The sequence below is a fragment of the Oxyura jamaicensis genome, chromosome 10 (genome assembly GCF_011077185.1).
Source record: "Oxyura jamaicensis isolate SHBP4307 breed ruddy duck chromosome 10, BPBGC_Ojam_1.0, whole genome shotgun sequence".
In the NCBI taxonomy this organism is placed as follows: domain Eukaryota; kingdom Metazoa; phylum Chordata; class Aves; order Anseriformes; family Anatidae; genus Oxyura; species Oxyura jamaicensis.
This window is the reverse complement of record NC_048902.1, coordinates 9,049,660-9,114,338: the sequence shown is the minus strand read 5'-3', so window position 1 is coordinate 9,114,338 and position 64,679 is coordinate 9,049,660. Positions and strand designations below refer to the sequence as shown.

General features: G+C 57.0%; 7 protein-coding genes across 12 annotated transcripts in view; 5 read left to right on the top strand and 2 right to left on the bottom strand.

The window, feature by feature from the left end:
• LOC118172368 (protein PML-like) overlaps positions 1-4,512 on the top strand; it is an 8,013-nt gene extending 3,501 nt beyond the window's left edge. Inside the window, exons 4-8 of one of the 2 annotated variants that reach the window (XM_035336223.1) lie at positions 923-960; positions 1,895-2,119; positions 2,255-2,323; positions 2,762-2,900; positions 3,484-4,512. In XM_035336223.1, the coding sequence (XP_035192114.1) occupies positions 923-960; positions 1,895-2,119; positions 2,255-2,323; positions 2,762-2,900; positions 3,484-4,247 (1,235 nt within the window). In that variant the 3' untranslated portion in view covers positions 4,248-4,512. Of the gene's footprint in view, positions 1-922; positions 961-1,894; positions 2,127-2,254; positions 2,324-2,761; positions 2,901-3,483 lie in introns of both variants that reach the window. The other variant, XM_035336224.1, reaches the window with a different exon arrangement.
• A 1,040-nt stretch (positions 4,513-5,552) lies between these two features.
• LOC118172431 (zona pellucida sperm-binding protein 3-like) lies at positions 5,553-8,961 on the top strand. The gene is made up of 9 exons (XM_035336336.1): positions 5,553-5,975; positions 6,938-7,056; positions 7,132-7,235; positions 7,475-7,652; positions 7,741-7,861; positions 8,063-8,154; positions 8,251-8,393; positions 8,518-8,607; positions 8,691-8,961. Exons 1-9 carry the CDS (start codon positions 5,589-5,591, stop codon positions 8,807-8,809), a joined length of 1,353 nt encoding a protein of 450 aa, XP_035192227.1. The 5' UTR covers positions 5,553-5,588; the 3' UTR covers positions 8,810-8,961.
• Positions 8,962-11,743: 2,782 nt separating this feature from the next.
• Positions 11,744-14,379, top strand: LOC118172432 (zona pellucida sperm-binding protein 3). The gene is made up of 9 exons (XM_035336337.1): positions 11,744-12,262; positions 12,523-12,641; positions 12,719-12,822; positions 13,005-13,182; positions 13,256-13,376; positions 13,484-13,575; positions 13,847-13,983; positions 14,053-14,142; positions 14,217-14,379. The coding sequence occupies exons 1-9, from the start codon at positions 11,912-11,914 to the stop codon at positions 14,345-14,347; spliced, it is 1,323 nt and encodes a 440-aa protein (XP_035192228.1). The 5' UTR covers positions 11,744-11,911; the 3' UTR covers positions 14,348-14,379.
• Positions 14,380-18,495: 4,116 nt separating this feature from the next.
• Positions 18,496-20,325, top strand: COMMD4 (COMM domain containing 4). The gene is made up of 8 exons (XM_035335740.1): positions 18,496-18,630; positions 18,741-18,812; positions 18,911-18,976; positions 19,153-19,192; positions 19,314-19,433; positions 19,715-19,795; positions 19,978-20,151; positions 20,236-20,325. The coding sequence occupies exons 1-8, from the start codon at positions 18,628-18,630 to the stop codon at positions 20,274-20,276; spliced, it is 597 nt and encodes a 198-aa protein (XP_035191631.1). The 5' UTR covers positions 18,496-18,627; the 3' UTR covers positions 20,277-20,325.
• Positions 20,326-20,659: 334 nt separating this feature from the next.
• Positions 20,660-25,158, top strand: NEIL1 (nei like DNA glycosylase 1). Of its 2 annotated transcripts, XM_035335738.1 has the most exons (9): positions 20,662-21,157; positions 21,850-21,969; positions 22,119-22,197; positions 23,276-23,375; positions 23,512-23,636; positions 23,833-23,860; positions 24,195-24,256; positions 24,451-24,664; positions 24,805-25,158. In XM_035335738.1, exons 1-9 carry the CDS (start codon positions 20,739-20,741, stop codon positions 24,822-24,824), a joined length of 1,167 nt encoding a protein of 388 aa, XP_035191629.1. In that variant the 5' UTR covers positions 20,662-20,738; the 3' UTR covers positions 24,825-25,158. The 2 variants fall into 2 exon arrangements, with proteins under 2 accessions (XP_035191630.1, XP_035191629.1); XM_035335739.1 differs by lacking the exons at positions 23,833-23,860; positions 24,805-25,158 and having other exon boundaries at positions 20,660-21,157; positions 24,451-24,658.
• Positions 25,159-25,352: 194 nt separating this feature from the next.
• MAN2C1 (mannosidase alpha class 2C member 1) lies at positions 25,353-37,398 on the bottom strand. 4 transcript variants are annotated; one of them, XM_035335734.1, is made up of 27 exons: positions 37,259-37,398; positions 36,876-37,001; positions 36,101-36,224; positions 35,258-35,328; positions 34,876-35,053; positions 34,240-34,429; positions 33,787-33,893; positions 33,468-33,578; positions 32,860-33,051; positions 32,438-32,554; positions 31,862-31,957; positions 31,412-31,557; positions 30,843-30,966; positions 30,225-30,346; positions 29,647-29,732; positions 28,954-29,124; positions 28,782-28,864; positions 28,517-28,611; positions 28,298-28,402; positions 27,949-28,105; positions 27,466-27,609; positions 27,255-27,364; positions 26,553-26,632; positions 26,308-26,453; positions 25,993-26,096; positions 25,724-25,921; positions 25,353-25,684 (listed from the first exon to the last, which is right to left on the bottom strand). In XM_035335734.1, the coding sequence occupies exons 1-26, from the start codon at positions 37,384-37,386 to the stop codon at positions 25,804-25,806; spliced, it is 3,231 nt and encodes a 1,076-aa protein (XP_035191625.1). In that variant the 5' UTR covers positions 37,387-37,398; the 3' UTR covers positions 25,353-25,684; positions 25,724-25,803. The 4 variants fall into 4 exon arrangements, with proteins under 4 accessions (XP_035191625.1, XP_035191626.1, XP_035191627.1 ...); XM_035335735.1 differs by having other exon boundaries at positions 32,860-32,952; XM_035335736.1 differs by lacking the exon at positions 36,876-37,001.
• A 1,359-nt stretch (positions 37,399-38,757) lies between these two features.
• SIN3A (SIN3 transcription regulator family member A) lies at positions 38,758-63,022 on the bottom strand. The gene is made up of 21 exons (XM_035335733.1): positions 63,017-63,022; positions 62,333-62,553; positions 60,784-60,960; positions 59,521-59,627; positions 58,745-59,027; positions 56,614-56,865; positions 56,123-56,275; positions 55,638-55,796; positions 54,642-54,731; positions 53,195-53,313; positions 51,274-51,484; positions 49,414-49,530; positions 48,459-48,697; positions 47,249-47,432; positions 46,333-46,906; positions 45,742-45,911; positions 44,196-44,369; positions 43,163-43,255; positions 42,759-42,853; positions 42,024-42,231; positions 38,758-39,981 (listed from the first exon to the last, which is right to left on the bottom strand). The coding sequence occupies exons 2-21, from the start codon at positions 62,519-62,521 to the stop codon at positions 39,751-39,753; spliced, it is 3,825 nt and encodes a 1,274-aa protein (XP_035191624.1). The 5' UTR covers positions 62,522-62,553; positions 63,017-63,022; the 3' UTR covers positions 38,758-39,750.
• Positions 63,023-64,679: the final 1,657 nt, after the last annotated feature.

The window sequence follows — 64,679 nt, the reverse complement described above, 5'->3', positions numbered from 1 at the left end:
GCCGACGCTCCCCTCCGACCTGCTGGAGCTGTTCTCCTCCGGCGCCCTGCAGGGGCATGAGACTACCCCAGGTCCCGCAGCAGGTCCCGCAGCATCTCCCCCTGCCTCTGAGCCCGCCGCCAGCCCCCCGAGGTCTGCGTCCCCCAGGGAGCGCCCCCATAGGGGCAAGCGTGGCTGTAAGCCCACCAGCAGCCCCAGGAAGAGGAGGAAGAAGTGACCAGAAGTGACATCCCCGTTGTGCCGCCGCGATGATGCTCAGCACCGGCGCTCCGAGCAAGGAGGGCTGCAAGGAGCCTCGCTGGCAAGAGGGAGCTGCTCGGTTTGCAAATCACAGCGCCTGCACCGGACTGTGGCTGCTCGGATGCCCCACTGCATGTCCCCCCAGGGACCAAGCTCTCCTTCTCGCTTTGCCATGCCAATAAAGTCCTCCTGGGCTGAACTTTTGTCTCTTGCTGGTGTCGCAGCCTGGGGGGGCCCTCCTGAGCCCCGGGGCTTGGGGCTACCCAAACCGTGCCCCGCTTCTCCACCAGGGGGTTGAGCAGGACCACGGCAGCCTTCTGCCAAAGCCACAGGAGCCCTGGGGACACCGGGCTGGGGTTGGCAGGGTGGCAGCCCCCCAGCTGCCAAATCGTGTTAACTTCTCACTGCATGATGCTACTAACAGTCTTTTTCCCTTCCCAGCATGTGCGGGCACCTCCATGAGCTGCAAACCCAGAGGGGAAAGGGTTTAATGCCAGGGTGGGCAGCAGGGCGAGCAGGCAGTGCTCCAACCCAGCCTGCAGCCTCTCCGCTTGAAATGGCCTCTGTAGCATCTCCTGGTGGGGTTTGGGGTTACCCACAGCTCCAGCGTCCCCGTGGCACCTGTACCTTCTGCACCTCCAGCCCTGCTCGCTCTCAACCCGCTGTGTTTTTGTTCTTTCAGAAGCTGCCCCTGCTCCAGCCACAGAAAACTCCCACCAGGTGAGGCTTTCTGCTCATGTCGTGCTGGGATTTCATCCGGGGCTATCTTTGCTCGAGCATTTGGCTGCTGCTTTCCCACTGTCCCCACCCGTCTTGCTTTGAAAGGAGAGCTGGGCTGCAGAGCCACCCTGGTGTGAGCTCTCTGCTGGTTTCCAGTCCCACCCCCGGACTGGGACTGGTCTAGCATCACCACGCACAGCCCGGAGGGGTCCTGCCCTGGGGATTTGGGGTGGGACTTGCACAGGGGAGCTTGGTGTCAGTGACGGGGACGTGGTGCTGGGCACAGGGCAGCAGAACCTGTCTGGGCAAGACAAATGTTTGCTTTGGGCAGGGACACATGGGGATGGGAAACCAGCTGGAGGACGGCACCATCAGCCACAAATTGCCTCTGAGGCACCAATGGCCATAAATTACACTGCCAGAAAGAAGTTCCTGCCCTGTGCCATGCCAGCTCTCCAGCTCATGCCCGTTGCCACCACCGCATGCTCTCCAGCTCCCCAAAACAGCAATCCTCTGCTCTGCCTCATCTCCCCCCCTCCCCAGGCCCTTCCAAAGCCCAGGACCCCCCTCCCCATACGCACACATCTCCAAGCACCAATCTGCCACCCTCCCACCTCCTACTCATTGCTCCCACCTCTGTCCCTTGCCCCGTGTCCTCTTGTGGTCCCCACACGGAGCCATCGCAGTCCCAGGCTGGTATAACGGGCAGATGTTTGCTCACCCAAGCAAGGTGCGTGGTGGGACCTGCACTCAACGTCTCACCTGCCTTGGGGTCATTACCTTGGGATCCTTACCTTGGGTTCAAACGAGTGGCCAGAGGTGGCAAGGCTTGAGGATCCTCAGTCCTTCCCTCAGACCTCTGCGTTGGCCAAGGACCAAAACGTCCATCCTGAGCACGTCGGGATGCTCACTGGGCTCTGCTTTGCCCACGTAGGCCCCCTCTACCTCCACCCCTGCCAAGAGGAAGAAGGACAAGAACACCAACACGCTGCCGTCGCCAGTGAAGGTGATGAAGGTTGAAGAGGATGACGATGGATGGAACGTGCTGGTGGGGCTGCAGAGGCCGAGCTTCGAGGAGCAGCCTGGGACCAGCTTTTTGGCACCCGCCATGGACGACAGGCTGCTGGAAGGTGTTCTGGATAGCAACGGGGAGCTCTGCAACCAGGGTAAGCGGTGAGCCTGGGGCTCTTCGTGTCCTGAGCAATGAAGCCACGGGTGGAATTTTCCACCGTGGTGTATTTTTTATCTGTGGCTTGAGGGGGAATCTGTCCGAACTCATGGGCACGTCTTTCCTACCCCGGCAGATGTCAATAATCCCAGCTTGGAAAGTGCTGAAGAGGACAGCGTGGATGAGGAGTCGATGGTGAGTGCAGCTTTCCATGCTTGGCCGTGCGTTGCTCGCTGTCTAAGCCATGGAGGCTGCACCACTTGGTGCTTCCAGACCCCCAGGGCCGTCCCAACATCCCCTGGCAAGGAACTCTTCACTCCCAAGCACCAAAATACCTCTCTCAAAACCCTTCAGCTCTTTGGTAGCCCCAACTTTTCTGCCGCCTTTGAGCAGAAAGCCAGTTAGGAAGGGTCCAAGCGGGCCACCCCCCATGGACATGTCACGTTGGTCTGGGGTGCTGGAGGAGGCAAGTCTTCATGACCAGCTGGAGGGGCTTCTTACACCCCGAGGGCTCCAGCAGGCAGTTTGAATACATTTCTGGGCTTTGGCAACCTCCAGGACACATCAGCACCCAGAGCTGCAACCCCAGTTCTTCTTGAGACATTTGATAAGAGCTAATTTTTGCTCCTGCAGGACTCCAGCCTGCTGGATGGTCTCAGTAACATGCTCGATGACAACATCAGAGAAGAGTACCTGGGCTTCCCCATCCACCTCCAGAACACAATGGACACAAGACAAGGGTCCCTGGTCTTCTTTGACATTAAGATTTTGAGTAAGATCCTAACTGGGGACGTCTTCTGCAGCGAGTGTGCCATGTTGAAGCTGGTTTTGAGCCCCACTGCTGGCAGTATCTGTGTTTTTTTTGGGGGGTGGGGGGAAGTTCAGGCATTTCCACCGTAGCTTTGGCTACGTAGGAGAGAGGACAATCTCTCAAGCCCCTAAGAGGCCTTGCTGTTGTGTTTTGAGACAGTGGGAAGGCTGGGAGAAGCATGAAGCCCACAGGGCCATGGGGAGATTCCTCTGAGATGGCTAAGCCCTGTGCCGTTGCATCTTCCACGTGAAAACGTGGGTCCCTCGCTTCTTCCCATGGGCCAGTCTCTTTTGGGCAAGGTGGATTTTACTGCCCAAGCCCCTCTCCTTAGTCCACCCTCTAAGAGCTGTAGGAGCCCCCACGGTTGTGGTGCGGGGCTGATCCAGAAGCTGAGGGTGGAGGTGGACAAAAGGATGGATCACTCATCCCCCCGCTGCTGTCGAGGCTGTTAGAGCAACTCAATCTGTTTCATTTCCCTACCGAGTAAGACTAATTCTGCTTTTCCTTCATTTCTCCTCACTCTCTTCCCTTGGGTCTTCTCCAGAAAACGAGATCATCCAGATGGCAGTGGTCGACAGGGAGCAGATACTGCCAGTCCTCATCCAGCCGGTGAAATGTTTGCCCAGCCTGATGGCCAAAAAGAGCGTCTGCGAGGTCGGCCTGAGGAATCTGCTTGGCCACCTCCATGCCATGCACAGGCCCATCCTGGGTGGGTTCGGACTCTGCTCGCTGCCCCTTCCCACCCTCCTGGAGGCTCTGACGGTCCTGGGCAAGAGCGAGGAGTTCAGCTCCACTGTGTACGGCTTCCTGGACGTCCTGCCCCTGATAAAGGAGGAGGTCCCCAAGAGGGACAACTACAGGCTGAAGAACTTGGCCAGCAGTTACCTGTGGCGGGACCTCAGTGACCTCAGTGCCATGGAGAACGCCAGGGCCGTGAAGGACCTGTGCGAGGTGCTGGACATCGACCTGGTGAAGAAACCCAGGCTGGTCCTCAGCCACGCCAGCCTGGGGTGCTTGGCCTCCCTCCAGCCCCTGCTGGAGGAGAAGCTCCTCACCAAGGCATCAGCCCAAAGGTTGGCCATGTGCAACGTCGGCCTCTCCGAGCTGTGGTCCTGCCACCGGCGCGACCCCGAGAAGGGTCTCCAGAAGCTGTGTGTGTTGGTCAACACTCACCGGCACGGCTCTGAAAAGAAAGTCCACAACCTGAGCAAGGTCAAGGTCTACTTCCAGCGCCAGCAGGATGAAAGCTGCAAGACCCCAGCGGGCAGCAATGTGCCGAAAGATGTAAAAAACAAGGAAAACTACTGAAAGTTGGCGGTGCCCCACGGCCTGACATCCCAGCACATCCGCAGCGAGCCTTGCAGGCTCACGTCTCCGATTTTACCTCCGATGTTGCCTTGTCTGGTGGCTCTGGTCCTGGCCCCACTCCTGCCACCTTGCCATGCCTTCGTGTCCCCTCTGGGTTCGCCAGACTGTCGGGGGAGCTTTCCAAACGCTTTCTTGGGGATGGGTGCTGCTGCCCAGAGCATCTGGGTGCAGATGAAATAAATCATTTCTCTATTTTGGTGTGTGTCACAAATACTTTGTGTCTGCTCCCCGATCCCTCAACGCCCCCCGGCGAGCACCGAGGGTCTCAGAGGACGGCCACCCCCTGCCCTCGTGTCCCCTGGGGCCAGGAGCAAAGCCCCGGGCTGCCCCCAGCGCCCTGCTGCGCGGAGCCACCCTTGTCCTCCTCCTCGATTTATGGCCTCCAGCAGGAGGACCTGGCCTCCTCCCCCTCGGGGACGCCTCGCTTCTCATAAAAGCGTTATTATTCCTAACAATGATTCTTCTACTCCGTGTTTTGGTACCGCTCATCCCAGCACCGGCCCTGGCCGGGAAGTGGGATGGGTCTGTTCGGGGAGGGGTTAAACAAGCGTTTTCCTCCCTTTTGCTAAAATCCCGCAGGGAATGCGGCTTGGAGGGAGGATGCCACCGTGTGGAGGCTCGTCCTGCAGCAGCAGACGCGGTTTGGGCTGGGAGGAGGGCTCTGGTCTTCACCGTCCCCCCGGATCCTGGAGGCTGCCCACTGCCCCAGGACTCCCAGATTTCTTTGGGACATGTCCCTCCCCAAGAAATGCAGGATTTATTTTTTTTTCCCTTTTATTATTCCACCTGATTCGAGATAAAATGTCCTCTCCTTCCTGCCCCCCAAATCACCTTTTCTTGTGTAAAGAGCCGGCCTTGAATCCCTCGTGCCCTGGAGACCCCCAGTTGCCCTTGACACGAGCAGCTCCACAAGGATCATTGCAGGGCTGAAGGAGTTGGGACAGGAACAAGTCTGGGGACCTGAAGAGAAGGAAGATGCCACCTCCTTCCCACCCCAGAGCCCCCCAGAGCACAAGGACCCCATTCTCTGGAGGTGGGACTCATCTCTTGGTAGGGCTGGTTATTACCAGACAAGGCATAAAAACCTCCAGCTGGCTAAAATCCAACACCTCTTCTTTGGCAAGGGACCCAGCAGCTCGTTAGCTAATTAGCACCCACCAGGATGGGCTCCCCGGGGATCCAGCTGCTCTCACCTGCTGCCAATTGCCCTTGACAGGAGGTGAGGGCTACAAAAGCCCCTGTGGCAGGGGAGGCTCCTTGTGCTGGGCTCTGGTGGGCAGGATGAGGCCTGGGAGCAGCCTGGGGTTTGTTCTTTTCTGCTGGCTCCTGGGGGAGGCAGCTGCTGCTTACAACCCCTGGGGCTTCCTGAGAGGGGAGGCAGAGCTATGGGGGGCTCCTGCCGTGGGGCAGCCCCCTAACTTCTCCCCGTGGCCATGGGTGGATGTCTCCCAGCTCCAGGCTGCTGCCCCCCTGCACCCCGTGGCCGTGCAGTGCCAGGAGGCGCAGGTGGTGCTCACGGTGCACCGGGACCTCTTTGGCACCGGGCGCCTGGTCCGGGCTGGGGACCTGACCCTGGGCACAGCTGGCTGCCCGCCCACAGCCCAAAATGCTGCTGAGAACGTGGTGACCTTCGTGGCCGGGCTGCATGAGTGTGGCAGCACCCTCAGGGTAAGCACGGGGGCTGGATCTTCTATGGGGGTGCTGTGCGCAGGGAAGGGATGCTGAGCGTTTGGGCATCCCCCTAGGGGCTTCAGGCTGGCTTTTCTCCTCCATCTCACAGCGTTGAAGCCAGCCCTAGAAAGGCAGCAGCTGCTGGCCCTGTAAATGCCTGCTGGTAAAACCTGGTGGTTTTGTTAGCTGAGGGCAGGCTCCCTGCTGCTGCGATGCTCTGCTGCTCGCTGATGGGCTGGAGCTGATGTAATGCTTGGTGGAGCGTGTCTCGCTTTGGCAGAGCGGTGTGGTTGGGCTTTAAAAGCTTAAAAGCCTTTCCCAGGAGTTGGAAATCTCATTCTGGTTTTAGAGGTGGTAGAAGTGGTGCTGTCTGGGCTGATCCCAGCCCTGGTGGTACATCAGCAGGGAAGGGCACGGACCAGGCAGAGGTTGGGTTTCTCCTGACAGATCTCCAAATCCTCCTGTGCGTGCTGTGGTCAGCTCCTCCAGGGTAATGCAGCCCAGGAGTCCCGGGAGCCCCAGCAGCTGGTGCTGAGCTTAGGAGACCTCTGGGTGCTGCCGACTGTTGCTAGAGCATGGCACCACGCTGCTCTGAAGGAAACTACCTTTGGTCTCTCTCCTCTGGAGAGGCTTGGGGCCACCGGGGTGAGAAGCCAGCAGATACCTTCCACTAAATCCCCCCTGAGCAAAGCCCCCTGGGGGACAGACCCTCCTTCCCGGGACATGGAAATGAGAAGAAAAAAAAATACCTTAAGCACCTCTACATCCAGCTGTGCTGCTGGCCAGATGGTGCTGGGACAGGCAGGAGCATCCCTGCGGCAGGATGGGTGCTGCACAGCTGCTGGTGGCTGGAGGAAACCTCTCAGTACTGAGGAGCCAGGCTTCAATGTGCTGCTCCACTCAAGTAGCTGAAGGAAAAGGGCTCTTAATGGTGGGTAATGCATCTCGTGTCTCCCCAGGTGACCCCTGGTGCTCTGATCTACAGCACAACGTTAAACTACAGCCCGGTCCACGCAGGCAACCCCGTCATCGTCCGCACCAGCCCTGCCGTGGTTCCCATCGAGTGCCACTACCCCAGGTGAGGTGATGTGGATGAATGCCTCCCAAACCCTGCTGCCACGGAGCCTTCTAACCGGGGCCTCCCTCTCTGCAGGAGGAGCAACGTGAGCAGCAGTGCCATCAGGCCCACCTGGGCACCTTTCCGCTCCACCGTGGCCTCAGAGCAGAAGCTGCTCTTCTCCCTGCGCCTGATGAGTGGTGGGTTCGGGGCCGGGGTCTCCTCGGGCAGGGTCCTTTGGGGTGGCCGGGCTTCCACTAGGTGGCACAGCTGGTGCAGGCTTTGCCCCGGGGCGTGCTGGTGGGATGTGGATGCGGTGCTCCTGGGGCCGCCGGGCTTCGGTGCGATGTGGGCGGCCACCAGGGCTCCCTCGGGTGGGAGAGGAGAAGCACCAGGAGCCCCCCAGCTCCCTGTTCATGAGGGCCTGCTCTGCTTCCAGATGACTGGAGTGCCGAGAGAGCCTCGGCCGTGTTCCAGCTGGGAGAGGTCCTGCACTTCCAAGCCGGGGTCAATGCGGAGAACCACGCGCCCCTGCGGCTCTTCGTGGACAGCTGCGTGGCCGCCCCAGGCCCGGAGAGGGGCTCCTCTCCCCAGTACGCCTTCATCGACTCCAGCGGGTATGAGCTGGCTGTGCCTCGGGTAGGGACGCCTTTCCTCCTGGGTTTCTGGCAAGGGGAAACCCGCTGGCCTTGCCTTTTTGCCTAGGTGCCTGGTGGATGGGCAGCTGGATGATGCCACCTCGACTTTCGTATCTCCGAGGCCGCGGCCAGATGTGCTGCAGTTCACGGTGGAGGCGTTCAAGTTTGCAGCAGACTCCAGCAGCCTGGTAAATCCTCCCCAAAGGGAGCCCCCTCATCTGGGCACAGCTTGGCCTGAAACCACTTCCCTGAGGCAAATACCTCTCAGCGGGGTCACCCCCTGCTGTCACTTCTGTATCGTGGCCCAGGGCTCCCCTGGGGTGGTGGTGCTCCTTGTGGGGACCCCTCTAACAGCGCTGACCCCTTCTTCTGCTCTGCTTCCCCCCCAGATCTACATCACCTGCCACCTGAAGGCCTCCCTGGCCGACCGTGCTCCCGATGCTCTGAACAAGGCTTGTTCTTTCGACAAAGCCAGCAGCCTGTGAGTACCTGGGGGGCTCGGGGCCTCTCCTCCAGACCCTGAAGCATGTGAGGGGTCCCTGACGGAGGCCGGGCTGGTCACCAGGCTCTCTTGCAGCTGGACGCCTGTGGAAGGCCCCCGGGATGTGTGCTCCTGCTGCGAGGGTCGGCGCTGCCCCTCGGGGGGGCTCTCCAGGAGGCTCCAGGCTCCCCCCCGCTGGCAAGGAGGACGCTCCCGGAGGGACCTCTCCTCCCAGCCCGGTAGGTCTGTGGGGTTTTGCATCCCTCCTGGGCCCCGGCACTGCTGGGACAGCTCGCTCTGAGCTGGGTGGTGGGAGCTAAACATCCAGAGGAGCTTGTCAGAGCCCTGTGTCCCCCCTTCCAGATCCCGTGGTGGAAGAAGAGGACGTGGTGCTTGGCCCCCTGCTCATCCACAGCTGGCAACATCCCACCAGGGGCAGGATGCCCTCAGGAGGTAGGGTGAGGGCAGGGACGTAGGGCAGGCCCTGGCAGGACCCGGCTCTGCCCCTCTAAGACCTCTCTGCTTCTCCTCCCCAGCTGCAGGAGGTCACCTGGGGCTGGTCCTGGGGCTGGCTGCGGTTTTTGGCTTGGTCGTCCTGATCCTGGCTGCTCTGGGAGCTCTGACTGCCTGCCGCCGGCCCAGCAATCCTGTCTGAGATGTTGTCAGCTTTTATGGCCTGTCCAATAAAGAAGAGTAAACCTGAAAGGCTGGGGGACTTCCTGGGGTGGGGGTAGAGAAGAATGTTGGAACCGGAGCTAAGCAAACCCGTGTTCACCCGTAAAACCCCAGTTTTAACCCATTAGCTGGGCTGCTTCGCCTCTCTCAGCCCCTCTGGGTCCTTGTTTCCCTGCCCTCATCAGGGCTTTGTGGGGCCTTAGGGACCCTCTGGAGCATCCAGCAGGGAACCGATGCAAAAATTACCATGCACACTGCCATTCTTAAAACTCCCTGCTTCTAGCCTTAAAAATGCTCCATTGGTAATTCCTCACTGACAGTGAAATCAAGCTAAAGCTGGGCAGAGCTGAGGGCTCAGTAAAATCTGGAGTGTGTGTGGGAGGTGAGTTAAACTGGGGGGTTTCAGTGATTTTCCTCGTGTCCTGTGCTAAAGCAGCAGTGCTCTGCGTGCAGCCTGGCCTCCTGGAAAAAGCAGATCTGGGAAAGCAAACCCAGCAGGGAGGAGGTAACCAGCATGGGCCTGAGCCTGGGAAGCAGCCTGGGTTGTTCCAGCCCTGATCCTGCTGCAGGTGAGGAGAAAGGGCCCTGAGGATCCCTGAACTGGAGCCTCTTCTGGGGCAGGGAGCTGCAGCGGGGCCCAGGGCAGCTCCCCTCCTGCCTGGGGAGAGCTGGAGCCTTGCTGGGCAAGGAGGGGAGCCCACCGCCAGGGCGGGTGGGTCGGGCTCTTCCCGGGACAGGGGGAGGCAGGAATTCCAGTCCCTGCCCCAAGGACTGTTTGCACACATAAATATGTAACAAGCCTTGGGGGAAACATGTAAACAGTCCTTGGGGCAGGGATCGGAATTTCTGCCCCCGCTCCCCCCAGAAAGGGGCTTTGGGGCGGGCTGCAGCCAGGTTGGCTTGGAATGTGGTCCTCCCTCTGCTGCCCTGCATGGGCAGGGTGCTCCACAAGGGTGTTTTTTTTTTTTTTTTTTTTCCCCAAATGCCTTTTCAATAAGCTAGCTTGGTGGCACCAAGTCCCCTAGAGCTGTTCCCCACAGCAGAGCAGGGGGCACAGAGATGTGCCAGGAGCTGGGGGTTGCTCACAGCATGGGAGCTGAGGGGTCTGAAGGCTGGCAGCATCCTTCTGCTGCCAAGAAGGAAGAAAGGTTTTGGCCAAATCAGCTCTATAAAGAGATTTGGGATGGGGAAAAGCTCTCTGGCTTGCACCCATGAGCATTCGTTCCCCCTTAACAGCTCCTGTCCCCTCCTGAGCCCTGTCCGCAGCTGCCTTTTGACTTAAAGCTCCAAGCTCTAAGTAAAAATGAGATGTGCTTGCAGGTCTCCTCTGTACAATGGGGGAAAAACACTGCTGGGGGGTTGCCCTGGGCCTTTCTGCTCTGTGCCTCCCCCAGCTCTGTGCTCGCCCCCTTTCCTGCCCGTGCTGGTACGTGGCCAGCATCATCTTCCACTGGGAGCAGGCGTGAGAGAGGGGCATGGGGACAAGCGGCCAGGGCTCAGCTGGGAGCAGAAATTCCCTTTTGCAGAGCCAAACGCCTCCCAGCTCGGAGCCTCTTCACCCTGGATAGCCGCAGCCATGCAGGCAGGCGGTGCCCCCGCATGGGGGATGTTCCTGGGGAGGATCCAGCCCTGGGCTCAAGCCCTGGCACCCCCAGACCCCCGACCTCCCCAGCCAAGGACCCGGCCGTGCTGCTGCCCTCGTGCTGCGGCTCCCCCGGCGGGGCCGCCCGCTTATTTACTGATTCAGCATCGCCCGCTGCCCTTATCTTTCGTCAGCGTGAGCGCCTTTGCCAAATATTCTGCCAAAGACGGAGGCTCCCTGCTGGAATCCCTGGCATTTCTACGCAAGCAGCAGCCTCAAGGTATCTCAAACACAGAGGAGAAGCCCTGGCCGGCTCCCCAGGAAAGGAGCCAGCGGGAAAGGTGGAAGGGTTAGGACTTTGGCAGGATGATGTGGGCACATCACGCAGCTTTTGGGGAAGGAGCCAGGTACGAGCCATCCCCAGCTCCAAAACCAGTGGGGTTTCCGCTAGGAATGTGCTGGCTGACACCTGGCCCAAAACCTTGTTTCCATTTCCTTTAAATATCCCAGCAAATGGTCAAGCCGCTCCTGTTCAGACATCCACCTCGTCCTGCTGCCCCTTGCGTGAGGCCGGCTGGGGACATCCCAGGTGCAGAAGGGTTTGGGCTGTGGAACAGAGCACCCTGGGTCTGCTGCACCCTGGCAGGACTGGGGGAAAGGAGATAGGGACGCTCAAAGAAGGGGCTGAGGGTGTGTGGGGTTTAGTTTTAATCAGCTGTCCCTCTCCCTGAGGGCTGTCGATGGCCAGCCCCGGGTGTTTCCCCGCTCCAGAGCTGGGTGCTGGGAAGGGATGGAGGGGTGGAGCGCCTCGCCTTGCTCCTTGCATCCCCGTCCCGTGTTTTTGCTGGCAGCAAAACAAACACGGCCTGAGGAGGGGTGATAAGCGGGGCCACATCTCACAGCCCGGCCCTGCCCTCACCTCGTGGCCGGCAGCACCGAGGCCGAAAGGGGGATTAACGGGTGCTGGCTGAGCACTGCCACGCTCATGACAGCGGTGAGGGAGCTCCAGCAGCTGCTGCTCGAGCAGCCCGTGGGGGGGGTGCAAAAAGCCCCTGCGTGGGCTGGGGGCTCTGGGAGCAGCAGCGGCCGAGCGGGAAGAGCAGCGTCCCAGGGGGCTGGCGGTGCCGGGCAGGGCTGCTCCTCGAGGAGGGGGCGGCGAGAAGTGGCTGGGTCTGGGCCCCCCCCCCCGGCTCCCCCTGCTCCTGTCACCTCCCCGGGGGCCTTGAAAAGCCCCTTATCGCCCGGCGCGTAACCTAAACAAGCCACTTTGTACCCGTCTCCCCGTCTCCGGCTTCTGCTGAGTTTTCTAAACAATTCCCCCAAAGAGGCTGACGAGGATGTTTTCTCTCGCCTTGGGCAGCCCGGGACGGGGGGCCCGGCACCCCGGAAATGACTCTGCCGCCCCGTCCCCCCCGGGCGGACGGCTCCGGGGGCTCGGGGATATAAAGCATCGCGGCGCAGCCCTGGATCCCTGAGCTGGGCGTGCTGGAAGCAGGCAGGATGCGACGCGGCGGCAGCTTGGCGCTGGGGCTGCTCTGCTGGCTGGTGGCCGAGGTGGCCTCCTACACGCCCTGGGACTTCTCCTGGGGGGCGCGGGGAGACCCCTCCGCCTGGTCCTGGGGGGCCGAGTCCCACTCGCGGGCCGTGCCCGGCTCGCAGCCCGTGACGGTGCAGTGCCAGGAGGCGCAGCTGGTGGTGACGGTGCACAGGGACCTCTTCGGCACCGGGCGCCTCATCAACGTGGCCGACCTGACGCTGGGCCCGGCGGCATGCAAGCACTCCTCGCTCAACGCCGCCCACAACACCGTCACCTTTGCCGCCGGCCTCCACGAGTGCGGCAGCGTCGTGCAGGTGAGACCCGCTCCCACCCCCTGCCCTGGATGAGCGGCAGGGGCGAGGGGGTGTCGTGCCCATAAAGGAGATTTTTTTTTCCCCCAAAGCCGCTTTGTGCTTCTACCTGGACAACCCCCCATGGCACAAAGCCCCTAGCTCAGCATTTTACCCTTTTATTTGTGGTTTCTGGTGGGAATAGGATGGTTCTGGGCTGTGTGGGGGGTGGTGGGGAGGTCTTGGTGGTCTCGCTGCCAGCTTTGCAGCCTTTCCCTGCCCAGGTGACGCCGGACGCCCTCATCTACCGCACGCTCATCAACTACGACCCCAGCCCTGCCAGCAACCCCGTCATCATCCGCACCAACCCCGCCGTCATCCCCATCGAGTGCCACTACCCCAGGTAAGGGCTCCATGTCCTTGCCACCCCCCTTTAACCCCCTCGGTCTGCGGCTGCGTCCTGACACCGTCCCTTGCCAGGAGGGAGAACGTGAGCAGCAACGCCATCCGGCCCACCTGGGCTCCCTTCAGCTCCACCTTGTCGGCCGAGGAGAGGCTGGTGTTCTCCCTGCGCCTCATGAACGGTAGGTGGGATGTACCAGAGGGTATTCACCACCCAGTACAGCAAAGCCCTGGTCCCAGTTGCCCAACTGGGGCAGCCAACACACCCAAATCCAGCACGGGTGCTGCTCCCCGGGGCGTCACCTCTGCGGTTCCATCTCTTGTCCCTTGGGGACACCCCCATTGTCACTGCTCTGCCTTGCAGAGGACTGGAGCGCAGAGAGGCCCTTCACCGGCTTCCAGCTGGGCGACATCCTCAACATCCAGGCGGAGGTCAGCACCGAGAGCCACGTGCCCCTGCGGCTCTTCGTGGACAGCTGCGTGGCTGCCCTGAGCCCCGACGGCGACTCCTCGCCCCACTACGCCATCATCGACTTCAACGGGTGAGCCCCCGGTGAGCGCTGTGCTTCGGGGGGGGGGGCTTTGGGACGCTGACACCCCCCGTCCTGTGTCCAGGTGCCTGGTGGACGGGAGGCTGGATGACACCAGCTCTGCCTTCATAACCCCGCGGCCGCAGGAGGACATGCTGCGGTTCAGGATCGATGTGTTCAGGTTCGCGGGGGACACCAGGAACCTGGTAAGGCTGCGTGCGTGTCCCCAAAGCCCAGCCTGAGCCAGGCTGTGTCCTCGTGGGCACTGTGGCCCCAGAGAGAGGTGCCCAGCTCTTCCCCTGCCTCCCCCCAGATCTACATCACCTGCCACCTGAAGGTGACGCCAGCAGACCAAGCCCCAGACCCCCAGAACAAGGCTTGTTCCTTCAACAAAGCCAGAAACACGTGAGTAGCTGTGGCAAAGACCCCAGGGTGTTTTTATGGACCCAAACAGGGTCAGCAGCCAAGCCATCTGAGCACAGGACACCGATCCTCTCTGGGTTTGGGTGGGATGGACGAGGAGGCACCAGGTGCTGGGACATCCAACCCAAGCTCCACCCCTGTGGTGGCCCTGGGTTTGGCAATGCTCCGGGGGTTCCTCTGGGCACAAAACCTCCAGAGAGGGGTGGGTGCTGGGGGTCCCCACCCAGGTAACAGTGCTCCTGCCCTGCTCCAGCTGGGTGCCGGTGGAAGGCACCCGGGACATCTGCAGCTGCTGTGAGACAGGCAACTGTGAGCCCCCCGCGCTCTCCCGGAGGCTCAACCCCCTGGAGCGATGGCCCGGCCGCCGCTTCCGTCGGGATGCACCTGAGGGTAAGGTCCTGGGGCGGGTGGGGACGTGTGGGATGGGGTGAGCCCAGCTCATGGTTCTGTCCTGCCCAGGGAAAGAGATTGAAGCTGACGTGGTCATCGGCCCCGTGCTGCTCTCGGCGGACCCAGGAGCCATTGGAGAGCAGCAGGAGGGAGGGGATGGTAAGTGCCAAACAGCCAGGGCCCCGCAGTTCTGCCCCGGTGCCGTGCTCTAACGACTTGCTTGCATTTTGCAGGTGCAGCAGTGACGGTGCCCGGCGCGGGGACGGGGCTGGTGTGCGTGGCCGTGGCCGTGGCGTTGGCTGGGGTCGCCGTGGCCGTGGGCATCGCGCGGAGGGGCTGTGCCCGCGGATCTGCCGCTGTGTGAGCGCGGGGCGAGCCCTCAATAAAGCCTGCAAAGGACGAGCTGTGCCCGTGCTGCTCCCTGCGCCGCCGCGCCGGGGGGGGGGCTGCCGGAGCCCCAGCTGCGGGGCTGCCTCCATCCTCGGGGCTGGGGGCGGCACCAGGAGAGGACCCCCCCCTGCCGCCAGCAGTGGGGCCTCGGCCCGGGCTGCAGCCGCCGGGGCTCGGTGCCCGCTCTGGAGCTCCTGGGGGCGGCGCTGGGGCCGTGGCCGGGTGGTGCCGGGGTGGTCCCGGGTTGGCCCTGGCCGAATCCCGGCTCCTCGGGGGCGCCGCCGCCGCGCGGGGGGCGCCGGCCGGAGGGGGCGGGGCTGGAGCTTGGCCACGCCCATCTTCTCCCGCCCTCAGTCCCCACTCAGGTCCGACCCTCACTACTCTCCCCATAGTCTCGTGGGCGGGGCGGAACGGGGAGCGCTGCGCCGGGATTGGGCGCATCTCGAGAAGCCCAGGGTCGCGATTGGCTGCGGCGCGGAGCCGGGCGTGGCCAGGGGCTTAAGAGGGCGCGGGGGCGATGGCGTTACCCGGGCTCGGAGCCCAGCTCGGGTCTGTGCGTCGGGTGCGGAGCCCTTGGGGCCCTGGCGGCGGCCTCTTGGGGGCTGGGAAGGGGAGGCTGAGCGCGGCGGTCTCGGACGCTGAAAGCCGGTTGGGGGCTGCTGCATCTCCCAAAAACCCAAGTGCTGCTTTTGTCAGAGCTTGACAGCAGGGGCTGAGTCCCTTGATTCTGAGACCCCCAGAAAGGCTGAGTGCTGCTGCCTGGGGCTGGGAAACTGACTGAGGTGGCTAGGGGTGTGAGGAGCAGGGCCCATGAGCCCTCACCAGAGGCAGGGATCCAGTCGCATGTGTCCTGGAAGTGCAGGAGGACAGTGTGCACCAGGCTGAAGTTGATGTATGAGGTAGTGAAAGAAGAAAGCTGAACAGAAAAGGAAAAGCCCCGTTTTGCCCATAGACTCTTTACTCAATGCTGGTACACAGCCATGAGGCCACACCTCGAGTGGAATGTTCAGCTTTGGGCCCCTCACTACAAGAAGGACATTGAGGCCCTGGAGCGTGTCCAGAGAAGGGCTACAAACCTGGTGAAGAGCCTGGGACACAAGTCCTGAGGTTTAGTCTGCAGAAGAGGAGGCTCAGGGGAGGCCTCATTGCTCTCTGCAAGTGCCTGAAAGGAAGGTGTGGGGAGCTGGGGGTCGACCTCTTTCACAGGTAGCTAGTAATAGGGCCGGAGGGAATGCCTTCAAGTTGCACCAGGGGAGGTTTAGGTTGGAAATTAGGAGACATTTCTTCTCAGAAAGAGCAGTCAGGCATTGGGACAGGTTGCCCAGGGAGGTGGTGGAGTCACCGTTCCTGGGGGTGTTCAAGGAGAGGTTGGACGTGGTGCTTAGGGACATGGCTCAGTGGGTGATGGTGGTGGTAGGAGGATAGTTGGACCAGATGATCCTGGAGGTCTTTTCCAACCTTTAGTATTCTATTATTCTAATTAATTAATGAACCAGTCAATAACCACAGTGTACAGTATGACAGTTAATATCGATATTCAAGTTCTGACAGCGACTGATTTATGGCCTTGTCAAATCCAGCTGCCATCAGCCAGTGCTGAAAGGACAGCCCGGCAGCGTCCCGGGGGGTGCGGGGCAGGGGCCGAGGGAGGGCAGTCCGAGCTGCCCGGCCGTGCCCGACCTCCTGCTCTCAGTCCTCACTCATGTCTGCTCCCACGGGGCCCTGCCGCCGTGCTGGGGACACCCGGTCTTGGGGCCAGCTGGCCCCGAGCACAGCTGCTGCCGCTGCCGGTCCCTGTGGCTGCGTCGCAGTCCCCGGCTGCTGCCCCAGCCGTGCCCCTCGCCCCGGGGTGACAGCTTCAGCCCCGTCCCCGCGCCGCAGCTCTGCGCTGCAGGGGAGGGCTGCTCCAGATATTCCCAGCGCTGGCTGACAGCCGCGGTTTCATCCCCGAATCTACGTTTTCACCTCTTGCTGCGTGTTTCATCCCGGACCTACCTTTTCAGCTCATACACCGTGGTTCGTTTTCAGCTCTGTCTCAGCTCGGCACGCTCCATGCGCCTGATGCTCCTCCGGCTTCTCACAGCTCCGGCTCGTTACAGCTCGTGCCCTGCCCCCAGCCCTCCCGACCGCCTGCTGCGGGTCCCGCTTCCGCCCCCGCCCCCGCGGTGTCCCCGAGCCCCGCCCCGCCGCGGAGCCCCGGGGCTGGGGGCGCGCGAGAGGCTTTGGAGAGGCCCCGCCCGAGCAACGCGGCCCCGCCCCTCAATCGCCGCGTTCCCGCCGCGCCGGACCTCCCGCCCCCAGTCCCCACTCAGGTCCGACCCTCACTACTCCCCGGCAGCCCCGTGGGCGGGGCGGAACGGGGAGCGCTGAGCCAGGATTGGGCGCACCTCGAGAAGCCCAGGGTCGCTATTGGCTGCGGGGCCGCGCGGGGTGAGGCCAGGGCCTTAAGAGCGCGGGGAGGGGGTCGGTGCTGCCGGGGCTTGGAGCCCAGTGTAGGGCTGGGCGTTGGGGACGGAGCCCTTCGGGCCCGGGCGGCGGCCTCTCGGGGCTGGGAAGGGGAAGCTGAGCGCGGCGGCCTTGGGGGCTGAAAGCCGGCTGGGGGCTGCTGCATCTCAGGAAAAGTACCAAGCGCTGCTTTCGTCAGAGCTTGACAGCAGGGGCTGAGTCCCGCGTTTCTGAGAGCCGTAAAAGGGCTGAGTGTACAGTGCCGTTACATAGCTTGCAACAGTTGCCAATTAATTAACCAATCAATACTTGCACAGAGTACAACTATGACAGTTAATAGCAATACTCAAGTTATGACAGCGATTGATTTATGGCCTTGTCAAAACCATCCAGAGCTGACTGGAGCTGCCTGAAGGCTGAGCATCTCTGCTCCTGAGCGGCCAGCAGCTGGTGCTGAGATGGAGAGCTGGGACTGAAAAGAGATAGAGTGTCAATCAGCTGGAGCTGAAACACAGGACACAAGTTGAAAATAAATAAATAAAGATCCAGGGAGATGAAGAAACACAGGGCGCAGGGTTATATATTTATATAATGGCATGACCTGAAATCACAGATCACAAAATGAGAATAACAGCCCAAGGCACAAGCTAAGCAGAGGATGTGAACCAAAGACCACACACTGGTGGTGAAACCCAGTGCATGAGGGACAAAACCCTAATTAAACAAGTATCAGTCAATATTTATACAATGGTGTAATGAAAATACACGTCATGCACTGAGAACAGAGATCCAGGGGCGAAACACAGTGCTCAAGCTGAAATGGTCGTGTTGGCAGTGAAACCCAGTGCATGGGCAGGGGAACTATTAAAAAAAATCAATTCCTTTATAGAGTGGTATGACCCAGAAAAAAGGATACAAACTGAAAATAAGGATGTAGGGAGAAAAAACGTAGCACAATCCAAATGCCACGAGAAAAAAAAAAAAAAAAAAAAAAAAAATCATCCTCTGTTGTGAAGCTCTGACAACAGCAGCACTTTGGCTTTTTAGTAAACACTACAGCCCCTGCTCCTGCCCCCCCTCCGCCCAGCCGGCTTTCAGGCCCCGGGACCGCCGCTCTCAGCCTCCCTAACGCAAGCCCCAAGAGGGCGCCGCCCAACCACACAGCCCCCAGCTGAGCTCTGAGCCAACCCCCCCCGCTTCCCCCCGCGCGCACTTAAGCCCCTGGCCACGCCCGGCTCCGCGCCGCAGCCAATCGCGACCCTGGGCTTCTCGAGGTGCGCCCAATCCCGACGCAGCGCTTCCCATTCCGCCCCGCCCACGAGACTATGGGGGGGGGAGAGTAGTGAGGGTCGGACCTGAGTGGGGACTGAGGGCGGGAGGTCGGGAGCAGCGGGAACGCGGCGAAGGAAGGGCGGGAGCCGAGGGGGGCGGGGCCGGGAGCAGAGGGGCGGGGCCAATACCCAGCCCCGCCCCCGCCGGCCGGAGCCCCCCGCGCCCCGCGCGGCTGCGGCGCCCCCCCCGGGACCCGGCCGGGGCCACCCCGGGACCACCGCGGCACCACCCGGCCGCGGCCCCAGCGCCGCCCCCAGGAGCCCCAGAGCGGGCACCGAGCCCCGGCGGCTGCAGCCCGGGCCGGGGCCCCACTGCTGGTGGCGGGGGGGAGGGCTCCTCTCCCGGTGCCGCCCCCAGCTGCGAGGCTGGGACTCGCCGTCCCCTCCCTCCCGCTGCCCGGTTCCGCCGAGCGCAGCGCGGGGCCGGAGCGGTTCCGGGTCGCGGAGGCGGAGCCGGAGGGAGGCGCCCGGCGGCGACATGGTGGGGCCGGGGCCGGGCGGCGGGGAGCGGGGCGGGCGGGCCGGGAGCCGCGCTTTCCCCGTGAGGGCTCGGGGCCGCGGCGGGGCTCTCATAGCCGTTTTCCCCCGCAGCGGTTCCGGTTCTGCGGGGACCTGGACTGCCCCGACTGGGTGCTGGCCGAGATCAGCGTCCTGGCCAAAATCGTTAAGTGTCCGCGCCCCCCTTCTCCGCCCCCCCCGGCCCCGGAGCCGGGCTCGGCTGCCGTTTGGGGGGCGCTGACCCGTCCTTGTCCCCCCCCCAGTCCTCCGTGAAGCTGAAGCTGATCTGCGCCCAGGTGCTGCGGGAGCTACTGGGAGAGGCCATCGACGTGAGTGCCCAGCTGCCCCGGGGATGTGGCGATCCACTGCCACCCCACCGGGGACCACAGAATCTCTCCAAGCCTTTGCCTTAGTCATAATTTTACAGCACAGCGCAGAGTTATAGTGCTAACGGAATCAAAGCATCACTTTGTTTATAACTAGTGCGTGCTCTCATCTCCCACAGTATGAGAAGATCCTGAAGCTGACGTCAGATGCCAAGCTGGGTGAGCCCTGCTCCTCTGCTGCTGCCGAGGGCCCCGTGCTCCCCACCTGGAGTCCTGCAGGAGGTGGCACCTCCCAGAGGGGGTCTGGCCACCGTCGGGCTGAATCCTCTCCTCCCCGCAGAGTCCGGCGATGTGAAAGCCACGATCGCCGTCCTTGACTTTATCTTCTCCAGCGCAGCCAAGCACAACGTAGATGGCGAGTCCCTGTCCAGCGAGCTGCAGCAGCTGGGGCTGCCCAAAGGTGGGACACGGGGTGGGCATCAGGGGCGGCCCCGCAGCTGAGCTGGCAGCACCGGGCGCTGCCTCCGCTGTGCTGTCCTGCAGTGAGCAGCGCAGGATGGGGCTGTCCTCGCCCTCTTGTCCTTTCTGTGCCACATCCCCCTCACGCTGTCTGCCCCTGGGGTCTCTTCCAAGTGTTCAGGCCATGTCCTGTTGCCGCACGCCTGGGGTTTGGCTGCAGCAGGGCTGGAGCTGGCATCAGTGGGTGCTTTTTGTGTGTGTGTTGTTTGTTTTCTTGGGCAGAACACGCCACGGGGTTGTGCCGGTCCTACGAGGAGAAACAGAGCTCCCTGCAGGAGAGCCTGAGGGCCTGCAGCCTGCGATGTGAGTGCAGCTCTTGGTGCCCCCCGTACATCTGCCCCACGATTTTAGGGGCAGGGGAGAGGGACTGGTCAGGGTCTCTCCCTCTTGAGGATGCATCTGGGTTATTTTTTGGTGTTTGGGTTATTTGGGGGGTGACTGCAGGGTGCGGGGGGGGAGGCTCTGACCCTGCCCTCCCGCTGCAGTGAGCCAGCTGGACTCGGTCTCGTGGCGGGTGGACTACACGCTGAGCTCCAGCGAGCTGCGGGACGTGGGCGAGCCCCTGGTGCACCTGCTGCTCCGCACGCGGGACCGGGGTGGCAGCGTGGCGGCTGTCCCCATGGCTGTGTCCGCGGACAAGTTCCGGGTGCTGCTGTCAGGTAGGCCCGGGGGTGCAGGCGGGGTGCTGCGGGCAGAGCCCCTGCTTCACACCGCAGCCCCGCCGCCCCCTCCTTCTCCCGCAGAGCTGAAACAGGCCCAGGCGCTGATGAAGACCCTGCTGTGAGCCCGGGAGGATTCTGCCGCTGCCCTCACACCCACCAAGCCCCGGCCGCCCCCTGCGGGGCCGGGGACAGTCCCCAATAAAGGCGCCGGAGCCGAGCCCGAGCTGTGCCCGCCCCTTGAGCCCGGGGAGGCCGCGGGGCCTGCGGGACCTCCAGGCCTCGCAGCGCCGTCGCCATGGCAACGCGGGGGCAAAAGGACTACAACTCCCGGCGTGCCGCGGGGCACGCCGCAGCCAATGGGGAGCGAGCGGCACGCGTCGCTATGGCAACGGGGCGGGAGGGTGGGAAGTCCCGCTCTATGTGGCGTGTGGCCAATGGGGGGCGTGTCGCTAGGCAACGGGGAGGGGAGCCCCGCCCCGGGGGGGCGTGTCGCTAGGCAACGGGGAGGGGAGCCCCGCCCTGGGGGCGTGTCGCTAGGCAACGGGTCAGGAGAGGCCCGGTCGCGGCCCTGTCGCCGTGTCGCGATGCCCGAGGGCCCGGAGCTGGCCCTGGCCGGGCGCTACATCAACGCGGCGTGCGGCGGGCTGGTGTTCTGCGGCGGGGCCGAGCGCTCGGCCGTGGGCCGCGGCCCGGAGGTGCCGTTCCGCAGCGAGGCCTACCGCCTGGGCGCCTCCGCCCGCGGCAAGGAGCTGCGGCTGCTCCTGGAGCCGCTGGGCCCCGGCCTCCCGCAGGCCCTCGTCTTCCGCTTCGGCATGTCCGGGGGGTTCCGGCTGCGCCCCGCCGCCTCGCCGCCCCGCCACGCGCACCTGCGCTTCCTCACCCGCGAGAGCCCCCCGCGCGCCCTCTGCTTCGTCGATGCCCGCCGCTTCGGCTCGTGGCGGCTGGGCGACGCCTGGCAGCCCGGCCGCGGGCCCTGCGTGCTGTCCGAGTACCAGGCCTTCAGGTGGGGGCTCGGCACCGCGCGGAGGGCTGGGGGGGAGGGAGGCGAGGGAAGGGGTGCAGGGAGGGGATGGGGCGGTGTCCGTGCCCCTCACGGGCAGCGCCGTGGCACGTTGAGGTGCTGCTGTGGCTGTGCTGCGCTCGCCGCTTCCATACCTGACACGGCAGTGGCAGGGAGCCCTTCCCGCGGCTCCTCCCTGCGCCTTCTGGCAGCTCCCATGGCTCTGCTCGCTGCCTCGATCCCTGTCTCTGAAGCCCCAGGCTGGAGGAGCAGCAGCACGCAGGGTTGGGCTGAATCCACTGCCTGCCCCGGCACTCCCTTGTGTGGGGGGATACGGGGTGCCTGTGCTGGGGATCCTCTTCCCTGCGCTCACAAGAGTGGTCAGGCATTGGGACGGGCTGTCCAGGGAGGTGGTGGAGTCACCGTCCCTGGGGGTGTTCAAGGAAAGGTTGGACGGGGTGCTTGGGGACATGGGTTAGTGGGTGACATTGGTGGTAGGGGGGTGGTTGGACCAGGTGAGCTTGGAGGGCTTTTCCAACCTTAATGGTTCTCGGATTCTTCACCTTGCTGCTTTGCCCCTTACTTGAGCACAATTTTGGCTGCTTTGTGGAGGCTGTATGCAGGGCTCCTGCCCTTGGTGGCAGTAACACGGCTGTGTCCAAGTGCACCAGCCTGGTACTCATGCTCTGTCGCAGGGAGAATGTGCTGAAGAACTTGGACGACAAGGCTTTTGACAAGCCCATCTGTGAGGCCCTCTTGAACCAGAAGTACTTCAATGGGATCGGCAACTACCTCCGTGCTGAGATCCTGTACAGGTGAGGTGCATTTTGTAATGAGGCTTTTCACTGAGCTGAAACCACACCACGTCCAGCCTCTTCCAAGGCCCAACCTGAATGCCTTTGCCTATCGTGCTAAGCCATGTCAGAAACGGGAGGTCAGGCTTGTGACAGGTGGACTCTCTCAGGTTGAAGATCCCTCCCTTTGAAAAGGCTCGGACGGTGCTGGAAGCCCTGAAGCATCAGGAGCAGGCGAGGAGGAAAAAGGTGGGGAATAGATGGGAACACACGGTGCTTTCACAGCTCGGCATCACTCCACTCTGCCGGGCTCAGTCCTGGGAGCCTCTTGCCTTCCGTGCAGGGAGCTGGTCTGAGCTGAGAAACATCACTGAGTGGGGTTTGGGCTCAGCAGTGTGGCCAAAAAGGGGGCTCAGGTTCCTTCTAGACCCTGGCTCAGCTGGGTGTGAAACTCTGGTCCTGCTTTGTGCTCAGCTGGGCGCGCAAAGCTCTGCTTCAGCTCCGCTGTCGTGGCGCAGGGTTCAGGCCGGTTTCAGTTCACGTTTGGCTCCCCGCTCCGATGGGGCAGAACCCCCACCGCGTTCACACAGCCCACCTCTGCCCGCACCGCTGTCAGGAGGTGTTTGCTTTTTGGGGACAGCGTGGACAGGTTTGGGGGTGTAGTCGCTGTAGTCACTGAACCCTTTCTGCTGCCTGACAACCCCTGAGCCCTTTCCCATCCTGACAGCTGGCATTTTCCCTTCACAACTAGAATTCTTGCTGCCTGGGAGCTCTCCCAGCCAGCTTGTTGTCTCTTGCCACAAACCCCCGTCCGAGCACGCCTGCCCCTCCAGTGGAGCAGCAAATATGCGCAGCCGTTCCGTAACCTCACGTGGCCGTGCCACCGAGCTGTGGCAGCTCTCTGGCCACGTGCCTCCGTGCTGCACTCGAGCTCAGCTGCGCCCGTGCCTTCAGGGAGCCTCTTGTGTATTTGGTCAAGGGAGTAAAGAGGGTAAAGAGGAAGGGGCAAGGGAAACAAACACAAGCTTAAAACCTCGGGGGAAGGCTGCAGTGGAGCCCGTGCTGTGGGGCTACTCCAATCTCATGACTTTAGGGGAGAGGGGGGTGGCTGCTTTAAGCCTGAAACAAACAAACAAAACAAACAAAACATGACCTGAGGGTTGTTTTCACAAACTGCTGGTACTCCTGTGTGCTGCCCCAATTTCCTGTCCTGTGGGGGGAGTTTGGTAGCTCCTCCTCATGGGGGCCAGGGGAGATGGGTATTTGGGGGGTGAAGAGACCCCCAGGGAGGCAGCTGGCAGGTGACTTCCCTTCTCCACCCCTGCAGAATTCTTCCCTGACGCTGAGTAAGAAGTTGAAGCTGAAGCGGGATAACCCAGATCTGCTGGAGCTGTGCCACACGGTGCCCATGGAGGTCGTGGCAGCGGGTGAGGCTGGGAGCTGGGGGATGGGGACGGCTGGCATGGGCTGGGGACAGCTGGCAGGGCCTGAGCTGGGCTCTGGCAGGGTAGAGCTCCCTCCCCAGCTCTGTTTCTCTGCCCCTTTTCCTCTCTCCCTTCCCAGAGAAAAACCTCCTTGACCCAGACCACGCAGACAACCACACCGCCTTCAAGAACTGGCTGCAGTGTTACGGGGTGCCTGGCATGAGCTCCCTGCGCGACCACAACGGCAGGACCATCTGGTTCCAGGTGGGTTTGGGGCCTCTGCCCGGGGCTGGGTGCCCCTACCACCCCCCCCAGGGGGACACCAGCTCGGTTGCTGCTTCTCGAGACCCCCAAGCGTGGTGCTGTGGCACTGGGACGCTCCCTTTCCAGCAGCCCGCTGTGCTGGTGGTACCTGGGGAGCGATGGCACCCCGGTCACCGCTCTGTCACCTTCCTTGCAGGGCGAGCCTGGCCCCATGGCCCCCAGAGGTGAGTGCCCTCTGCTCCCCGTGGGACCCGCTCCTGCTCTGGGAGGGCTGGAGCACGGGGAGGAGGAAGAGAACCACTCACAGGCCCTTCTGGGGAGGCAACTGCTGCAGTTGTTGGGGCACTCATGCCTGTGGCAGAGGGGGATGCAGCCTGCCATGCCCCTGGCTTCCTGCCAGTACCCGCAGGGTGCCTTTCCAGGCCTGCAGCTACATCCTGTCCTCACCTGAGGGTGGTGGGAGGGGAGAGGGAGCCCCCCTGAGTCCTTCCTACAGCCCCCGTCGCCTGGGTGCCTCCTTCCCCCTCACCCCAGCCCCAACCCCATCCTCTCACGCAGGTCAGAAGTCCCGCAAGAAGCGCGCTGGCCCAAAGGCAGACCCTGACGCTCCGACTGCTGAGGTACGAGGCTTTGGGGTTGGCGTGGCTCCTGCTGGGACCAGAGGTTGTCCTGGGTCCTCAGGCTGCTCCCACAGGCACCGTGGGGCTCGTCCTGGGAGTTCCTGGCCAGGCAGCAGGCCGGGTGGTGCAGGAACCCTCCTGTTCCTCTAACACGTGCACGTTGCTGCTGCTGAGCCTTGGCTCTGTTCGCCCAGGTCACCACCCGTGCCTCCAAACGGCGCTCTAGGCGTGCAGAGAACCCCACAACGTCAGCCGTGAAGAAGGAGGAAGAGGAGGAAGCAGTGCCGGACCCGCCGAGGAAGGGCCGTGCCCGTGCGAGGAGGGCAGCAGCTGCTGTTCCGGCCTCCTCTGAGCCCGAGGCTCCAGTCAAAGCAACAAGACGCCGGGCGTCTGCACGCAAGGGCGCAGGTGAGGCAGTGCTTCCGTGAGTTCTGGACTAGCACAAGCGTGTGAGCAGCGTGGCATGGTGACCGAGGGCAGGAGAGGAGCCGGCGGGGCCCTGGGGCACCAACCCTTCTCTTCCCCTTGTTTCCCTCCCCACCTTCCAGGCGCAGCCCCCGCAGTGTGAGCTCCGCAAGCTGCCTTCCTCCCAGCTCCTCCTCCTCCAGCACGGCGCTGCCTGGGCCCCGGGGACGCTTTCAGGCACAGCCCTTGCAGCCTCAGGGCTGGGGGCAGGCTGCGTGCCTCCCCTTACGGTTTTTAATCGTGTTCTCTAAAACCTCACGGGTCTGGCTTGGGTTTCGGGAGCAGTTCTTCAGGAGCACAGAGCGAGGTCTTCGGGTGCTGTGTCGCTCTGCCTCTTCCCTCTGCCTAACGGTGCCTTTCCTCATCCTTGTCTGACTGCTCCCTGGATCACTGAGACGGCCGTTTTTAGCTGCTTAATAAAAGTATTTTGTGCAGAAGTCAGCGTGCCTGCCTTTCTGTGCTGGTACCAGCCCCTCCCTGCAATGGGCTGGAGCAGGCTCTGTCCCCACTCCCCAAACCCCCAAAATAAAGGTAAGTGCTGCCCCCCCCATCCCAGGAGGGAGATCCCAGGGTAGGAGACACTACAAGAGAAGTGAAGGCATCTGGAAGTAAGGTAAGAGGCGGACACTTATTTTTTACATAATTCTCTTATTTTGGAGAACAACTGTAGCGTTTTTACACTTGCTCCCACCTTGCAGCTGGGTGCTGCTTTGGTCTGGAAAGGACAAAGGCTGCAACATGGGGTCAGCACTGAAAGCTGCTGCTCCCCAAGCCCCCTGGTGAGGCAGGGGGCAGCTTTACTCCTCCTCTCCTGAGGAAATTGATTGTTCTCTTTTCCTGAGCTGGGTGGGGGCAGCAAGGAGGGAAGACTGCTCTTCCCTGGAACCACTCTTGGGAAATCTCACGGGCCTGGGGGCAGTGAAAACGCCCGGTCCTTGTTCCTTCCCAGCCCAGGGAGAGGGCACAGGGGGCCAGGCTCAGTTCCAGGGGGAGAAGGAGCACTCCTGGCAGCCTTGGGCTGTGAGTTGAGCTCCCAGCATTGGTCCAGGTTGCTGTGGCACAAAAAGATGTGACTGAGGGCCTCACTGCCTCAGAACCAGGAGGATGGAGAGCACCTGGAAGGGCGTGAAGGACAGCCTCATGCCCTGCTGCTCCAGCGCCAGGTGCTCCTTGGCAAGCGGCTGCTCCAGGAGGTCGCAGCTGGGGAAGAAGGCAGCTGGTGAAGCTAAAGCCAACAATCCGCCCGTGCCCAGCCCTCCAGCAGGACTTACAGCATTGCCTCCTTAACAGGGAGGGAGCTCTGCAGCCAGGTGACAGCCGTGCTGCCGTGCGCCTCGTACAGCCGCACCACCACCGCGTCGGGCCTGTCCTCAGCCTTCGGGGACACAGCGCAGAAAAGGAGCTCAGCCCAAGGGGACAGGAACCTCGGGGGACAGCCAGACACAAGCAGTCACGGCTGAGCTGCTCTGACATGCAAATGAGGGGGGTCCTGACGCAGGGATGAACCATGCAGAACAACCGCAGCTTAACCAGGTTGGGTAAAAAAGCGTCCCCTCCGCCTCCCCACTGTGTCCCAGGGGACTCGCCTGCTTGACAGTCTCCAGAACAACGGCAGGTGAGCTCACGGAAAAGGCACTCCAGGCTGGGCACTGGGCACGGCTGGCTGGGACCGCGTGCAGGGGGAAATTCAGGTTGTAAGCGCACCGGATCACACCCGCATCCTGGAAGGAACCTGCAGCACCAAAACCTCGGATCAGCCTCTCTGCACGTGCAGACGGGACAGCCTGCGTGCCCCCTGAGGCTGGCTGGGGCACCCTCTGCCACCACTCACCCTGGTGAGGCAGCACGGCGTACGTGAACCGGTGCTGCGTGATATCGGCGCTGGCATCGGGGGACTTGGGTGCTCTCAGCCTGAGGGAAGAGGCGGGTGAGACTGGGTGAGACGGGCATCGCTGCAGCACCCTCTGGGAGCCCAGTCCTGTTCCTCTGCCACACAGCCCGGAGCACCACAACAAGACAGCTGCCTCCCCCTTCTTTACGCTACTCTGAGACCAGGCCCAGAGGTGGAAGATGATTTCTGCTGATTTCTGGCAAGGGACTGTGGACAAGGTGTCCCAGAAACTAAAACCAACCTCTGAAGGGTTGGTTTCCCATGGTTTTTATGGTTTCCCACGAAATTTGCAGCTCAAACTGAAACACACAGAGTTTCTGAGCTTTGCATGCATATGGAACATCACCATTCCTTCCCCCTCCTTTAAGCCTCCCTTAGGGGTGTTTTTTGGCCAGCAACAGAAAAATTACTTGCTGCAAATCTGATCTGATCGCTAAGAAATTACCTATGAGCACAAGGAATTACATTCTCATAGTCAATTTGAGTTAAGTCAGCCAAAAGCTTTCAGAAGACAGCCACTTTGGCTAATCCCAAACTCTCCCTGCTTACTATGATCGTTCAGGACCAGGCCTTGATTTGAAAGGGACACCTCAGAAGTCAAAGTGGCCACTGCAGCTCCGCCACCACCCCGGCCCCACTCACAGCGAGAGGCTGAGGACGTTCCCGCGTGCCGACGCGCCGTACTTGCTGTCATTCAGCACTGCCACCCCAAAGCCGTGCTCGGAGAGATCCATCCACTTGTGAGCCCACACCTGCAGGAGGCACCAGGGGACGTATCTGTCACACGAAGCTGCTGCCTGGGAGGAAAAGCAGCCCCCACGGGACCTCGCACCAGATAAACCTCTCCTCTCACCTCGAATCGGGCCCAGTCCCACGACGTGTTCCAGTGCGTTGGCCGCTGCACGTGCCCAAACTGGATCTCATAGGTGGCGTTTGTGCTCCGGACCTGCACAGGGAACTCCACCTTCAGGAACTTGTGGGATTCGTTCCACTCGACCTAAACGCAATAGAAGGGCAGCGTCAGAGGGGTCTGGCAGGCAGAGAGCGCACTCATCTGTCCCCAACGCAGAGCAGCCAGCTCCCACCCAGGCTGGTCCAGGACCAGGAACCGTACAACAGCCCTGGAGCCTGAAAATGGTGAAGTGGAATCTGAAAATGGGTAAAGTGATGCTCTTGATTCCATTCCGTCCCACGGGGGACCTAATGCAGGGGAGGACAGGCAACAGGAGGCTCCAGAGGAGGAAATGAGGGGAAACGTAATTCTGAAGCATGGTTCAGCTTCCCAGGGCCCTGCCTGCACGCTACCCGTCCCTAACACAGCAGCTAATGGCCACACCTGGGTCAGGAAGCGGATGTACGGGCATGTGGCATCCAGGACGATCTCCTGGGTTAAGGTGCTGCTTTTCCCAACCCGCAGAGAGAAGCTGGCACTTCCCCGCAGGCCCCCTGCCAGGGTGATTTCCAGAGGCTTCAGCAGCGTTGTCACTGGCTTCCTAGAGAAAGGGGTAAAGCAGAGCTGGTCCTGGCATGGAAGATCCAGGATCCCAAATCATGTACTCGCTTCTCCAGGGTGAATGCCCAGAAACAGGAGAGCTGTTGAGATTTTGTTACAGCTAAGACTGACAGCGAGGCAAGAAACTCAAAGCAAAGTCAGAATCCGAGTGCTGCATGCCCTGCTCCTCTACCTGGTTTCCAGGTGGTAATCCATCACATCCCAGGCATCCCAGTACAGGGGAACATCATCAAAGAGAGCAAACTGGTTGGCACGGCAGCCATCTGCAACTGCCTCCCTGGAACAGAGAAACAGCAACTTAAAATGTGGCAGTTGTGAAGGGTTTACACAGAGCAAAAAGCCCAAGGCAAGTTTTAGGAGCCTACTTCCAGGCACCAGGTGAGAGACAGACCTCTCAGAGTGTGCCAGACGAAGAGAAGTCAGGCGGCCCATCGCATCCAGGCAGACTGCAATCACCCCGTTCTCCATGGTAATGGAGCCATCCTCCTGGGGGGAAAGGACAAGCAGAGCCATGACTCCATGGGGCGAGGCGGACACCAGGTCCCCAGTTGTAAGTCTAATATGCTGGCTTTCTGCACACTGGATTCCCTGGATTTCTCCCCAGTCAGCCTCTGATGCAGGCACCCCAACCCGAGGAACAGCAGAGCTGTGCTCACCTGCTTCACCACTGTCACAGGCTGCGGGGGTGGCAACGGCTCCCTCACTATCGTGTAGCCCATGCTGGGGGCTGTCACCAGAGCTGGAAAGGAAAGAGGCTCTGCTTCAACATCCTCAGACCCGCGCCCTTTTAAGAAGTTCTGCTACAAAAGCTCCCTGAGTTAGACAAACCTAAAACCTCTGCTCCGGCTGGCCCAGTCCTGGAGATCACCTCGGTCCGTTCCCAGGGCAAAGTGTTCAGCACGAGGGTGCCCTCGGCATGCCCGGGCTGGGGCTGCAGCAGGTCCCCACATAAGGACTGCACAGCCTCCTCCTGCAGCCGAGCACCAGCCCTGCGGATCTCTGAGGGGAAAAAAGTAAAAAAATAATTAAAAAAAGGCCTGAATTCAGCCCAGGCAGGTAGTTTCTCCTATCTGGTGCTCCTGTGCAATTTACACATACTTTGGCTACTTCCAAGCTACAATTACTAATTGTTCTTAATATTAATGACTATTATCTATTAAGCAATTAAAGTTTACAATTATTAACTTTGTTATTACAAGGCTACGAGGAGCTATGCCAGTTCAGCTGGAAAATTGCCGAGCTGTAAGAAAGGAAGCTGTTGTAACCACCCATGGGCAGGAAGGACCGATTCAGCTCCCACCTTTGCTGGGGTCTCTCCTGGCGTGCAAACAGTGTGCAAAAACTCAGTAATCAGCACCTTTTGGTAATTCCCCAGCCGAATTAGCACAATTACTGGCACGTGACTGTCCTGCACAGGTTCAACCTACAGTGCCAGGCAGTCCAAGACTGAAACCTCTGCAGCAGGCAAGAGGCAGTGTGTTCCAAGAGTGTTGTGTCCACCTAGCCCAAATCCCCGCTCACCTGCGTAGTATTGCAGGGCATCCTCAACCACGAGCTGGATACAGCTGCCTGGCAGCACATCGTGGAACTGGTTGAGCAGCAGTAACCTAAAACAGAAAAGAGGAACGATGTGAAAAGGCTCTGTGGAGATCAGATGACTTGCTGGAGCTTTCCAAGCCCTGCTTGCAAGATGGACAAACCTACTAACTGTTCTCTGTGCCTCCATTAGCAAGTAATTGGGAGAACAAGATTTTTTGCATAGCACCCTTTAAATCCCTTTGTGTTAGGACTTGTCAGCTGTCATCTTAGCAAACCACAGCCATGGGGAGTAAGAGCTATTTTTTTAAAATCCCTTGGGGCTACCACATATATTGTTGCACAACCTCAGACGAGCCAAAACTGGCCAAGGATAAGCTTAGGTTGGAAATGAAGCTTCCAGCCAGGAGAGCAGGAAGAGCTTAGAGCAACCAGTGGCTTTGGAGCGAGGGTTTGAGATTCCAGCAGGAGAAGCAAGGCGCTGTGACACTCCAGGTGGAGCCCCGATCAGTGTCTGAAGGAGCAGTGTGCGTGCAGCAGTCAGTGCTCGTGTGTGCCCCCACCTCCAGAGCCGCTGCAGCTGGCTGGCAGGATACTGGAACGAGCTGTTCTGCACCAGAGCCAAGGCGCTGAGAACTTCCACGTCGTGGAGTATTTGCTCGCACTCCCGATTCCCCTTCTTTATCTAGTGCCAACCAACAAGAGAAGGAAGATCCTTAGGAACTCTGGAGCTACAAGGGGATTGCTAACACCAGCAGCAAAAAGCCCAGCTCCATGCAAGAAAGCTGGTTACTCGGAGGTAACACCAGTGGGATTTTTTCCACAGGTCACCCTGGCTTTCAGCCCTACAACTCCCAGCACAGGGCACAGCTTATCGCCACGCCAGGCTCCTCCTGCCTGTTCCCTCCCTACTCCTCTTCACCCCACCTCTGCAATTATCAGGGCCCCGCTAAAGTACGGGACAAGGCAGTTATTGACCAACGGGGCCCTGGCTTCCTTCTTCCTCCTGGAAGAAAGTGATTCAAGACTAACAGTCAGATGTGGCTTGCGGAGTCCTGGCTACGATGTGGCTCCCACAGTCAAGACCTAAAGGGAACCCTGGAACTGCCTGCTGAGTGGCCAAGAGACCTGCGAACAGCTTCGGTCCCTGGGGGAAGCCTGCTGCCCCGTCCCGCAGTCACCTGCGCCTGGGTGGTGTACGTGCCGTTGTGCAGCTCGAGGAAGAGCTCTCCCACCCACGTGCACAGCTGCGACGACTCCTTCTCCAGGACAGAGAAAAGCCGGTCGGGAGTGGACATCTGAACCCTGGGGGAGCGATGTACAAACAGCGACGGGTCAGGAGGGAAGCGCACGAGCTGCTAGTGCTGTATCCTCACCAGAAAAGGTGAGGGACCCAGAAGTGAGGCTTCAGAAACCCCAAATGATCTCTAAGGGATGGCTCTTGGCTGGCTGAAGACAGAGGTATAAAGCACCACAGCACAGTGGAAGCAAAGGAAACCTTCAGCTCAGAAATACCCCAAACTACAAACTGCAGGCAGGGCCAGCGGAGTGGTGAGGGGTTCTGCTGAGGGGCAGCAGCTGGCCTATACCCTGCCTTGTTGCCAGATGAATTTTCCCCAAATAAAGCTCGGCAGAGCTTTGAGCCACATGTTGTGGACACAGCTGCTTTGGTAGAAGCAGTAGGACCCTCTGGAGGCCGTGACAAGAGCTCTGTGCCTGCGCAAGACAAGGAAGGGAGCTCTCTTCTTACCGCGGCAGCCCATCTGTGTCACGCATCCTCTTCATCCTGTCCAGCATCTTCTGCGTGGGGCCCCCTCCTCCGTCTCCAAAGCCAAAGAGCACAGCGCTGTGGTTCACACGTCCTTTGTCCTTGTTGTTCTTCACTGTTTTCAGCATCTAGAAGGAATTTTGCACAGCTACACTCCCCTGGTACGCAGCCCCAGCTCCCATAGCTCCACACAAGAGAGCTAGGCCAGCCTTTGGGGTGCAAAGTCCAGCCTTGGCCTTCTTCCCCACCCAAAACCACAGGAATCAGGCACGGACACATCTCAGAGGCAGGCAACTGACTGCCAGCCACCCTAAAATCCTTCGTCCAGCAATCCCGTTCCCTTCCCAGGCAGTGCCCTCCCCCAGGAGCCTCAGATCTGGTCCCACGAGGCTGGCATTGCACTTCACGTGCAGGTTTGGCAACCCCGCTCACCTCCTCCACTCGCCCAAGCATCCCATAGGAGTCACCAGGGGGGAAATGGGTCAGGACTCGGGAACCATCGATGCCTTCCCAGAAAAAGGTGTGATGCTGCAGGGGAAACAAGAAGCGTGGTGTCTCTAACAGCCTCCTCGTACCACAACGTACAAACACAGCCCGTCATCCCCAGGAGTTCCCAAAAAGAAATCTGTGCTTGTGTCAGCAAGCCATTAACTAACCCCTTGCTCAGCATCTCAAGGCTCCCAAACTGATCTCCCCCACAAATGTGTGAACAGAGAGCACGTTTCAACCCCCTCACCGCAGAACTCGTGAACTGGAAGCCCACACAGACAGGTCACAGCTGCCTGTCTGGGGGCTTGTGAGGAGCAAAAAAAAAACAACACCTGGAGGCAGCAGTTATTTGCAGCCAAGCTGTGTCCCCCTCTCCCCTAAAGCCCGGCTGGACACTGCCACCATCACAAACCGGTCACAACTTTGAGCTTTTGGGAGAAAAACCTGCATCAGCTGAGCTGAACGACTGGCCATGAAAGAAGGGGGTGAAGCCTGCAGCCAGACTCCAGCACAGCTCACCGGGAAGGCGTTCACCAGGTTCCAGCTGAGCTTCTGCGTGAGGAACCGCCCGATCCCACAGCCACGCATCAGCTGGGGCAGCTGGGCCGAGTACCCAAACGTGTCCGGGAGCCAGAACTGGGAGCAGAGGAAAAGAAAGACAGGAGTCACACACACCGCAGCCTGAGCTCGGTCGGGGTGTCCTGGCAGGAAGGCCCCAAGCCCTTCTTGCACAAAGGACACCAAGTCCTAACCCTGTGCTACCTGGCAGGATATGCTGGGGACTGGATATTCACTCATCACAGCTTTAGCTGCCAAAAGCAGACCTACGTGAGGCACCCAGAGGTGCTCTCGGGAAGGGAAACCGTAGAGAAACCCCCGAGCACAGCAAGAGGTGGAAGGAGACAGCGTGCAAGGAAGGCGTGCAAGAAAAGAGCAAGTACCTCCGAGCAGATCCGGCCAAACTGCTCCCGGAAGAACCGCTGGCCCTGGAGGAACTGCCGCACCATGGCCTCCCCGCTGGGCAGGTTCCCGTCCTGGGGGCAAAGCACATCACGTGAACCGAGCCAGGCACGGGGAGAGGGCTCTTGGGGGCATCCCCATTCCCACCCGCTGTCACCCTGCCCAGGGAGGATCTGGACACGGCTCAGCACTGCAAAAGGGAAACAACCCAAGGCAGTGCAAAGCAGGGGCTGGGCAGCAGCCCTGAGGGCTTCTAGGTGGAGCAAGGCTCTGCTGCATCCCCCTCTGTCTGCGCAGCGAGGAGATGTGCCCTCTGAGCAGCTCAGAGAGCAGTTACATGGAGCTTTGAAACCTTGAGGAGGGTGAAGGGAAGAACAGAGCTCAGCCAGCACATAGCAAGGCTCCCTTCTCAGGTAACGAAGCAATTTGGGAGAGGGATGGTATTTTCACAAGGCCAGACACCACGCACAGAGTCTCACGACTGACCAGACAGGGGCAGCAAAGGCCCTGCTGTGCCCTGTCCCAGCGCCAGGCCGCAGAGGGATGGCACGGGAAGGGCACACTGAGCCAGGCTCCCCACGCTTCTCACCATTTCCACCCAGGTGCCGCCGACAGGAATGAAGCGTCCCTTTGCCACGTAGTCCTGAATCTGGGCGTAGAGCCCCGGGTACCAGCTCCGCACCCACTCGAACTGCTGCGCCTGCCAGAGCACAGAGGACAGCCTTGGCTCCCACCGCGCCTCCACACAGGATGCTGCTGGTCATCCCTCCTCTTGTCTGGAGTCACGCTGGAGAAGGAGCATGCCACAAGCAGAAGAAAAGCTCCTCAGAGAGCTTGGCAACAACCCCCAGCACTGCCCAGAGCAAACCCCCTTCCTGACCCAAACATTTTGGAGGGAGAGGACTCACCTGGGAGCAGACAAAGGTGAACTCGGGGTTGCTCTCCATCAGGCGGATAACCGTGACCCAGCTCCGAGCACATTTGCGGATGGTCTCCTCGTATGGCCACAGCCAGGCTGCAGGGACAGAGACGCAGCCGCAGCGCGGTTATCGCTCGGCACAATGCCCACCTACCGGGGGGAGGCAGGCTCCTCTGGGAACAGGGCTGTGCTGCCCTTCAAGGATCAGGCAGGGAAAATGCTGAGACCGAAGCCCCCTCCAGGGACTGAAAGCTGAAGGCTGAAGTCCGACAGGCAGAAGAGGGTGGTCTGTCACCCATCCCGCAGCAGGGGGCACAGCAAGCCAGCCACGTGCCCGATCTGACCGGCTGCGTGGCAGCGCAGAGCCCCCTCCCTTCCCTCAGGGTTTGCTGCCTGAAGCTCGGGGGCAGCCAGCAGAGAGGGCACGCCGTGCTGCTCTCACCGGAGTCGATGTGGCAGTGCCCCATGGCGTGGATGGTGTGCTGGCTCTCGCCGTTCCCCTGGCTGAAGATGGCCGCCGCCAGGTCGCGGGCAGCGGGGAAGGTGGCCGGGTCGGTAACGTCGCACACGTTGACCATCTGGTTGGCAGCGTACAGCGCCTGGAAGCTCCGCTGGTTTTCCTCCCCAAGGAGCTGGGGTTGGGAGGAGGACAGCTTGACTCTGAGCTCAGGACAGCTTTCTGCACCCACACTAGCCGCGGGGAGAACCTCCTGCCTCCTTCCAGCACCTGATGCTGCCAGTGGTGCCAGGCAAACACCACGTCCCTGCTTCACAGACACAGCCTGTTGTCTGTGCACGCGTCCTTCTAAAGCTGGGTTACACGTACACCAAGGACAGAGTGCTCTGGTCAAACAGATCCAGTTTTGGAACAGGAGATGGGTGAAACAACCACCTGTGGCTTCTCCCCGTTTGGTTTTCTCCTGCTCTAGACAACGTCAATTATGCTAAAGCAGCAGGAGCAAATACTTGTTGCTCCAGAGCCTCCTGGTGGGAGGACAAGTCTTGGAACAGCAGCAGGGGATAAAACGAAGGGAGCTGTAGAAGGAGGTGGGAAGGATGACAGAACGGGTGCACAGACCTGGGCCATGTCCAGCAGTATTTCCAGATCCACCAGCAGTTCATAGACATCCCTGTTGAAGACGACGAGCTCAGCCTTGCTCACGGTGAACCTCCTGTCGGGGTCCGGGGGGGCAATCATGGTGCCCTTGCCAGCCCCGAAGAGACCGTTGCAGGCCAGCTCCACATACAGCGTCACGCTGCGGACACAGGGACGAAGCCGTCAGGGCGCAGACCACGAGCACGCAGCTGGGGAAGCCCGGTCCCACCCCACAGCAGGACCAGCCCAACCCCAACTCCTGGCAGACCCGCTGGATGCCCCGACGCAGGTTTGGGGGTCTCGTGGCTTCAAGGAAGTCTGAGATCCCCCAGCAGGAGGGGGTTCGGCCAGGCTGACTCCTCACCTGTGGGGCTCCGACTCCTTCAGGCAGCTTGTCAGGATGTAGCTGGTCTTCTCACCTTCCTTAGTCAACCCCTGCAGCGAAAGGCAGCACGTTTAACCCCTAAGTCCACGACAGCAGGCTTCACAGCGCAGCTGGACGGACAGGGTCTGGTCCCATGTTCTGTAGGACCCTGCTTCCCCACAGAACAGCTGACATGGAAACTGCAGGAGCAGAGCTGACCTCTGCTAGTCCTGACAAGAATCTGACCCGTTATTCTTGTTGGCACAAGAATTGTGCCCGTTATTCTTGTTGGCACAGCTCAGGCCCGGAGCTTGCCTACCTGTCTTGCAAGACATCTGATAATGCCTAGGCAAGGGGTTTCCAGCTGGGACTACTTTGCAGACCAGAATTTTAACTCCTGTCAAGGAGTCAACCCCTAGGAAACGCTCAAACACACCAGCCGCAGACTTGACTTTTGGGACTGAACTTCAGAAACAGCTCCCAGACTCTTTGTGGCCCACCACAAGGCACAGCAGGTGAACCACGAGCGTCACCCTCTCTCCCACGCCCCGTACCAGCTCCTACACAAACACTGCCCCTCTCTGCACGGCAGCTTCTCACCTAATTACCTATATTACAGAGTTTACTTCTTGAGGCCGAACAACCCCACAACTACACATCTGTATGTTTTTCCTCACAATGTCCAGGCCTCCAGTTGTTCTTGTCCATGTGTTATTTCCCTGCCACAACACCTGCAGGCACTACTCCAGAGCGCGTAACAAACAGGAGGGGGTTTCTGCTATCCTGTTAGAGAGGGGCGAGGGAGGTAACTGCTCTGCACGTCCCTGATCCGCACCCCCTTACCTGTACAGGCTGGGCATCTCGCCACACCATGCCTTCCCCATCGCTCTCCCAAACAAAGTGCACTTCCCGCCCTGCCCACGCCGGGGGGATGCTCAGCTCCACCTTAAACCAGCACGTCTCCCACCTGGAAGACAGCATGCAGCAACCTCACCCCACTGCTAGGACTGTCCCCGAGGGAAGCCGCTTGTCCTCAGAGCCTCTGTTGAAGAAGCACAGCGGGGGCACCGCACCAGTTTGGTGTGTCAGAGTAACGATGCTGCCTGGCCCCACGTTTAACCACCTTTGATTTAAGCAGCACACAGCATCTGCACGGTCCTGTGCCATTTCGCTGCACTTCCCCTTCCCAGCGAGCTGCCAGCCTGACCGAGGTTTAACCAAGCAACCTACCTCGTGGTGCTTGCCGTCAGGCAGCGCTAAGGGCTGGGTATCTGGCAGCCAGCGGAGAGCCGAGCTGCGCGGGGTGATGCTCTCCTCCCAGCTGGCAGACGCAGCCGTGGGGCTGCCCAGCAGCCCAAAAGCCAATAAAACCAGAAGGCACTGGGACATGTATAATGCCTGAGGCAGGACAGGTTGGAGCTGCGGCCCTTCTTACCGCGATTCTTAGTTCCTTTGGCAGGCTGTGACCTCCCGTTACAAACAGGGGCACCCCCATGGCAGGGGCACCCCGTTGCCTCTGCCGAGGCTCCCAGGCAGCCCTGCAGCACCCGGCAGGCAGGGGAACGGCCCCGGGTATTTGTCAGCTTGCCACTGGTAGCTCAGAGGCCCTGGTACTCACGTGGGCCCGAAGGAGTCCCCGACGGCCGCGGGCCCGAACGGCTGCCGGACAGCCTCGCTGTAGGGGACGCGCAGCGGGCTCTGGAAGCAGGAGAGCGCCGCGGGCGGGCAGCTGGCCCCGTACAGCCTGCAGGGGACACGGACAGGGCACGGCTACAGGGACGGCCCGGCGGGGGGCCGGCCGAGCACCCCGCACCCCCCGCACCGCCCCCAGCCCGCCTCCCCCCTCAGCCCGGGGCCGCCCCCGGCTCCCCTCAGCCGCTTGAGGGGGAACGTGAGGGGAGCGGGTGGGGGCGCACAGAGCAGGCCGCGGTCTCTCCCCTCAGCCCCCCGCGGGGCCCAGCGCGGCGGCGGCGGCCCGGGGAGCCCCTGCCCGGCGCCCACCTGCCCCGCAGGTTGCAGTCGGTGAAGTAGGCGGCGGACACGAACTTCTCGACGCGCTCCAGCGCCGTCCGCCGGTGCTTCAACATGGCGCCCGCCGCCATGCCGGGGGCCGCGCCGCCACTGCGCATGCGCCACCCGCGCCCCCTCCTCCTCCTCTCCCCCCCCCCCCGGCCGGTGTAATTAAGCAATTAACCGGCTGTAATTAACCGGGAGGGGGCGGCGAGGCCCGCAGCCTCGCCTCCAGGCCCCTCGGGGTCCCCCTTAAAGGAAGAAGGGGCTGTAGGCACGGCTGAGCCCTGATGTTTTAATGGACGTGCCGCGCTGCAGTCACGCTCACAGTAGATGGAGGAGAACCACACAAACAAACAGTAACGCCAAATAAAAATAAAACCTTTTTTTTTTTTCCAGTTACGGTACAGGCTGGGGCCTTCCCACCATTGCTGGGCACCGTGCAGGAGCAGGCTGCTGGGGCACCCCCAACGCTGTGCCCATGTTACAGCTGGGGAAGGAAAAGGCCCCCAGCACCCCACGCCCGCCTCCAGCCCCCCTGAGCTCTTCCCTCCTGGGCTCTTCCCTCTCTTTTTCCCCCTTTTTCCCTCGCTGCAGGAGGTTCCTGCTCGCCACCACAGCCAGATCTGCCTTCTGCACAGCACCTGCACATGAGTTCAACCCCCCGGGGCCCTGCACAGACCCCTCTGCTCCTCAGCCACGAAGGCTCCCCCCCAGGCCTGCCCCCCCTCGGCACACAGCCGCTGCCCCAGCTCTGCCCGCCAGCTCCAAAACCCCTGCCAGAGGTTAAAGCAGCAGCAAAACCCCGCTCCAAAACACCAGAGACAAATTGGGCGTGCTTAGAGCCTGGTTCGTGCAAGGAGAACTGCCTCCTGTGAGGTGGATAGGTAGTGCAGTTGTCTGGTGTGGCTTACAAAGTCCACGCCAACTTCATTTTAAAAGCAAAATCTTTCCCCGTGTTTAAGTATCTGCTAAACTTCTATACTTAAAAAAAAAAAAATATATCCCTTACGTGGATTTCACTAGTGAAATGCACCGACACCCATTCCACCCCTCGGCCTTCTCTTGCCCGCACACACAGACGCACACGCAGAGCAGCTGTCACATTCTGGTTTGGTACTTAAGATGTTTTCTTCAATACTGAGAGGGAAAAATACACGAGCACAGTCAGCCCCAGCTAAATAGCAACACTTCCCAAAATCAAAGCTCCTTGGAGCTGGAAGACTAAGTGGGTAAAAATTATCCACCAGGAGAAAAAAAAATAATAAAAAACCTAAAAGTTATATAATATATATTTATATATCTCAGACTGCTCATACCTTGGCTGTATTAACCGCAAAACACACGCGCTGCTTCTGCTTCCTCCTCTCGGACTGTGGAGCCGATCACAAAACGGGTGGACGTGCCCCCTCCTCCCCACCCCAAGCGCACGCTGCACGGTGCCTTTCAGACCAGGACAGGGCTGCGGGTGAGCGAGCGTCTTCCTCCAGTAAGAACAAAGACATCGTTTTTATTTACAAAAAAAGGAGAAAAAAGTTTCCACACAAAAGCACTACAATGATAACTCCCTTTGGTAAAAAGTGTAATAAATGTCTTCATAGGTCTGTCTGTCGGTACTAATTCTCAAGCCACCTGGTACTATGGTACACAAGAAGCTAGTACAATTATGCTAGCACATCAAGCATACTTCCTTTAATAAAAAAAAAAAAAAAAGAAAAAAAAAAAACAAAAATTGACAATTTGTACATTTATTTACAAAAAAGGAGGGGAACATGTTAAAATTGTGTTGTTCTCTGTTGTGTGTGTGTACGTACATGTGTGTGAAAAGCTGGTGCATGGCACTAGGAGAGACTAGTAAACAAGCAGGTACAAAAAACAGTTCCACTGGCACTAGAAAGGACAGACCGATCTGCACTGGTTGAGTCCAGCATGGGAGGGAGGAGAGCCAAGTGAGAGGGACCGAGGGGCTGCTCCGCGAGGCCGGAGTGCCCGGCGACCCCCTGCGGGAGCCCAGCCTGCTTGCCGCAGTGTGGCAGAGGAGAATCCAGTCCGCGACAGGCACCTCTGGGCTTCGGGACACATCCGGGCAAGGAAATCTGAAGACCACCGAGGCATCGGGGTGGTGGAGAGCCTCCTCCAGTTCTCTTCCCTCGCCGCTCAGGCCGCCGGGGAGTTAAGCCCCAACACTGCTGGTGCGTACGAGCTCGTTGTGTCTCTCTGGGACCGCTCAGCTCAGAGGAGGGTCCGTCCCTCCGGGGCGCATGCTGAAGTCAAGGGGCCGGCGGCCAGGGGTCCCAGCAGGCGCTGGTGGAGAGCCACGTTCCTACAGAGAAATCCCGCTGGTGACAGCTTGTACCAGCCACGCACTAGTCAAGTGGCCATGTTACGGAGATACACAGTGAGGGGAGAAAGGCATCTTCCTCGTTTCCTTGATGCGCACGCACACACACACATCTCCCGGGAGCTTCCCTGGCCCAGGGCATTTACGGTGTCTTGAATATCGTGCCGTATTTGACACGGTACTTGTTAATGCTCACAAAGTGCAGAGTCTCTGTGTCACAGGAGGTGGTGCAGGGCACCAAGCCCTCCAACCCTTCGCCCATGAGCCACTTGCTCGTCTCGGCTGCCATCTCGCGGGTGACGTGCTCCTTGGTCCATTTGTCCACCCAGGCCTGGAACCGCTGGTGCAGCCGCTTGCTCACTCGTTCGTGGGACTGCAGAAACAGAAGAGGTGTTACGAGGAGGCGGCTCCAGCCCTCGGGCTGCAGCACAACACGGCTCTCGGCAGAGGAACCAGGCTGCGAGTCAACACAACCGCGGGGCGCAGCGCCCCAGGGAGTTGGGAACGCAGATGCTGACCCTTGCTAATGGCAGGGGAAGGTGAAGATGCTGCCCCCGTCGCCCCCCCACCAGCGAGCACACAAGCAGAGGCTGGGATAAGCAGAGGCCTGCATGCACGGGGCCAGCTCAAGAGGCATCGTACGTGCTGGCAACACGATTGCTACAGAAAATGAACAGTTGAGAGGCGCTGGCTTAACAAAAGCAGCACGATAGGAAGAAGCACGCACGTTCTTGAGGCAGAGCATCTGTTTAGGGAATGTCAAATCCAGGACAGATGGTTTAAAACCATGGCTTAAAAACTGTGACTACAATCGTAATTTAAACCAGTAAATATAATTAAACCCTCAAGATTAAAACTGATGTATTTTATTATTTTCCTTCTCCTCCCAAAGGACTGCCCCTCTCTGAGTGTTAACCATTAAGGCCAACAAGCTTGTAGCTGACATGTAGCTTCTATGGCTCCTTCAGGAGTCTTCTGGGAGGCTTTGCTTCATGTCACACTCTTAAAAGTTCATTAATTTGCCTCATGTTGGGATTCTCTGTGGGGGCACATAGCATCTTGTTTGAGAGGTAACTATTCAAACTTTGGGCAGATTGAATTGGATAAATAAAAATCCTCAAAAGTGGTATTCCAAAGACTGCTGAAACAGAACTCTTATCTGATGTGGGTACAAATTGACCAAAATTACAACTAATTAAATAAAACCATTACTTCTATTACATCAGCAAGAAGCAGATGAGAGTAGCTGGGCTGTAAGTCTAAATCAATGACAAACTGAGCTGTGGAGGGATGATTTACCGGGCAGGAAGCAGTGCACACCTCTCCCACTCCCTCATCTCCCAGGGAATTTTCTCAGTGGTCAGTAGTTTGCTCAGAAAAACAAATTAATAAACTGAAAACAAGCGTCCGTGGCTACAGAAGAGACTACTGCTGACAGAGCCTCTCAGGCACCTCTGCTTCTGGCTGCTTAAGCCAGCAACTTTTGCCGGGATCTGGCATTTTTTGCTTTCTTTGACATTCTAAGCAAAGGGATTCTGCTTAACATTTTGTTTTCCACAGATTATAATGAAATTAGAGTGAAGTACTCTAAACTCCAAGACTAAATAGCCATGCTGGAACTGGAGCTTGCTGCTAAAGCTCCCCATTTTTCTCCTTTGGGCAGGAATATTCCCGTGGGATGAGAAAAGCGTCAGGGAATTCTGAGCACCAAATCACTTTTCTCCACCCAAATCATTCCTTGGGACCGGGACTTTGAAGCCCTGGAAGGTCACCCCTGGGGATTTCCTGCAGCCGGGACCTCCCTGCGCCCATCCCTGCCACAAAAGCAGCGCTGTGGAGCTGCTGCCGTGTGTTTGCGGGGCTCTGCCGTGCGGAGCGACCTGAGGACTCCCGCTCCCAGTGACTGTGGGGACAGGAAACACCGAGGGTTGGTGCCCAGGGGGATTCACTGGGGCAGAAAGCATTTGATGCTCTGCACCCTGATTGATTCCTCTCTGGGGAAGCCCTGGAAGAGCACACACTCTCAGAAGCCACCACCGTAGCATGCAGAGGACACGGGTCTTCCCTAAAGCAGGGGGACCACCACCCAGGGAAAACGCCTCCTGGAAGAAATTTGAGAGCTACGAGTCGAAACCACTGCCCTACCGTAACAAAACTCCCTGGAGAAAAGGGAGGAGAGGTGAGAGGATGGTGAGAGCAAAAGGCAGAAGAAAAGATTACATAGGAACATTCAGAAGATCTTTAGTGTCTCAGGAGGACGTAATAGCACACCATCCTCTGGGCAGCACAAAGATCGCTGAATGTTTCCGGCTGGGACCCCGAGGGCATTTCATCTGACTCTCCCGACCTGACTTTGGGAGCAAGAGGTACCGGGAAACACCAGCTGCCCGCCCCAGTTCTTCCGCTCCCTCCTACCTGCTGAGCTCGCAGCAGAGCGGTCCTCCTGTACATGTAATCCTCCGATTTGATCACGTACACCATCTTATAGGAGTTCAGTTTGAATTTACACTCCAGCTTGTCCAAGCTCTCCACGTTCTCCATGGACTTCTTACTGTTTCCCTCCTTCCCTTCCTTCTCCTGCTGCTCCCGACCACGCTGACACTTACGGATCCGCCTCAGATTCCTGCAAACCAGAGAACCCCTCTTGGAATTAGTGCTCACCCTCCAGCGCTGCTAAGGCCAGAGGGAGCTGGTGGATCTGTGCTGTCCCCTCGAGAACCTGAGCTCGGATTAAGTTCCTTCAGGCTCAGACCCCTACGACAGGTCACTAGGTTTCTCCCTTGCTGAAGCCACGGCTACGGCGCGCTCAGCTCCCTGCTCACAAAAAGCCCTGACGTGGCACCTGCTGGTTTTAGCTGGAGGGTTCCCAGGAGCCGAGGCAGGGCTGCCAACAAGCAGGCTGGCAAGTCCCCAGCCCTCTCTGCCGCCCGTGGCCCATGCCATCTCTCAGTCACTGGAGAGCAGGAGCCTGGGGTGGACCCACAGGCTTTTAGGACGAGCAGCAGCACGGTGCCTCTGCGCCGCGCTGCCGGGGTCACGGCTGCTGTAGGGGCATTAAAAGAGGCGAGACCGCACGGCTGGCACCACGAGAGCGCAACGCTCTGCTTTTCATGGCCAGACACACAGCAGGCAGGGCTCTCGGCCACTCACCTCGGCAGGAAGACGGGTTTCTGGGCCAGGTGCTCCCGGAGCTCGGGGGAGGTAGAATCGGAGTTGACGTACCGCTCCACGTAGTCCGACCAGCGCTGGAAGCGAGCACACAACAACGTCAGCCATGGCTTGCCCACCAGACAACGTGGGGTGGTTGAGGAGGGTAAGGAAGCTACATGGACAAACATCTTGGGAGGTTCCTTGTATGTCAATCCCCCAAAGGCAGGAATAACACTTCTCTCTATGGTTTTAAGGCTCCTCAAATATAAAGCAAGCCAAGAGGGATTTGCCTGCTCACACCAGTGAAAGCTTTACAGCGTTTCACTGACTTTTCTATCTTCTGCCAGAAGACCACAACAAGTCAGCTGGACACCCTTGTCCGGCACACCTCTGACTGCTCTCACCTCTGCTTCTACTGGGTCATCCGAGTTCTCCTCTTCTGTGTCCAGCAGCTCAATGGTTAACTGAACTTGGCCTCTGCTCTGAATGAACATCAGCTGCAAAGCAAAAGGCAGAAGGGATTCAGGAGGAGGTTTCAAACGGGGAAAAAAAAATCCTCCACTTCTCACTGGGGCAAAGGAAGAATTAAGCAAGTTTGCATATTGTAAGGAAAAAGCTGCGCTTCCTGCGTTGCTGATATAGCAAGGGAAAACACTGGCAAATTGCACAGCCTTTGAGGAACATGATTAAAGCTTTGGGAAAAATCTTTTGGGGTTGATTTTGCAGGGGCATGGGTCCTTCTTGAGCCCCCAGGTTAATTCTGGGGGCAAGGGAAGAGAGATTATACACACAGGCTTTTCTCCCAAGGACTTTACTAGCTCAAAAAGGGCCTGACCACTTCCTGCATCTTGGGTGAAGCAGGATGGATTTGATTAGCACCGTGCACCAGCTTTATTCAGCAACGCACAGAGTCAGCAATGATTTAATGCCCAGTCAGTCCTAGCAGACCGTTCCCCAGTCTGCAAAAGTTGAGACAAGACAAATGGAAGGTCTGAGCTAACAAATTAAAATTGGTGACAGCAAATCAGCCAGCACGATACAATCTGAAGATGCTGTGAAGCACACGGGGCATTCACTGCTGGTCCCACAAACGTGTTCCTTCTCCAAGGCCCATTTCTGAGGGGCCCTCGCCAAAGCATTAACACCCCCCCTGTGCCATTCCACTCTGCCTGCCTGGACTGATGCGGGTTCTGCCACAGACCAGCAGTAAGATCAGCTGTAAGCACACTGGAAATGTCACCAAAGAGCTGCTTCTGGGCACCCAAAGCTTAGGAACATACCACCAAAACGTTCATTTCAAGTTTCAGAGCTACAGAAAGCCTAGGAGACTTTTGTGCTTAGACAATGCCGGTCCTTTGAAAAGGACCGGCACCTTCTTACAGAGCATCCCCTCCCCTGCTTGCTGCCTTTACACCGAGGTTCGCAGCCCAGCCTTACCTTGAAGCAGTTCTCCTCCGACATGAGCTGCTCAGCTTTGCGCTGGTAGGTGGCCTCCAGAAGGGTACGAGAGGACTGCGAGGCGAGAAGGCCTCCCGTGGCTCCGTTGCTGTTCTCCGACAGGTAGAGGTCTGTGACCTGCACACAGATCTCGTCGCTCACTATGTGCTGGAGCTGCAAAAAGGAAGAACACGGGGAAGGTGTTCGTGAGCGAAAAAAAGCCAAAAAAGAAGAAATAGCCTTTGTGGTTGGGGCCTCCTTTTGCAAAAGGTATTTCTCTTTGCCTAAGGCACTCGGGAGAACTTGCTGTAACACGCAGAACCCGGTTGACCTATCAAAACCCCAAGCACAGAAGCCAGCCACAAGAGTGAGAAAGCCTCTAAAACCCCCTGGTGTAAGTGGCACCCAGCGGATTTTGACTTTAAAGAAAAGCAGCATGCACGGCTGAGCGTACATCTTTATTTGCCTGCGTTATGGGTTTTAAAAATAAAAGCTACCGTGGATAAGGAGGTACTTGCTCACTGGAGTCTGCTGCATGCCCATCAGCACAGAATAGAAAGAAACAAAGACAAAACCACGTGTTTCAGCCCTTGAATTAAAAATATAGGGGGAAAAAAGGCTGAAAACGCGTGAGTTTAAGGCTACATTTTAGTAACTTCTTCCAGTTGCAGATGATCTCTGTGGCAACGTAAAAACACCACCACTATCTTTAAAAAACAAACACGTGGCTGGCAAATTGTAACTGCTCAGTGGAAAAAGCTATGGGCAGGGAACAGCGATCAGCAGCGGGGTGGAAAGGACTGGTGCCCCGTGGGGCTGTCCACAGCAAGGGTTTGCTTCTGCCTCCGAGGAGAGGGGTGAGAGATTTACGATGGAATCCTTATTTTGTACAAGTTTAAAACATGATGTCGCTCAACTGTCTTTTCAATTCAGGGAATCTCTGGGCTGAAATAAAGAACTTCTGAAAAGCTGCTCTATTCTCCTGGAAGAGTAAAGGCCTCTCAGCAATTCCACGTCCAGCCTCTTGCATCTGGTTTTGTTCTTTCCACTACAAAAGGGCACACCAAGAATTTTTCCCTTGGTCGCACATTCTTCCTATATGCCCAACAAAAGGACTGGAGTTTATTCACCAGACTGAGCTACTCAAACAGCCAGATAAAAGAGACAAAGCTTTTTAGAAGAGGCATGCACTGCTCCTACAACATTGAAAAAAAAATATTTAAATGCTATTTAATTCTTTTTCAAAGTTAAAGCACCATTAGCTCAGGAAACACTTTGAAGTTGAATACTGATATCCCTAAAGCTCCTGGAAAACAAAGGGAGAACTCCACATGCACACAAAAGCTCGTCTCAATGATTTAAATACACCTTTCATCACCTCTCCTTACATCAGCCTCTGAGCTGGGTTAAAAAATATCCACAGTTCTGCTGCTTACTCGTGACCTGCTGGTTTCAGGCAAGCGACACCACACACACACACATGCGCGCCTCAGGAAGCCCCCAGCCTCTTTTCCCCAGCTGCCCCCCAGCCTTCGCGGGCAGTCACCTGTCGAACGATGCTCTGAATCAGCTTGTCCATGGTGAAGGCGATGTAGGCGTGAATGGTGAACATCTCGCGCAGGGAGTCCTCGTACTGCGACGAGTCCATGTTCCCGTCCAGCAGATTGCGCACCATGTCCAGGAAGGCCGGGTAGTAATCCTCCACGTCGATGTCCACTGCACCGAGAGAGAGCAGGGCATGAGCACACGGCCCCCAGGAAGGGTCCTTCCCACGAACAGCCCTGCTTATAGGAGCAAATGGGCCGAGGGCTGTGGTCCTCAGACTGCTCTACCCTCTTCAGCTGGAGAGTTGCTGGAATTTCCCTTCACAGACAGCTTTTAATCAGGGAACTCAAGGGTGTTTAAGATACACCGGTGTAAAATGAAAGCTGGTATGAAAGTGCTGCTGCATATTACTGTTCTGCTACGAATCCCACCTGCCCCACACCTTCCCTTCTCCTCCCTCAACTCCCTGCTGCCCCATGACAGCAGAAATGAGATGTCTTCAAGCATCACCACTGCCCGAAGACATCAAGCAAGCATTGCCAACAGGCTACAAAGAGAAGCCAACCCCAGCGTCACACCCCAGGTCACTCACTGGGCTCCTTCAGCCGCAGCTGGATGGCAGGGCTGTCGCTCTTGTCTCGCTTTATGCCCAGCACTTCCCTCTCCCACTCCCTTTCCCGCGTCTCCTCTTCGATCTGCCGCTCGGCCTGGGTGCAGATCCTCAGCAGCCGCAAGCACAGGATCTGATGCAGCCGCATGAAAATGTACCAGTTGCTGTTCACGTAGAAGAGGTTGTAGACCTCATCCATGCCCCGCAGCTTCTGGGCCGTTGTGTTGTTGAACATCAGCTTGGTTTTGGGAGGGCTGCCCCCAACACCGTTGTGCTTTTTCGCAGCTCCAGTAGCTTCGTCCACATCCATTTCTTCCTCTTCTTCCTCTTCCACATCAGAGAGTTCACCTCGCTGAGCGAACAGCAGGTCTGGAATGAAGTGGTACATAATCTGCTTGATTTTGTACTTGTCCTCTTTCTGGATTCCTGTCTGCCGCTTCACGTGGTGGATGATGAGTGAGGCGGCGTCTTCCAGGATCTGCTTGTCTTCGTAGGCTAACGATAGGTGCGGGCCTGTGGGTACGCCGGCGTTGTCTTCCGAAGCCTGCTCTTGCCTCTACAAATGAGAAGCACCGGGCACAGTTAGTCCCACAAAGCTCTCAGAGAGCTCTCCCAGCACTGCTGCACTCCCTTGGAAGAGAGGAAGCGACCAGACCTGCCGCCCACCAGGTTCTTTGCAACAGATGCCACAAGTTCGCAAACATTTCTCCTGTTTACGCACATTTCCCATCTAGTTTCTGTCCAGAACCAGAGTCCACCTGCTGCCGACAGCACAACAACCCCCCCCAAACACAAACATCTCCACGTATCCAAACACAGAGAGCGCAGCCCCCTTCCAGGTGAAAGGCACAACGACCATATAAGCTTGAGGGAAGGAAACTATTGGTGACATTCTTACCTCATCATAAATGCTTTCAATCTCATTGAGGAGACTCTTTGATCTCAGGACCTTGGTATCATTCTGCTTGAAGTTGATGCCCTGGTGGTCCAAAGATTTCAGGTAATATTTCTCGTTCTGCTCCCGCCAGACTTTATTAAACCCTCGCTGGGCTTCTCGCCACTCTTCCTCTTTCATCTTTAACCTTGAATCAAGAAAACAAGGGTATGATAAGAGACATAAAGGTCCCACTCTGAGCACATAGAGGAAACCTAAGCCCTAGGAAACGTGCATAAATGTAGAACTCCTTTCTGTGGGATGGTTTTCAGGAGTACACTACACATGCTCTTCTGAATAAACCCTTTGCACACCTGAGCTTCCTGGGAACAGACTCCAATACCTCCACTCAGTATCTCAGGCAAAGCACCCGGTGCAGCCAGCTGTCCTACACCGCTGGGGTGGCATGAGACCTGTCCCCAAGAAGAACGTCCTCGTGGCAGGGCAGGCAAACTGTGACCTTGCAGGCACCAGCAGCAAGGCAGCTTCCCTCAGCCGTCAGAGCCCTGAGACGCAGCAGCCAGTCCCCCAGAGACGGTAAGCATCTGGGGAAGATGATCTCCTTTTAACTGGTTTTACAGTTGCTGTGTTCTCAGGGAGCACTTTGCTGTTTACACGCTAAGAGGGCAAGCAGAACACGCTACTTTATTAGACATGTACACAGCCATCTGCTTACACACTTCCTCACACGTCCCCAAGGAGCTGCAGCATCCACTCCCTTCTCGTGACCAGGGGGTTGACAACAGAAAACCAACAGGGAATCTGAGCACGGTACAGGCACCGCAATCTGAGCCCAGGGTCACGTGCAGCAGCGGGATTTGGAAAGGGATCGGATTTAGCTGTGAACAATACGCACAGCACAGAGAGCTTCCTCACCTTACCCGTGGCACTGATGCTGCTGCGCACAGGTTGGGGAGGAAACAAGGTTTAAGGGGAGAGGAGCAAAGCTGAGCTGGTGACATTTGTGTTTCAGGAGGTTACTTCCCTGTTTCTGGGTGATAGTTGTGACATATAGCAACCGATCAGAACGTAAAATGCATTTCTCAGGTCCCATCGTTGCGCAGGTTAAACCCGTTAGGAGCAGAAATTAGCTACGTTTAGCTCTGGATCATCTATTGTGCATTAATTACCCTGTGGTAATTACCCCCCCCGAAGGGCTGTGTCAGAGCAGTACCTTTTCAGCACGATGGGAACAGCAACAGAGGGGTTCTTCCGAAGCCCATCGATGATGTCGGCTGCTTTGTCAGCATATATCCTCTGGAGAGCCTTGCGGTGGATCACCTCCGAGGTGCCGCCCAGGGTGTTGTCCAGTCGGAACTTGGCCTGCTCCTCGGCAGACAAGCGTGAGAGTTTCTTCTGGATTGCCTCAAGGACGCGAATCGTTGCCAGGTTGGTCTCCAAGACAACATCCAGCTGAAGGGAACGGTGTGTTAGGCAGAGGTGAGAAGATAAAACGTGATACTTTACAGAGAGCAACGTGGAAGGGGCACAAAATGAGAGGCCACGCGTGTTTAACGAGGTGTACTCGGGCTGTCGTTTCCACATTTGGCTGTGCTAAAATAATCCAAATGTACTTTATCTGCTACCTCGATAATACTGCATCAGAATAAAAAGGTTACCAGAACGATACTATTAGGGAATTACATTTTCCATAAGGGAACAGAACACAATTGACAGTTCCTCTACAAAAGGACGTGACAAATGTGAGCACATCCAGGTAATTGCCAAGCTAACTCCCGTTTCCAGGCAGGATGTCAATCACTTAACATCCTGAACGGATCGCTTTTCAGATTATTACAGGGGAAAGCATCTTCTTGTGCTTTACGTGGGCAGTAAGGACAAAAAAAAGATGCATTGATTATACACCAGCCATCGAACCATTTCATCTGGAGCAATAGGAACAGAGCTCGGTGCAAAGAGCGAGGGGCAGGGACAGCTTGGAGTGAGATGGGGGTGCTCAGCTGCTGCCTCTTGCTTTAGGAGAGCACATGAGCTTTTATGCAGAAAACGGGTGACAAAATAAAAACAGATCATACCAGGCAGCATTGAGGATGTGAATGTATCAAGATCATTAACAGTTCACTGAGCCCCGAGGTTCCCAAGGCAGGGATGAGGGAAAACCGCCTTACCTCAAAGCGCTCATCCTCACACCTGTAGATGTGCTCTTCGTATTGTGTCTTCTTGGAGCTCACAAACGTGGAGTCTTCAGACCAGGAAGGGAAGGAAACCCAGGTGTCATTCAAAACCTTCAAGGAAGAGAGGGAAAGGCAAACGTCAGGCAGGCTTCTGAGTGGTGGCACAGGACTGCAAGATGTTCGGCTGCTCATGGAGATCTAAACTTGTCTCCCTTGCACAGCCCAGCATACACAGGGCAACCCCAAACAGCCAGGGCTGAAACGTCGCTGCCGTCTGGAAAATTCATCAGGTGGAGCTGCGAGAAAAAACTGGTGAGGGAGGAAAAAAAGCGAGGTGAAAGGAGCTTTTCCGTTACTTCGTGTGAGCCAGCTGGCTGCGGCTCACTCGTCACACATCTGATTCATCACCGACAGCACTGGGTGGTCATCACGTTAAGCAGGACTGTTAGGATACAGTTTCTACCTCCAACGAAGACTAATTAGGAATATAAATCCATACCCCAGCAACACTTTTCCTGACAAAGATGCTGAGCACCTGCAGTTTTCACTGCCTCCAAAGCAGGAACAGAACATTCAAAAGAAGCCTCCGAGAGGCCAAAGGCAACGAAAGGAGGATTTTGGCAGGCAACCTTCAAAGTCAAGCCCAATTTTCATAAACCCGAAGCCTGCAGAACTGAGTCATTAGATTCTCACAGAAAGAAGAGTTTGTAACTGCATCACACACAAGACACTTCTGGGAGACAAGTCAGGACTTAGATGAAAACCTCACAATTATTTCTTGCCTGGGTTGTGTTCACCAACCATCCTGCCACCATTTCAACCAACCACGTACCCCTGCTGAGTGCTTGATTTGGTCCCCTGCACTCGCTCGCCCACCCCAGAACTGCCTTTGACACCAGTGAAGGACCGGGACCAGCCAGCACCATTCCCACTTCGACCTCAGGCTCATCCCAACACCTGGCAGGGCTCCACGAGTGCATCTGATGAGGCCAGCTTTGCCTCCTGACCTGCAGGGAGCCCATTTCCTGCAGCAGCACCCCTTTCCTCAACACAGGTCCTCCTAGCATTTCAGGGGGAAAGAAAGAGGCACGTGAGGGATATGCAGAACCTGTCTGCAGAAAACGTGACTTTCTTTTAGGTTGGACTAGAGACAACTCCGAAAGCAGGCGAAACAGGAACTTGGTTAGAAGGGCAGCTATGTTCTTAATTTACATACTGCTTTGTAAAAGATCCCTGAGATCACATGAAGACAATACAGAAAACTTGTTCTGACATCTCCTTTCCTAAGGTAGTAATCTGAATGTTCTTCTCACACGCGTACTACATAAAACATGGTACACATCTAATGCCCCCGTATTTTATTTCAGTATTTAAACCCCACAAACATTTTTTCCAGCTGCTCCCCAGTGCTTCGTGCAACTCTTTCAAAGCACAGCTGGAGAAGAGCAGAGGGCATCAGAGCTAAATGGGCATCGCAGCTCACTGCCAGCTGTGGGCACAACCCATTCCTAGACTGAAGCCTCACCTTGTGTAATTGCTTCTGGATACAATCCACACGTTTGCAAGAAAGCAGAGTGCTCCCTCGCCACCAGGAGCACCTCAGGGTGCACTCACCCCGGGCCCCAACACGTTTTGAAGAGCTCGAGCCAGGACAGTGTGCCCGAGCATGCGCGAGAGGCAGCCAGCACGATGCACGGATGCGCCCTTAAATCCCCCAAACCCTCCCAAGTGCCAGGATACAAAGCAAATTCCCCCCATCCTGGCCTTCAGGTCCCCTCAGCCTCTCTCCATCCCTCCGAGGAGGCTGGGAACAGCCTTCCTCTGCCCCGTGTTCCCCATCTGAGCACACCTTACCTCTTTACACAGCGGCGTCCGCCCCGTGCACTTGGGTTGCTGGTAGCTCTTGGGCAAGGCGCGGTAGCTGGAGCCCAGTCTTTTGCAGGAGGCATAGTCTATCTCCATGGCAATCCCCTCAGTGGCCCGTTCCTTCGGATACGTCTCCATGTGAACAGATTCCTTATACCCCAAAAAGTTTTTGAACCAAGTGAACAACTCTGGGAATTTCCTAAAAATATAATGAATGAAGTGAAAAAGCAGCAGAGCAGAGATCAGGCAGCGCTGAGCTGCAATGCTGAGGCTACAACTGCTTGCTACGGACACACAGCACCGAGGAAGCCCCTCTGATCTATCAGCCTGCTGCGAGAGGACCCTCTCCCTTCGATCTCACTCCCACGGAGCCTGACAAAATGGGAACCGAGTACCTGTCTGCTGATCGGGTTGTGGGCTGCACCTGGGCCAACCAAAATACCTCAGCAGCAAACCCAAGCCCAGGTCCCTAGGTGTCTGCCAGCCTTCCTAACCTTAAAACAGAGCTTTACTTCCCAAGTTGGAAAGCAGCAAGAAAAAAAAGAAAGGTGTTTTCTGAACTTATTAGCCTCAAATAGAGCACCTGTTCAGCTCTGCTTATCTCGCACACAGCTCCAGCAATAGGAGAAGCTGAACCTGTTACTGAAGCTAATTGAATCACCGCTCATTTACTGCTTCCTCGTTACGTGACAGCTGCTAACATCCGACTGGAAGAAGAGAATTGCATTACTCCATTCCCAGCGCAGACATTCATCCTTACAGCTGGGAGCACAGATGGCGGATGGGAGAAAAGCGGATTTTTTTGGTTGGATACTTCACCTTTCCTAGCCAGAACCAGCATCCCCCGATACCTAATTCCAGGAGGAGTGCAAGCTCCTCGGGGCCGCTTCTTTGTGCGGCAGCCAGCGTAACGGGGTCCCAGACCCCATGTACATTGCTATCGCCTTCTCCCGCAGAACCGGGAGCTCAATTCACAGCAAAAAGAAGCATTTATCTTGCTGCCTGAAATTGACGTGAGGGTAATTATTACAGGGGTTTTAGGTGATTAATACTGAGTTGTTCTGTGCAGCACGGGCACTTGTGGAAGTTATAATTTCTATTTAAACTGTAGTATTGATTATCAGTTTTGGCTTCAGGACAGAACTCGGCTGCCTTTTGCTTTTTTGTAATTTTAATGGGTTTGTATGAGCACTTTTTTTAGGGGGCATTTCCTATGTAATTAGACCGTCGATTTTTTTCTCGAGTGAAATAATCCATGATTCTACAGCAAGCCACTGCAGCAACATGCTGCTGAGTAACTCTGTTCGCCCTTCTGAAAAAGGCAAAGACAAAAAGCAGGACCAGCTCTGCTCCTGAACACTGCTTGCCATTGCTGGCAATCTCCAGAAAACTCTCCCACCTCTTCTTTGCATAAGGAAGGGAAGAGGGAGCGTGAAGTCAGAAGGAAAACCAAAGCAGGACACTTATTGTTCTGCTCTAATAAAGGAAAAGTCTGAAAATGTAAAGCATGCGGCACCTGCACAGAATGAACCATCGAGGGGCTTCCAGGAGCTACCAGCATCTTCCTGCCCCCACAGCAGCGCATGGCACCTGACAGGGACATTCCCGGCGCTCAGGCTGGGCTGGAGGAAACAGGAGATCTCGGCTGCACAGCAGCAACTCGTGTAGTCGCTCCGTGGGCAGGCAATTTAAGCCGTGGCAGGCTACACAGATAAAAGTCGAGCCAACCAACGGCGGAGGAAGTGGGCAGCGAGGGGGGCTTCATTCACCCTGGAGAGCTCAAGAAACCGCTGCCTGGCTCCCCCTGTGCCACACAACCACAAAGGTTCAGCATTTCTTTCTTGGCTCCGCAACAGGAACAGACTGATGGGATCAAACTTCTCTCAAGGAAGAAGCAGGCTCCACTTACCCCAGAAAGGGAGACACGAGCTGCACCAGCTCTGCCCGGGAGATCACCTCCTGGTTGAAAATCACCAGGCAGCGGAGGAAGTTTTCGTATGCTTCCGTGCTGCGCAGAGCTTTGCGGACCTGGGGGAAAGAAGAGGAAAAGCGGTTGCTCTCGAGGCAAGATCAAGTTGTCTAGCACTGTCCGGGAGACCTGGATTCAATGCTGTGCTGTCCACCTACGAAGGGGGATTGCACACACAATGAGAATGCAGAACTCTTGGAGCTTGCCTAGCTCCACGGAGCCAGAGGAGCAAAGCAAGCCATCTCCTTGCAGGGTATGCCTTGCAACACCAGCACCCTACACGCAGGAGCATTACCTTGATGAAGGGAGTTGTAAGCGAAGAATGAAACCCCAACAGCTGGATTATCACAGGTTATCACAGCTAAGCCAGGTTCTGTAACCCTCAGCTCTTCAGCTCGAGAAAACCCAGTGATTAATTCCGACACCATTACCTTTCCCATGAGAACAGTTAGCATCCACGCATCAAACAGATCCATCATCATTAAGGGATTCGTCATTACAGCTACAACTCTACGGCAGGGATTTCTGCATTTACTCATGTTAACACCTACACATCCTCCGAGCAATAGAGTGGTTCTCAGTCACCGTTAGCTGGTCTACAGCGCGCTGCAGAACGTAGCACGCCATCAGGGAGCAAGCGAGGCTTTCATCCACACATGAAAATTACTTAAAAGGCTTGTTTGCTTTCACTACACGCTCCCTTCTGAGCCATAAAGAAATGTATGGACATCTTAGGGAAAACACCAAGGTGCTACTTGGAAACATCCCACACATTCTTCTTGTGCATGGTAAACCAGCAACAGGTGACAATGGTGCAATGCATTAGATGCATCTCCCAGGGGAAAAAAAAAGGGGGGGGGGGGGAGGGAAGTAACGTTGACATGAATCAGCTGCGTTGTAAGCTGAGCTCCCACCCTGCAGGCATCTGGCTGTGGAGGAGCATGGCAAACAGCGCTACCACAGCAGGATACACAAGGCACATCATCGGCTGTGTGAGGATTTCAGAAAGGTGAAAACACTTCATAAAGTGTGTTACAGAAAGGATTCACATTCCTGCAAATTTCCAGGAGCATTGGCAGGCATAGCCCCCAGCCAGGCCTTCCTCCCAAAGAGCATCAGCAGCAGGTGAAGAGCTGGAGAATGACCTCTGGGGAAGAAGACTGACATTTGTGTAGGGAATCAGAGTGGTTTGGGTCAGAAGGGACCTTAGAGGTCACCTAATTCCAGCCCCCCTGCAGGTCTGACTTAGCTCAGGTCATCTGAGGTCAACCTGACCGATGTTATCATTGCGGTGTGTAGATCACAAACTTCACTGTGATAAAACTCAGGATGTGTACACACGAGGAACATAAATCAGTGACACGAGATTGCAGTCTCCGAATCTCACCTTCTCAAAGAACAGAGATTCTGTCCCCACACCATGCTTGCTGGCTTCTGCCAAAGACTGGTCTTTTAAACCAAGCAGCTTCGGCTTCTTCTGTTAAAAAAAAAAGAAAAAAGAAAAAAAAAGAAAAACAGCTGTTCAGCACAGGAAGTTGCCGTATTTGGACCATGCACCACACAAGGGGTTTCAGCCTCCTGAGCACACCGCTCGCTCACAAATAAAAAAGATGGCTTTTCCAGAAGGAAACTTGTCTGAAAGTGAGCCCCATATGTAAATACATTAATCTTTAATCAGTATCATACAATTCCCTGTATTTTTAATACGAGGTTGCATCCTTTTCTCTAACGGGCTGCTATAACCAGTGATTGATTCAATTCTCTAACTAGTTTGCAGAATTACCAAAACAGACCTGTTTGGTCTTGGTTTGGGGTTTTTTAAACCATCACTTGTTCAGTTCTTGTTATACCTCCCTAAAATCAATGTATTTCTCTTGCATTTGACTGCAAGATCCTTTGTTTTCTCCATTGCGGCATGGCACTCCACATCCTCAGGAAGGCTGAAAGCTGCCTCCAAAACACATTCTATTTTGCTGCTCTATTTGAAGAGGAGGAGAAAGGCTGAAAGGGGAAGTAAACCACTGGGTTTAAATGATACAGCTACACGGGCTAATGCTTTTCTTCACCAAGCAAGATCCACCACCTTCAAATAAAGCGTTGTCCCTAATGCAGAGCCACAAAACCACCCGGCCATCAGACTGTTCCTCTTACACTGCAAAGCCCTGCTCTCTCAAAATGTGAGTAACCTGAAAAGGGCCAACTCAGCTATGAAAATAATCACTCACCTCCGTGTTACAAGGTTTATTACAAGACAAACCAACATGATTCTGCTCTAAGTTCTGCTCTGACGAAGCTCCAGGCACACCTCTGTCCTTCCCTCAACTGATCCTCCCAGCAGCTTTAGGACCAGCACCACAAATTCACAACGAGCACGTGCTCTTACCTTCACCGGAGGGGTTGTTCCAGTTCCTGAGTGCCGTCGGATCTGACAGCCGTTCTGGTTGGGTCTTTGCTGCTTGTTGTTGAGCTGGGGCTTCTTCACGGTGCCACCGTGATCGTTTCTCACCGATTCCACCTTCTCTGCAGTTGTCTTACTTAACAGCTTAGTTAAGAAACAAAACCCACGAGAGAATTAGAGCTGAGTTACACCTAACAGGGCAAAAAAAGTACACGGGCTCCTCCTAGCTCTAGATGACCCATGTACTTTACTGCAGTTATGGCAGTCTTGGGACAACCCTTTTAGGCAAAGGAATTGCATTTATTGAACGAAAACACAGTCAATCACCCTGGCCCCACTCCCACACTCAGTAAAAGACCCCTCTAAGAACACTTCCTAGAAACAAACAAGGAAAGCACATTTTTCTGAACATTGGCTATAAGAAGAAAGTTTTCCACTAGGTCTTCCAGCTTGTCTCCGGGCACACTCACCACAGAGCTGTTGGCATCAGGCAGGAACTGCCCGAACTCTGAGAGCAGATCCTCCTGGTTTTTGAAGAGACGAGCCACCTGCGCGTACACCTCCTGCTCCGTCAGAGCAGGCGTGTAGTTGCCTCCTGCCTCCTTGGCATTCCGCTGCTCCTTCTGTCGTAGGAAAGAGGACAAGTGTCAGAGGGAAGGACGTCTCAACTACGTAAGTAGCAGAGAAAAAGCCCTCAGTGAGGCGAAGAATGAAACAGCAAGGGTCTCAGCCCCTTAAGCAAAGAGTTGTATTAAATGCTGGACCATGGACTGGAAGGACACCGATGAAGGAAGTAATTTCTTTACTTTTAGCATAATCTGAACTCATTTAGCTTGGAAAAATTCCTTATGGTCAAGTCCAGCAGAAGACCAGAATGCACAACCCAGGCACAGCTGGCTCCCCACAGCAAAGGAAGAGAAATAACCTTCCTTATACTCCAACAGGCATTGCCAAAACTCACCTGGTAGGTGTGGAGGATCTCCAGGAAGGCTTTGTAGATGTCTGGCTGTCCCTGGAACCGATTCTTGATCTTGTTGACATAGTTGATGGCGTGATTAAACTCAACGGGCTGATTGTTCTGCAGGGATGGTGTGGTTCCCAGAGAGATTGTCACTGGTGTATGAGGTTGGACCGGCGGCGAGCGTGGCGATGCATACGGTGGAATCGGGGGAGTCTGCTGGCTGGCAGGGGTATGGGCCTGCAGTTGGGATGGCTAAGAGGAAAAGGAGCCATTTCAGACAGGAGCAGATTCTTTACACTTTGAATAAAGGAACTTTTATTCCATCTATGTGCCGTATCCAGAGGAAGCAGCCACCATATAAGCGTACCTGATGCCAACAGAGATTCTGAGCCACAGCATCACGAAGACAGCAGCGGTGCAGAATTCCCTGCTGCTACATCCAGTCAAACAGTCTCTACCCATATAATGGCCCTGGAGGACTTTTGCTTCACTTCCTTTAAAGATTGTTTTTGATTTTGCCCCACCCCAAACACCTAGGTATCGCTGTAGCACTGCAAGTTATTTCACCTCTAGTTAAGAATGCTGACACGTATAAAGTAAGGCAACACCAAGGGAGTAGTGCATTTTTTCCACTATTGACACAAAGAGCACACAGGTCAGACTCAGAGTAATCACCTTGCATACCCTAACTGACACCTAACCACACTGTTTACCTACAACGGTACCTGCCTGCTAAGGAAACCTCCCTCAGGATCATTTTAAAGTTCCACCAACATCAGCTCAACATTTTCTAGGATGACGACCTAGGGAGCAAACCACGGAGCCCCCAGCAATGAGAAAGAGACTGCCAGCTCTCACTGAGCCCAGGTGCTACCTGCGTTCTTTGGAGAAAGGCCTTGAAAGCTGGTTCAGGTAAGCTAATTCTGGCATGTCTTGGCTTTTAAGTTTTCAGCTTTGCAAGTCTTTTGGCATGTTTTTGTTGGTCATTTATAAACAGGAGGTTGCAAGTCCCACCGATGTTCACCTAGAGATTATCTTCTTGCCATATTGCAAATCCTGCTGCTTGCTAACTACATATTCCACCCCCCACACTCCCCACCCCTTCTCTTCTCTTTTCCAGCCATTCGTTAGCTAATTGTACAGTTTAGAGATCAACCACTGAAACTTTGGGGATTCTTTCCCTCCCTAAGGCACTCAAATCTTTGCACATTTTGAGGCTGAAATAGGAGATTTTATCTAGACTAGGCTCCTTCGATGCCTCTTACATTATTCTATTTTGTTTTCAGTCACATAAAATACATCTGTTGGACAGCAGCATCTGGAATGCATCTACAGCACAGCGTCAGATTCCCTTTGTTATTGAAAGGTCTCAGTTTCAGGCACATAAACCAATAATTAAAGACAACATCATGGTCATCTTGCCTGAACCGTTGCCTGAACCCTTCAGCTTTGCCAACAAATCCTGCACCCATGCAAACGATGGCTGAGCTAGAATGCCCTTTCTGTTTGCTTTTGTTTTACAACAGATGTCCAGTCCGAAAACAAGACTTCACGCAAGGCACAATCTACCGCATCGCTCAGCAAGCTCTCCTAAAAACTTGATTACCCCCAACATTTGAAACCACACACAAGCTTTCACACCAAGAGCAATGTCATTATCACGGCCTCGGTTTTACAAGGGATTTCTTGGGATTTCAGTTTTTCTGAGACAATATACACAAAAGCAGGCAGTTCACCACGTGCTCAGAGCTTTAATTAAGAAGCCCTTCCTGCAAACTCAACTGCATTCTTGGGGCCTTCTTCCCAGGGCTGTTGGATCACTCCTTAGGTACTGCTCATGCATTTTACCAGATGTTCTGAGCAACTCTGCATTCCCACTGAAAGTCACGAGGCTTTTCCAAACCTTCAAGCTGCCTTATCTGCGTTATTGCCATCTCAGCTAGTACACATCTCAAAGTTTGAACAGGTGAAGCTAACCCACCAACAGAAGGACAGCACAGGCAGGGCTCAGGAATACTCGGGAAAAGCAGCGTAACGCCTCCTTTTCCGTTCCCCAGCTCCACAACAGCGTCAGCTGGAGGCAGCAGGTTCCCCACCCGTGACCACAGGCCGTACGCAGGCTCTCTCTCACCTTACTGATTTTGGCAGGCGGTGGCTGCGGCGCGGGCTGTGCTGGTGTTGGGGTTGATTGCGCTGAAGGCTGCGACTGATGCTGCGGCTGGGGCTGCGGCTGGGGCTGCAAGCCGTGAGTGGGGATCTGGTGGACCTGCCCCGGTGTCGTCACGTTCACCATATCGTTCGTCTGCACCTCGATCTTGTAACCGGGTGGCAGGAAGGTGTTGAAGCCCATGATCAAGTCTGGGTGGCCCTTGAAGAGCTGTGATACACGGCTGATCACTCCTGGAGTGTCAATGCTGAAAAAGGAGTGAGAACAAAACGTCACAATCCTCTAATGCCCTTTCGGTGGTAAACCAAACCCTCTGCATGATACTTCTCCATTAGAATTTCTATCTTATCATCTCGAAGCTATGGAACAAAGCAAATCTCATTCCTGTAAGTGTATTACCGAGCTTAAGAATGACATAAGAGTTGTTTTATTAGCCCAGACAGCATTTTGTATGAATGAGGCCTAGTCCCAAGCCTGACCATCGCTAACAGGCAGACCACCAGGCAGCCAGATGAGTCAGCTACGAAGGCCAAACATGGGAACTGCTGCTCTAAGCCAAGATTGTGTACAAATGAAGAAATGAATCTCACTTTCAGAAGTGAAAGTACTCAACTGTTCTATAGTATTAGGAGGATGTGTTACTCTGCAAATGAAAGGAGGAGGTTAGCTCCTGCTGCATACTCCCATGCCCACACACACACTTTCCAACCTGGACGGCAAAGCAGAATGCGGAGCGTTACCTTTGAGATTTGAATTCCTTCATAATATCCAAGAAGTCATTGTAGACCTGTGGCTGGCTACCAAACTGCAGCTTCACCTGGTCAAGGTAGGACAATGCATCCTCCACCTGGAGACAGAACAGACAGGTTACATTAGCAGAGATTTTATTTCACCTCCGTCGTTCTGGAAAACACGTACTTGAAAATGCAGCTGTCAGCCCTGAGCCCAGGCAGGGAATTAAGGAGCAAAAGACCACGAGGCTGGCAGGTGTATGAGCAGCCCCATTTGAACAGGAGATGCTCACTCCCTGTTCCCGGCTCACAGGACAAAACTGTACCAAAAAGAAAGGAGAATAAGGAAAAAAAAAAAAAAGAAGAAGAAACAAAGATCAGCAGAATTAGTCAGAAAAAACATACTCCAAGTTTACCATCTCACCATAACTGAAGGAACTGCTAGGATAAACAGAACTAGACTGAGTATTTTTCCTGCATTCAGATGTGGAAATTATTATGGAAGCCTAAGAATAAGCAGAAAGTCAAAATGACATACTCAGCGTAGTAGATGTCTGCCAGGTACACGCTTGTACTTTTTCCAGACATTTCAGTTCGACACAGAAGGATTTTGAAAATGGCAACTGTGGGCGGTAAATTGTTTTACACCTCCAACAGCAAGAAGTTTATGAAGCGTTCATGTACCAACATCCAATTTTCAGACACAGCCCCAGCCTGAAGTGAGAGCCCTGGGTACCCAGCAGCTCCAGCAGCCAGGCCACGTGCTCGTCAGCTGCGAGCGCTACGCACAGACCCTCCCTTCAGTCTGAAATTAAACACAGCAAGGGAAAAGAGGCAGTCACGTATGGTCCCGCTCTTGCCTCAGTGGAGGATCTGCCGTCAGTTTCACTGGGAGGGAGAACCCTGGGTTATAAAACCACTTTCAGAGGTCTCTAGGAACACAGTTCAGGGAAAGGAAAGGGCTTCTCGCCCAACAAAGTGGCGGTTTCCAGCAAACCTGGAAGAGGCTACTTGGAAGAGACGAAGAAATAGGCATCACTTCATACCCATGCCTATTGCTAGAGCCAAACCAGGGGGAACTACTTAAATGGGTTCTTTCTGGTGGAGCTTTCTCCGTTTTTCAAGGATTTTACAGCACATAATCCCCCACCAGAGCCTTCCTTCCTCCCCCGTTACTCCTACAGGAGCCACGCGGTCAGAAGAGCGCCAAACAAACATTTTGGCAATGTCACCCGCGTCTTCCCTTAACGGAGAAGCAACGCTCAGCCTCACCTTGAGCCTCTGGAACTGCTGCTGCCCCTGCACGGGCACGGCGGGCGGCGTCGGGTGAGTGTGGCTTTGCACCACCTGGCTGCCGTGCGGCTGCACCGGCGTGCTGTGGTGGTGCCCGCCGTGCACCGCCGCGATGGCCGGCCCGTGGCTGCCCGAGCTCTGCGGCACGGCCGACACCTGGGGAGACAAAAATGCCGTCAGGGAACGCACCGCCACCGGTCGTCCCAGGCTGAGATGGAAAAGTTGAGCTGAACTCCGTGCCACAGCCTGTTAGCCGTGTCTCACCAGCCTGAACGCTCCCTGGTTGTCTCATGGGTAGCACTAAGGTAAGAAAACTGCAAAAGGAGAGGGAAATGGGGTTTTCAGACAGTCAAGGTTCTGTCTTTTCCCTAAAAAAAGGAACTGCCGGCACATGCAGGGATTGGAATGAACAAATCTTTAAGAGCTGCCAGGCTCCTGCCATTTGGTTTGGGCGCTGGGAGGCAAGCTGAGGCTCTCTGGTCCCAGCAAACTCAGGGCAGTTTCAGGCCTCCTTTGAACATGAAACCAGAATTTTGAGAAAACACTAAAAAAACCTTTAAAGTAATAAAAAAAGAGCAATTACTGTGCATTTAGCACAAACAGACTTCATTTTCTATTCAAGCATCTTTTGGATGGGCTGTACTTTTTTGTTTTAACCCTTCCCATTAAACGATTTGTTTGCTGGTCCATTCAAGCCCTGTTCAGAAGGACTGCCAGCAATAACTCATCCTCTCTCCAGGCCCTGCGAGCATCTGCCTGCAGGCTCTTCGGCTTTGTGGCTGCTACTTTCTGCACAAATATCCCCTCTGCAGTAATAAGGAAGAAACTATGCGTAAAATTAGGCACTAGGCAGGGAGCACGGCCAACCAGCAGCATGAGCATGGACGATGCAACGTGCCAAAACGAGCCAGGGACGAGCAAGTCTACCCCTGGTCTGTCACTGAGGCACCTCCAGTGCATCCCTGAAGGATTTTCTCTTCCAGACGATGTTCCCTTGCTAAGGGGGCAGCAGACAGCCTCTCAGAGGGAAGAGAGCCACCTGATGATCCCAGGTTTTCTTTAACAGTTCAATTTTCCTGAAAATCTGTGATCTAAACGGCAGCCTGTTAGGGTTAAGATCACCCAAGACATCAAAGGCCTGGGACAGAGCAACAAGAAGAGGTTTAAGAACAAACCTTCTCCTTGCGAATGAAAAATGGAGTGCAAGTCCGGCGCAGACTTGCCTCTAGGATTCAGAGATCATGATCTGAATCACTGAAGACCAGTGTTCAAAATAAGCCAAATCCCACCACGTTTCAGGTCCGGAGCAATCCGAACAACCAAGCTGACGGTCTTAGTCTTAAATTTAAGTCAGAGCTGAAAACGAGAGCTTTGAGAAGCGTATCGGTCCTTCTCTAGGAAGCGGCGACTCAACCAAAACCTCGCCTCAAACCCAGAATTCTGCCGTGCAAAACCCCCGTGCCGGGCGGTCAGAGAGCAGGACGGCAGGCAGGCTGCCGAGACGCAGCTGCGCGCTGGGCACACGCACCTGGTAGCTGGGGGTTACCGAGTACTGGATCCCCGTGGCAGACTGCATGGTCTCCGAAACCGCCTCATACACCGGCGGGGCCGGGGCGAGCACGCGGTGCTGGTGCTGGAAAGCCTCGGTGCTGCTGGTGATACGTCTCTGCTGCGACGCATACACGGGTGACTCCTGCTCATCCAATCGCCGCTTCATTCTGAACTCATGCTCGGGAAGCGCTACAAAACCTGGGGAAAGCAGAGGAATTAGCGAAGGGCATCGATTAATTGCTCCCTGCCAGCACCGGGAACGCCAAGTTCACCAAGAGCGGGGCGAGTTTGGGTCTGGTCGTTTACGGCGCTGAGATCTCGGGACAGGAAAATGGAATTAAGATCCATCTTCCTGCACCGAGCGTGCAATCAGGTTTATCACAAAAACACAGCCTTCCTGACAGAAACGCAGCGCCGCTTCCAAGTTAATGACTTCTGCCTCACGTAAAGGACACGGCGTGGGAGAGTCAGGTGCGAGAGATGCTGCAAAACCGCGGGAAGGAGGGAAAAGCAGGAGCTGAAAGGCAGGAAGCCTGCTAAGGCTTCAAAACCAGAGCCCCAGAGCAAAGCTGAGCACACACACGAGAGGCGTGCAGCCCCCCCATGCCTGCTGTCCCTCCGAGAGGGGGGCTTCGGATCCCGCGGGCCACGCAGCCCAGACGCGGGGTGCGCGGAGTGGAGTTGTGCTGCCACACAGCAGCTTGAGTGAGATCCGCCCTCTTCGGTCTCTAATCCCGTGGGGCTCCTCCGAAGCCCCCCTCCAGCCCCCACAGCCCAGTTACCCACAGGCTGCTGTCACGGACAGGATGGACTTCCCCGAGCCAGGGTGCCCAAATCCATCGCTAACCGAAGGCACCGAGGCACCAGGGGAGGGGTGATGCCAAAAACATACAGGGCATCTAGCAATGCAGCGGTTGGGGTAGATAAACGTGCCGGAGAGCACAGGCTCTGCGCGGTAAAGCCCTTCTTTGTGCCCCTCTCCCCTCCTCGCTAGGCTCTTCTTTCACTCGCAGGGGTAGGACAAGAAGGAAGATTGCTTCACTGCTTTTTCAGGTTGCTCTGCAAGTTCAGCCTCTCGGAACACAGCCCCGCACCAGGTCCCCAGAGCTCCGGGGGGCAGGTGAGTGCCTGCAGAGGCAGAGGACTGCTGTCCTGCTGTGAAACGGCTCCTACCTCCCAGCCTCAAAACCGCACCTGCACCTGACCTCCAGCACGAAGCCAGGCTGCACAGAGCATGCTGCTTTTGGGAACCTGGCTTTTTTTCTCAGCTGGGCTCCGCAGACAAGCTACCAGGCACGCAGGTGCACTCGGGCTGCTCTCCCCGCGCAGCCAGCGCTCAGGCTGGGAACAACCTGACGGCGCTGTGATAACCCGGCTGGGAGCGAGCGGAGCACGGCTGGCCCCACGCACAGCACCATCCTGCTGGCAGGGCGAGCCGGGGTTCTGCATGACAATGCCCGACTGCAGGGGCACAGTCTGGGCAAGGTTCGGCGGCACGCGCGTGTAACCCGTTTCTAGCGTGCTCACCGAGAGGGTCGGCTCCGGAATTAGCGCAGTTACCCCGGCCGGTCCTTCCGCCTGCTTTCCCCCTGCAAGCACGGCACCTTTCCTCCCGCACCACAGCCCCGAAGCACGGCCGGAGGCAGGTGGGCTTTGCTGAGAAGTGGAGCAGCTCCAGCAGGCCACGATAGAGCATGTGTGTGCGTGTGCGTGTGTGTGTGCAGACCCCCCCCAAATACAGCCGTCCTCCGCGGCGCCCCCCCCTCACATCTCACTTCCCCGTCTCGGCGCCCCGCAGGGACCCAGCGACCTCCTGGCTGAGGCTGAGCCGCCCAGAGGCCGCGTGAGGACAGGGAGGGCTGGCGGACGCCCGCACCCCCTGCCAGTGCCGAGGCTCAGGACGCCACCTGAGGCTGGAAAAGCAAAGCTTTTTCTCCGGAGCCAGCGAACGCGAGGCCCGTGGCCACGGGATCCGGGCGACTCGGCGCATCAGCAACTAGCCACACGAAGGAAAATCCCACCCGCTGCACCGGGGTCAGGATAAACCCGACGCCTGCTGCTGGTTTCCCCGGGCTTCGCGTGGCAGCAGAGCCACCGGTGAGCCCCTCTGGGTCACAGCTTGCTCAGCTCCTGCTCTGGGGCTGCACCCTCTCTGCCAGCGCGGCTCACAACAGCGCGTCGCTTCCAGGTTCCCAGTTCACAAGGGGTTGGTTTTTAACCCAAATCAGAGGGGTTTTAACCCTAGCAGGTGTCTCAGACCTCTGCCTTCCCCAGGGTGGGGGTGCCAACCGAGCACCCACACCGCTGCAATGCTGCGGAGAGGG

Coding starts and splice junctions, on each gene's coding strand:
- LOC118172431 (XM_035336336.1), top strand. CDS start 5,589: ATGAGGCCTGGGAGCAGCCTGGGGTTTGTTCTTTTCTGCTGGCTCCTG. Junction 7,862..8,062: donor CAGCAGACTCCAGCAGCCTG/GTAAATCCTCCC, acceptor CTTCCCCCCCAG/ATCTACATCACCTGCCACCT. Junction 8,155..8,250: donor TTCGACAAAGCCAGCAGCCT/GTGAGTACCTGG, acceptor GCTCTCTTGCAG/CTGGACGCCTGTGGAAGGCC.
- LOC118172432 (XM_035336337.1), top strand. CDS start 11,912: ATGCGACGCGGCGGCAGCTTGGCGCTGGGGCTGCTCTGCTGGCTGGTG. Junction 13,183..13,255: donor GCCATCATCGACTTCAACGG/GTGAGCCCCCGG, acceptor TCCTGTGTCCAG/GTGCCTGGTGGACGGGAGGC. Junction 13,576..13,846: donor TTCAACAAAGCCAGAAACAC/GTGAGTAGCTGT, acceptor GCCCTGCTCCAG/CTGGGTGCCGGTGGAAGGCA.
- COMMD4 (XM_035335740.1), top strand. Junction 19,193..19,313: donor GACGTCAGATGCCAAGCTGG/GTGAGCCCTGCT, acceptor TCCTCCCCGCAG/AGTCCGGCGATGTGAAAGCC. Junction 20,152..20,235: donor GTTCCGGGTGCTGCTGTCAG/GTAGGCCCGGGG, acceptor CTTCTCCCGCAG/AGCTGAAACAGGCCCAGGCG.
- NEIL1 (XM_035335738.1), top strand. CDS start 20,739: ATGCCCGAGGGCCCGGAGCTGGCCCTGGCCGGGCGCTACATCAACGCG. Junction 23,637..23,832: donor GCAGGACCATCTGGTTCCAG/GTGGGTTTGGGG, acceptor CCTTCCTTGCAG/GGCGAGCCTGGCCCCATGGC. Junction 23,861..24,194: donor TGGCCCCATGGCCCCCAGAG/GTGAGTGCCCTC, acceptor CCTCTCACGCAG/GTCAGAAGTCCCGCAAGAAG.
- MAN2C1 (XM_035335734.1), bottom strand. CDS start 37,386: ATGCGCAGTGGCGGCGCGGCCCCCGGCATGGCGGCGGGCGCCATGTTG. Junction 33,894..34,239: donor GCACTGCCACATCGACTCCG/GTGAGAGCAGCA, acceptor CTGTCCCTGCAG/CCTGGCTGTGGCCATACGAG. Junction 26,454..26,552: donor CGCCGTGCTGCCTCACCAGG/GTGAGTGGTGGC, acceptor TTGGTGCTGCAG/GTTCCTTCCAGGATGCGGGT.
- SIN3A (XM_035335733.1), bottom strand. CDS start 62,521: ATGAAGCGGCGATTGGATGAGCAGGAGTCACCCGTGTATGCGTCGCAG. Junction 51,485..53,194: donor CTCGTGTCTCCCTTTCTGGG/GTAAGTGGAGCC, acceptor TTATATTTTTAG/GAAATTCCCAGAGTTGTTCA. Junction 43,256..44,195: donor CGGAGGAGAACTGCTTCAAG/GTAAGGCTGGGC, acceptor TTTGCTTTGCAG/CTGATGTTCATTCAGAGCAG.